Source organism: Lygodium microphyllum, chromosome 19 (genome assembly GCF_053477565.2).
Source record: "Lygodium microphyllum isolate KBCC chromosome 19, Lygodium_microphyllum_v1.1.10, whole genome shotgun sequence".
Taxonomy (NCBI): domain Eukaryota; kingdom Viridiplantae; phylum Streptophyta; class Polypodiopsida; order Schizaeales; family Lygodiaceae; genus Lygodium; species Lygodium microphyllum.
In genome coordinates this window covers 14,133,270-14,205,358 of record NC_141153.1, presented here as the reverse complement: position 1 = coordinate 14,205,358, position 72,089 = coordinate 14,133,270, and the positions used below count along the sequence as shown (strand labels likewise).

Below are 72,089 nucleotides of genomic sequence, written 5' to 3'. Positions count from 1 at the left end.
ACTACAGTTAGCAAATGACTACATCTGGAGATATCCAAGGTCAGATATGGCGGATAAGGGCTTAAATGGTTGGACGTCACCAAATTTTATGCAAAATTGAAGGTAACTAGGGTAAAGGATGGTTAACCGGGCCTAGTTTGGGAACAAACTGTGGTTACTTTGAAAAGAGGGGTTTCTCTTTCCCCTTTCATGGAGTTTCTTGCAGGTTTCATGGAAGTTCAGCCCTGAAGATCAGCTCATATCTCTCTTATCCCTGAGTTTCTTGGTCAAGTACCACATGGAAATGATTCCTCAGTTCAAGACCTTTAGAATGAGCATATGGTTGCTCAAGCTTTTCACTGCCATGGAGCCAGAAGCAGCCCCAAAAATTGCGGCGCAATTTTTGGGCTGATTCCAGCCCTGCCCTGCTTCAAACTTGCTTCTCCTCAGCTCTGGCACTCCTCTTGATCCATTTCAAACATAAATCCTCAGCAATAGTGAGATTCTCAGCCACATTCATGGATTCCTCAACTCTCTTGAACCCTAGGTGAACAATCCATGGGCAGCCATGAAAGCTTCAGCCCAAGCTTCCATTTCTTGACAATTTCTTGAAGATTCTTCATCCTCTTGGCCCGTGGAATCATTTCAGCAAGGATTCTTCAACAAATTGCAAGGATAAAGCACGGGATGGCTAAAGATTGAGGATCAAGAGCTTCTATGGAGCAAAAATTTGGGGGAAACGGGTTTAATGCTTCAATTTCAAGCATTTGAAGCTTCAAGATTGGTCTCAACCATCAGATAAGTAAGCCTTATGGATTATTTTGCTAACATTGGACAACCGAGAGCCCTATCAAGCATTTGGCAAGTTATTTTCAGCCATGTCAAGGTATTTCTCTTTAATTTTTAATCTCTCTCATTAATCCAATTGCTGAGCTTAAGCCATTTGACTGAGAGATTAAAGAATTGAACATTTTCATCAAATTTTCAGCCAACCTTTGCTTGAATTCACCTACTCATGAATGCAATGCTTGCCTAATGCATATTAGCTTCAATCAGTGAATTAAAGGCCTCAATCTGAGATTTCAGCATAACGTTTGAATCTTATTGACAGAATACATTGATTGATGCTTTTGTTTACTCTAATCCAATTGATTGGTTGATTCTCTTTTGCCTAAATTGGAAAATTGTAAAAGGGTAAGTACTAGCAATCAGTGAGTCACTGAATTGCATAGGTAAAACCCTTCTCCCATCTCAAGTTTTCTTATCTCAATCAATTGCATCTCATGAAAGGCTGAATGGATATTTTTCAATTGCATATCATGCTGATTGCTTAGCACACTAGCCTCTACCATGTTGATATTCCCACCGAGGAAAAAGGTGGATGCCGGGGGAGATAGTGGGACAAAAGAGAGGTGACCCTCCCTCACTATCGAAGATCCCGAAGGGTTGCAACCAACCGACCCGGGGGGAACTTTGCCCACCTCCCGGTGATTCGGAGCCCGTCTTGCCGTTTTATCCCTCACACAGGTACAGCGAGTGGAGAATTGAAGATTGAAGACTTTCCAACGACTCAAGTACCTACTGGATTAAAACAGGGTAAAACAGGGCATTTACAGGTTACCCACAGGGTATTTACACGTGGATACAGGTACACCCTTTGTTACTGAAGCATAGGTGCAGGTACTATAGGGTACCCACAGGTCCTATATACCCCTTTGCAGGGTTTGGTAGCCATTTGAGGTTACTCTCTTACATTACAGGGTCAAAATAGGGCACTTACAGGTCTAAACAGGGTGCAGGACTAGACAGTTCAGACTCTGAAATTCAATTACAGAATTTTCTGTCCTAAACCTGTTATAGCGTGCTATAGCTCATCTCAAAGAGGGCATTGTTAGCTTCGATTCGCACAAAAAAGTTTTGTAATCGGAGTTTTCTAGCCAAAGTTATAGCCGTTTTACTGACAGGGGGTACTGCAGGACTGCACTAGTATGGTAGGATATAAAGGCAAAAATAAGGTCCAGGAGGATTATGCACAGCAAATCAGGGATTTCATGATGGAAAGCACACTCCAAGAGAACCCTGAAGAGCTTCAACAACAAGGAGAGATCAGTATACTCAATGATACTTTGTGTGCCCATGAACTAAGACATAAGGAACGTCATGAGGCTATTTTGTCAGCAATGGAGCATATGATTTTATCATTTGGTCAAACGAAGTCTACAATGGAGCAAATGATTTTATCTCATGGACAAACAAAGTCTACCGTTGATAAGTTGATGGAATCAACTACCCAAACCAAGGCTTCCATTGATAAATTAGTAGAATCCAATGCTCAACTTATGGCAAAATTTTCTCAATTAATGCCGTCGCAAACGGGATCAAAAGAAGCCAATGAGAAGGCTTGTTCAAATAGTGATCCTTCAGTCCCACTTCAGCCATCCAACCAAAATGGTTATGGAGATGGAATCATTGGAAGAAGAGGCATACCAAATAGTCAGTATGAAGTAGGAGAAGATTCACAAAGGTATGATGACTATTTAGGCAGTTTGAATGGAGCCAATACTCAAACTTTTGGACTGCATACTCAAAATTCCAGGGGTGCCTTACCAACATGAAGATTACATGGTAATTCTTAGCCACCTATTGGAAGATTTCAGTCTCAATTTGGGGGTTCTGTACTTAGAAATCCTGATCAGCCAGTTTTGGGACAGCAACCCTTTCATGATAGAGAATTCAAGGACAAAATTGTTTTATCCAAATTCAATGGCCAGTCTTCTTCACCATCAGAATTAGAGGAATGGACCTCTAAGATGGAGTCCTATTTTGACATATTTCCTAAAACTGATTATATGAAGATACACTTTGCCTCCTTGCACTTAGAAGGATTTGCCCACACTTAGTGGAGGTATATCAAGAAAGAGAATGTACTTATTGAGAATTGGGAAGCTTTCAAGGCACTTATGGCTGAAGTCTTTGTTTCACCTCTTGAAAAAGAGAAGTTAGAACGAAGATGGTATGGTTTGGAACAAAGGGGCCTAAGTGTAAGAGAATATACAAACCAATTCCTCAACTTGACCATGTATGTGGAAAACATCAGTGATTAGGCCAAGTTACACAAGTTCATGTATGGTTTAGAACCATCCTTGTCAGCTGATGTTATGGCGCAGAATCCTACTTCACTTTTCAAGGCTATTGAGCTTGCATAGCGCTATAGAAGGAAGTATAAGAAAGAGTCTTCATTTCAGCCAAGTTATGGACAGCCAAGGACTGTTTTAAAGCAAGGGCAAGTTGGTAACAATTATGGCAGCAATCATATGCCTAGTGGGAGCTTACGGATACCAACTTATCCTCCATTTAATGCTTCTAGGCTTCAAAGCAATTTTAGGACAGCAAACAGTCCAAAGGTTGAATTTAAGCAAGGTGACAATAAGCCTAAGTCTACTTCAGCCAATACAAATTCCAAAAATATTCCCATGGATCTTTACAAGGAAAGAAAGGACAAAGGCTTATGCTTCAAGTGTGGAGAAAAGTATACTCCTGACCATGCTTCAAAGTGTGTATACAAAAATGCCAAGCCAAAAATTCAGAGTATGCTAGTTCTCTCTCTGACAAGTGGTATCGGTGGATCACCCCATTGATTTGGAACCCAACTCAAAGACAATCAATAAGCCACCTTACAGATTATCAAAATGTGAACGAGAGGAAGTAGCCAAGCAAATCAAAGAGCTTCTTGAAATGGGATTTATTGAACCCAGTTCTTCACCGTATGCATCCCCAGTCCTGTTAGTCAAAAAGAAATATGGATCTTTCAGAATGTGCATTGACTACATGGATCTCAATAAGATAACAGTGAAGAACAGGTATCCTATACCTAGGATAGATGATTTGCTTGATGAGCTTAAGGGGGCTCGATTCTTCACGAAGATTGATTTGAGATCAGGGTATCATCAGATTTGCATGAGAGAGGGTGATGAGGTCAAGACTGCTTTTGGGACTGATCGTGGGCTCTACCATTTCTTGGTGATGCCATTCGGCCTTACAAATGCTCCAGCTACCTTTCAAAGCCTGATGAATAAGATTCTACAACCTTTCCTCTTTCAGTTTGTCTTGGTGTTCTTTGACGACATTTTGATCTACAGCAAGACTTTTCAGGATCATTTGTCGCATATGAGGAAGGTTTTTGATGTGTTGAGACATCATAGGCTTTTTGCTAAGGAGGAGAAGTGTTCTTTCATGCAGACTGAAGTGGAATACTTGGGACATATAGTCAGTGAAAAAGGAATACAGGCTGATCCCAAGAAGGTGCAATGCATAAAAGATTGGCCAACGCCTACTACTACTACCTCTCTTAGAGGATTTCTTGGTCTATCTTCATTCTATCGCAGATTTATAAAGCATTATGCGGCAATTGCTGCCCCTTTAACTGACAGGTTGAAGAAAGAGGCTTTCTTTTGGGATGCTCTTGCAGATAGCAGCTTCAACCAGTTAAAGGAATTACTTACCTCTGCTCCTATTCTTGTATGCCCGGATTTCTCTAAAGAGTTTACTATACAGTGTGATGCTAGTGGCCGTGGCATTGGAGCTGTTTTGCTTCAGGAGCATGGAGTAATTGCATTTGAAAGCCGTAAGCTTACTGATAAGGAGATGGCCATGAATGTTTATGACCAGGAAATGTTGGCTATTCTGCATGCAATCAAGAAATGGCACCATTACTTATATGGCAACCGATTCAGAGTACATAATGATCATCGGGTACTCAAGTATTTCCTTACTCAGTCAAATCTTACTCCAAAGCAACGACGATGGGTAGCAACATTACAAAATTATGACTTTGACATTACTCATACAAGGGGCAAAGATAACATAGTGGTTGATTCTCTCTCTCGTATGTGGGCCTGCAAAGTATCAGCCATGAGACAGAATTACATAATGATTGGATCGAAGAGCTACAAGAGGCATATCTCTTAGATGAGGAATTCAGCCAAATCTTTCAGAAATTACAGCAAGGTCTTATGGAAGAAAACTCACATTACCAGCTTAAAAATGGTCTTATTTGGTGGAAGGGTAAGATTGTTATTCCCTCTACTTCTTCTTTCAAACGGAAAATTATGGAGGAGTTGCATTCTTCGCCTTTAGCTGGACACTTGGGAGTTTTCAAGACTTATGACAAGATCAGCAAGAGCTTTTATTGGAAAGGACTGTGGAAAGATGTCAAGGACTTCGTTATGAAGTGTATGCCTTGTCAGCAAAATAAGGATAGCACCCATAAGCCAGCAGGTTTATTGCAGCCATTGCCTATTCCTACGGGTAAATGGACTCATATTACTATGGACTTTATCACTGGCTTACCTACTACCAAGAAGGGGTGGAATAGTATTTATGTGGTGGTTGACAGACTCACCAAAGCAGCTCATTTTATCCCAACAAAAATTCAGTTTACTGCTTCTCAGGTGGCCAACCAGTTTATGGAGCATATTTTCAGATTACATGGACTACCGCAGGTGATTGTCCATGATAGGGACTCAAAGTTTATGAGTAACTTTTGGCAAGCGGTATTTACATCTATGGGTACTAAGTTGGCTCCATCTACGGCTTATCATCCCCAAACTGATGGACAGACAGAGAGAGTTAATAAATGGTTGGAGACTTATCTTCGCCATTTTTGCTATGATATCCAAACCTCATGGGATTCTTGGTTACACCTGGCTGAGTTTGCTTATAATAATTCCACTCATGCGAGCATAGGAGTTTCACCCTTTGAGGCTTTGTATGGTTACAAGGTGCCCCTACCCACAGTCATTTTTAACGAAAAGATCAACCCTCATGGGAAGGAAGAGTTGGAAAGAATGCAGACCCTTCTTCAGCAATGCAAGGTGAATCTAAGGAAGGCTCAAGATCAGATGAAGATGTATGCTGATGAGAAGAGGAGGCCTTTAGAGTTCCAAGAAGGAGAGCTGGTTTTGTTGAAGGTGCCCAAATCCAAGTACTCTACATTGAAAGATGGATCCAGCAATAAGCTTGCCCACAGATTCTATGGCCCTTACAGGATCCTTAAGCGGATTGGAGATTTGGCATACAGACTAGAGCTTCCCTCTTCTACAAAGATTCATAACGTCTTCCATGTTAGTCAGCTCAAGCCCTATTATGGTGATCCAGTGGATTTAGTTGATGAGCTGCCACCTATTGATGAAGATGGTATTGTTCAGTACATCCCAGAGGCTGTTATAGGTCAGCGTGAAAAGAAGCTTCGATCACGTTCTATTGTGGAATATTTGATTAAATGGAGAGGTTTACCCTCTGAAGAGGCTTCTTAGAGACCTGATTCAATATTGGATGAGTATCCATACTTGAAGGATACATTGGTGGCTGAAGCCTATTGCTTATGGAGCTAGTATTGGTGCAGACTGGTTCAGGACAGCACGTTGTTTTAGAACAGTTTTTGTCGTACCTCATTTTCAGAATTGAGCTATCTACATGAGCTTAAAGTACTCTTCAAGAGCTTCGTTTTGATATGTGGTACATCTCATTTGGACACTTCTATCAAAAGTTATGGTAGATTTGGTCCAGCAGGGACTGTTATTTTAGCAAGCTGTCTACTTTCTTCTGAAACTATTTGTTGAAGATTCTATGGCTCCAATGGCTTCTAAAGTTCTTCAAATCATGTATATAGCGGGGTCCTCTTTCCGTTCTTCAAATTCAGCCCTTGTAATGAATTACACTCATCTCCCATTTGTAAAGTTGTAAAACAGAGTAGTACTCTGTTCTATCCATCTCTTCTTTAGTTTTTTCTAGGTTTGTTTTTGAGGACAAAAACTTTTGGGAAGGGATGGATTGTAAGAAGCTGGGAATAGTTAGAATGCTAATAATATGCCATGTCACATTGACACTGGTATATAAGGAGAGAAGTTATAATTTTTCACATCTTTTGACAAATTAATACATTTACAATCTTTCTCTCCCTTCTTGCTCTAAGCTTTCATGGCTTCTTCATCTTTCCTGTCTTTCTCTCTCCAATTCTAGTCTTTCTCTCTCCTCGTCACTCTATTTCTCTCTCTTCCTGTAGTCTTTCTCTCTCCTCTGCAATCTTTCTCTCTCCTCTTTCTCTCTCCCTAGTTCTCTCTCTGACAAATCCTAATACCAACACATCCATGAAAGCATGTAGCATTCACCCATCTCTTCATTTGCAAAACCAGAGTTGGTGGCACACCTCTATGTATCTCCAAAAGAGGTGATAGATTGTTTCATTCTCTTTGCCACATAGTGGGCATGAGGGAGAAATCCTTCTCTTAGAGGCGAGCCTCTCCCAAGTTTGGAATTTATTCATGAGAATTGTACAAGTGACAAAGTTGAAACTTTTGGAGGGAGTACTTTTCCACACCTTCCTTACCCTTCTTTTCCACGTTCTTAGCTTTGTGCAAGGAAAGAGCCTCCTCTAATACTCAATCACTTTGAAGGTATGGCATCCCTCATAGCATCAGAAGTCTTTCGTTTTAAAGCAATCCCTCCATCTTTTCCCTTTCCCACTCTAATGAGCCTTGAGTGGACGAACATCTTTGCATAGGATTCAAGCTAAGTAGTCTTCTTCCTGGGCCATGAGCCACTCCCTTCTTTTTTCCATTGAGTCTCCACCTTTCCTCAATCACCCTTTGAGTCATCTACCTTAATTAGCTTGAATCCCATAAATCAATACATCTTCAAATTTCTCTCAAGTAGAACTTCTAAGAGAGCTTAGGGTTTAATTCCACCCATCCTCAAAGGCTCCCTCATATACCAAAACTACTTGATTTAGAGAGGGGTCATGCCTCTCCTCTTTGCTAGGGACCTAGATAGCATTCTGGATAGTTCTTTTCCAAGCCTCCACTAGCCTTTCTGTCATTTTGAGCTAGGGAAACCTTTGTTTAATAGAACAATTGATGTGAAGAGGTCTTCCCAACTCAAAATTGGCCATTTTTCTCCTAAGACTTTGGCAGTTCAAATCTAATACCTGAAGAAGTCTACCCATGACTGATTACACCCCAATCCTTTGGCAATGTTAATCAATATTCTATTAGCTTTATCTCAAATGCACAATGAACAAATAGTATTTCAACATTGATAGCAACATTGTATGCTCTTACCTCCCATCAGTCCTACACATTCAATCAAGGATGCCACTATAAAAGGATACTGAAGGTGCACACTGTCTTACCGTCTAGCTGTTGGTACTTTGCATCTTCACAAAGAATTCAATTTCATCGAGTCCATGTTGGAGATAGCAGGGTAGTCGTTACATCTTTCATGTAGGTCACTACTTATGTGACAATGAATTTTCGACCTTAGGATAGTTAGAGTTATTGTCATTGTTTATCAAGGCTCTTGTCAAAGCTTGTCACACTTACCTTCTTTACCTTCCAACATTGGGCATGTGTCAGACTCTATACATCATGTTACCACTAAGCCATATTCACTTCGATTAACTATGATTACATCGCATGCAATTGAGTGGTAAGAATGATGCTCTCCTGATTGCCAGAAAAAGGCTCAAAAAAGCCTCTCCACTTCTTTCCTCGCTAAAGAGCTGAAAGCGCTCATTCCAATAATGAAGACTACAACTGAGATAAGCATTGAGTTAAGAATAACCACTTTTCCACAAAGTGAGAAGACCTCATGACTCCATCTTTGAAGCTTTGGTTCAAGCTTATCAATAAACCATAGAAATCTTTGTTTCTTGGTAATACCCAATCCTAGTGGGTAGCCTTGATATCGCAAAATCTCTCCCTTCTTGATAAGACCCTAAACTCATAATTATATATCCACTCCTCAAGGTCTCCATGACCAATGACGCATAGCTCGGTCTTTGGTAAGCTAACCATAAATCTTGAAATAGCACAAAATGTATTAAAAATACGAATCAAGGTCTCTAGATCATTCACACCTGCCTTAATAATGTTGATGTTATGGCCATTAAAAAACTACAAACCAAACCATCCACCATCTAACAAGGGTAATGAATGCAAGGATCCCTATGAATTAGCCAATCAATATTTCTCAAGAGAGGGTCAAAGATGATGGCAAAGAGGAGTGGAGCCAAGGGGCAACCCCAATAGATTGATGTCATTAACAAAAATGAACTAGAGAGGGAACCATTAATGTAAATTGAGGCAAAAGCATTGCTAAAGAGAGTAGACACCATGCATGTGAAGTGAGGACCAAAGCCTAGTTGGAGAACTTGGATACTAAATTGACAACTCACCCTATTGTATGCTTTATTTGAGTCCATGTTGAGGAGGAGGTAATCTTGGCCACTGTTAATGGCATAGTCAATCACAGAGGAAAGGTTCAAGATAACATCGTGAATCTTCCTCTGATATACAAAACTATATTGCTAAGAATGAACGTACTTGGACAAGATTGCTTTGATATGAAGAGCTAAACATTTGGGCATGATCTTGTATGAAGCGGTAAGCATAGTTAGTGGCCTCCATTAACTAAATTTAGAACGGGCTGCAACCTTCATGATAAACTTAATCACCTCTTCATTAATTTTATGGGGGAGAGCTCCTTATTTGAAGTAGTGATTCACAAACCTAGTGTAATCCCTCCTATAGACTTCCCATAGGGATTTATAGAGCTTTGTAGGTAGCCCATCGACTCTAGGGGATTTTTGATCCTTCATGGAATGAAAAGCAAAGGATACTTTGTCCTCAAAAAAGGGTCTAGCAATGTGAGTCACAATATTTGCAAGTATAGTCTGTTGACCGAAGCCTTCAAAGAATTCATTGTACTTCAAGTTCATAATCAATGGTGGGTGCAATGAAGTTCGTTGAGCCCACAACAGTTGACAAATGCCTTTTGAAAATAGTCATAATATCTTCATTGTTGTATACTTTCTGGCCATGCTCATCTTCAACGCATGAGATGGTGTCCCTCTAGTTTTTTCTCTTTGGTGCCTTGAAATAAAATGTTGTAGGAGCATTCCCCTCCACTTCCATTTTGATTTCAGCATGACTTTAGTAGCTTGAACTTTGTGATTCTCTTAACTCTTAATGAACTCTTCACACTCTTATAGCAAGTGAATAATGATAGGGTTAGTAAGATAGTTAGAGACGATAGCCAACAAGTGGCTTCTGACCTGAGAGGCATCATTCATATGCATTCTTCTTTTATAAGCCAAGTCTATGCTATGCTTCTTGGACAAGGAAACCACAACTCGGTTTGCTAGGCCATAGTTGGGGACTATCATAGGGCCTTTTGGCCTCTATCCATATATGTTTGGCTTTGGTAACAAGTTGTGCATAATTAAAAAATGAGGCATTCAAGCAAAAAGGAGGCAGTCCTTGTCCCGATCCACCAGTCAATAGCAGCCGAAATGTCTATTGGATAGGGCATTGGTTTGAGGCAATCAATCCGCTCAATACCTCAATGCTACTATCTCTAGAGGCCCACCAAAAACTATGGTTGCTACACATATGATCAAGTTAGATTGCCCTCCAAGAGCTTTCTTGTTGCCTATTGTGTCGAGCGAAGATGTGAGGAAAAATCCACCAGTTGGTGAGAGGCAACCAACACATTCCACTTGTCAATTTCCTCTTTTGTCATGCAATTTGTCCCATGAGACCTATAAGGCTCTTAATCTCAATCCCCTAACAATAGGGTGGGAACATTTGCAATTTGTTGCATAAAAAAGGACAACTAAGTAGCTTATTTAGCTGAAACATTGGATGCATAAATTGAGTACACCGATATACTATCACCAACCTTGATACTAAGTGCTGTATTAGAACCATCATCATTCCCCTAACATAGGGTAGGCTACAAGATTTATGTGATTAGTAGTAAAGTACCATTAGAGACTCCTCTATATCCCTTTGGTTAGAGACATAGCCTAGTACCTTGAAGGAAAGGGCATCTAATTTAGCAAGCTTAATTTTTTGGAGGGTCAGGATATCCGGTTTCCTCCTCTTGACAATCCTAAAGATGACTTCCTTGCGCTTATGACAGCATAGCCCTATGACATTCCAGGAGACTACTATTATCTTCTCAAAAGCTTGGTCCATATCAATAATAAATGTTGTCCATGAACTCATGGTCTCCACCAATTGTTGCATAATAGTTTCTATCAGCAAGTGGGATATGTGCTTGTTTCTTGAGTGATAAGTTACTCTTATTCTTAATGGGCTTCTATCTTGGAGTGGCCACAATTAGGGGCAATATTCTCCTTCTCATGACTAGTCTTCCCTTTCTGTAAGTTTTTTTTTGCTTACCAATAATTGAAGCTCTCAAGACATTCTCATCCCTCTTCCTCTCAATTCTATCCATCTACATATCCTTCTTTCATGAGGAGGGTCTTGGGTCCTGCACCACTTGTTTGCCTTCCGTATTGTCAAGGGGCTGCTGCTTGTCATAGCTAGGGTTTCTCCAACTTAGATGGGCAATATTTAGCATTGTGACTCCACTGCTTGTTGCAGAGATAGCATGCATTTGGGAAGGAGTGAGGGAAGGAGCCAAACTTGACTTGTAAGACTTTCATATTCATTTTGATCCCTAACCTCCAAATGCTTGGTAGGCTTACACCTTTGATCCCATAGAATGCATGCTTTCTTTTGTGGTTTGAGGGCACCCACAACTAAGGTTCGAATTAGAACATACAATACCTTCCCAAGCGTGCTAGCCAGCAATGCAATCTCTTCATCAAGCCAAATAGGTAAATCTTGGAATGCGATCTAGATCAAGCATTTGTGGACTTGGACATCTTTAGGATCAAAGGAAGAGAGAACTCCAAATTGCCTTTGTAGCCAATTGCATGGTAGAGAACCTAGTTTTGCTCTGCTTGTAAGCCAAGAAGAGCCATTAAAAAACCCTTTGCCAACAAACTGATATTGCTACAATAGAGCCTTCCCTTGAAAGGTGGTTGAGAATCATCTTTCAAACTCGACCTCTCCTGGTGGTTTGCCCATGAAAAAGAAGAATATTCTTGTAGACTAAAAATTACCATACCACTGCTTAATGCGATTTAGGGATAGAGAGACAATTGCTCGAAAGCATTTTTTTCCCTATAGTCAAAGCTTCAACTTGCTGTCGCTCATTAAATGCACATTGTTTGTGCCAAACAACCTCCTCCACTTCAATTACACTTACATCCAACAGCCAACCTATACTACTGTAGGGTTGTTCAATCTGAATACATCCCAAACAAGCTCTCATCTTTTGTTGGAAGCTTGCGATAAAAAAGAAAAAAACCCTAGCCAAAGTGAAATCAATAAATCTCTGTTTGAGTTTTTGGATTGAGAATGCACATGCCACTTTTGAAAACTTTGGAAAATTTCATTGGATCTTGTATCTGGCTCTCTCTCTTTAGAGAGAAGGCTTAAAGCTCCCCTCGAACCTTTTTCTCCACTTCTTGCATGTTGACATGTTCCTTCTTTGTAGCTGTGAGGTAGTGGAACTCCGTCCCTTCTCCATTTCTCTCTACCTTTTGCATGTGATTCGCTTGTTCGCCACCTTCGACCAATCGTTTGGCATTGCCTCTAGCTTGGGTGAGAGGGGAGAGCTACATGGTAGTAGATTAGCCGCACATTCTAATAAATGCTTTAAATGGATTTAAATCCCTTTATTCTTAGTAATAGTACTCGTACACCTTCCTCGCACTCAAGCTTCACCTTCTTTCATATTTCATATTCTTTACAAGAAAAGAAAAATTAACCACTTTGTGACTTTATTTTCTTTTAAGTACAGGCATTATAAATTTTCAACTTTGTTGTTGCATCTTTAGGCCATGATAACTACGCGTCACTCTACTGGTGGAACGCAGGCGAGTTACTAGAATTCTTCGAGAACCTCGATACATGGCTATGTCTGTCTACAGCAGCATCAGCTGGGGCGCCGGGAAGCTCCATACTGCCGCCATGCCAATGGCCAGCATCAAGAACAGTATCAGAGGCAGCAGTGACAGCAGCAATGGCTTGCCTTTCCCTGTCTCCTTTCCAGTGCCAGCCAGCAACCCTCGCCTTTCCCTGCTCTTTGCGCTCTCCTCGCAAGCTGCTTTTCGGGCCCAGCGCAGTGAGTTACGCTCTATAATTATCTCTGTAAGAGGGGTTATCACATTCGTGTGCATGTATGTGTATATGTCCGGCAATGATTACAAGAAATGGCGGTCTAGCGTCAAATGAATCGTGAAATTGTGAAAAGATCTCTTTAGGTTTAAGACAGAATATTAAGAAAATTATAAAAGATAGAGAGAAGGTTGATAGGGGTGAAGTGAAGTTGATGAGGCACTTGCCATAGTACTCATTAGCAGTTGAAATCAACATGAAAGCTAACCAAAAGCAAATGAAATCATCAATTTCTCCACACCAATTGTCTTGAAAGACAATAGACAACTTGCTATGTTTGAGAACACAAGGGCTAATAGCCAGTCCGTTGTCTCAAAGAGAACTAGTGTGATCTTCTAGCATTGATCTATGTAAGAAATATAAATAAAATTGTATTCAAAGGGTGAATTGGATGATTATCTCCCTCTAATGCATGTAGCTTTCTCTGCCTACATTTGTTGAGCCTTTTTGATAGCCTCCTCACCTTATATTTTTGTTGCAGCAAGTTAAACAACCAAGTCATTTTCTGCCAACTCCTTGCTGTTCATAGAGCTGACTATGTAACCATATACCTATCTTTATACCTATCTTTTGTTGCTTGGAGTCATTGCACATCTTATTGCTCGGAGACTGCAATTTTGTTTCCTCCATTGTTGCCACAATATCATCCATATTTGCCAGACTGCTATTGTTGCATTTTGAGATCGGTCTTGAGTAAAACACATGCTTAGAGCTATTGCCTATAAAGAAGTACCCTAACTTAGAAACACAAAATGCAAGCATACGACAAAGAATAAACTGAACAGAATACAGCTAGGGTTAGAGTAACTTAGAGACAATGAATACAGTGAAGATCATAAATGTATGAATCTCTATAATACAGTACTCATGCAACAAACACACTATGTAGTGAAGGAATATTGTACCTTAAACTCTCTTGTCTCGAGGACCGAGGTAGAGGTAATGAGCTGGAGAGTGTGTTGTACTCTTGATGGTTCTCAAAATGCAACATGGCAGCCTTCGAGACGTACGTTTGGTAGCAGAAGCGTAGCAGTATATGCCAAAGTTGAGTTAGAGGGAGTAGTGAGGAGAGAGGAAATTGCAAAACGTAGCCTCTAGGAGAGGGGCGACATGCAGAAAACCACTAGGATGAGCAAAACACAAGGAAAAGTGTAGATGACAGTCGATCATATCAAACATAGCCCTTTAGATGCAAACATAGCGAGTGGAAGTAGTCACCACTAGTTGGAGATAATGTAGGAGTAACAAACGCAGATAATGTAGACCGCCAAGCTGAAACGTAGCCACTTGGAGGGTAGTTGATAACTCCTTGGGGGGGAAATTGCAAAGGGAAGGCTGAAAATAGGTGTTGGAAGGGTGAAGGCAATATGAAACAACTTTGATTGAGATGTCCTTAGCAAATTGGGTGTGGACAACGAAGCTAGATTTCTTGAAACTTGCAAAAATGAGATTGAGCTGAATGGGAGGTAGGCTGTCTATTTATAAAAAGTTTGGGGCCTCCCAAATCGAGGTTTACATGTGGGACACTAAAACTCTCTCAAACTACTCTCGGTTTAGAAGAATGATTAAATTTATTAATTAGCTTGAGTTTCGGGGTTGTTTAACAAAAGCTAATGATATTTTAGCTCAAAATCCCCTTTGAAACAAAAAATTGGAACTAGAAAGGGATTGCAAATGAGCACAAATTCTTTTTCTTTTCTTTTCCGCAAGGCATTCCACAGCTAGGGCATTGGGCAAAGGGCGCACATTGACTGCCCAATGATCTACCAAGACTATAGAGGCAATGGTTATCTTACCCAGAGAGCCCAAGTGTTTACCCTAGAGAGGATAGAGCATTGGATAAAGGGTACTCGTTGGTTGCCTAGTGGCCTACCAAGTCTTATAAAGGTGGATGGAAACACAATGGTTGGGTTTTTTTTTTTGGAGGGCTTGTTGTTTTGTTTTTTACAAGATTTATAATTAATTGAGTGTTTTCGAAAATATTTTAATTGATTGAGCTTCACAAGGTAATAGGGATGGTCAGCTCCAAGACCTTCACAAAATAAATCAATCTATTTCAATCGCTACACCGGGTGTTGATGATGAAGGAAATGGGGTAAGTGTGGGAAGTATATATAGTGATTGTGTGGAGAGGTAGAAAAGAACTGTGGATAGCAAGCTAGACAAGCTGAGCAAGCAAGGGAGATTGCCATATGCAATGCCATGAATATAGTGGATGCAGAGTCGACCACTCCAAAGACTAAAAAGGGATAAATGTGCATAGATACATGTTTATATAAACAAAATGCTAATGCACTAGAGTTATACAAGAGGGAGCATACTTATGCAAAATGCCATGTAACAATGCTCCTTGCATAGTGCCCTCGCAAGGGAATCATTCACTTGCCCAAGCGCCCTTTTACAATCATGGTCATCTTGATGATGCGGATAAGATACAAAGTACAATATACATAATGTCTTAATCAAACCATTGTAATCAACGCCTTGTCATCAATAAGAGAAGAAAGTTGCTCCCTCTCAAACTAGAAGGAAAAGTTGGAAAGAAGCATCCTCTCCCTATCAATTTGAAGAAGTAGGGGAAGGATGTAGTCTGTCATGAGGGCATATATTTTTGAAACCTCACTTAACATGTGGATTAATTTTTAATCACATGATTAAGTAAATGTTGCATATGTGAGGTGCAACTGGGGTTAAAGTAAATTTACGAGCCCGAGACCCGAAGAAATCACGGGATGTCAAAGGCAAAAGTTGCTATAAGTTATGCCGCACATGTACTTGGTAGTATCTAGTGCTAGTTGTTGGCCTAGGTCATTCATTTGGCCATAAGTATTAGTTGGTGATACTAGAGAAGTGGCGTTTAATAGTACCTAATGCCAATCTGATGGTCAAAGATGGCGCAAAGACACTCGGGAATAGAAGTTACCTAGCCGATTTAATTATTGACTAGTCAGATTATTTTTCAGGGCATCGAAATAATTAGTAGATTAATTCAGAGTATTTAAAGATTGAAAATTAATATTTATTTATGAAAAATGTTGAAAAAACCATTTGGGAAGGTTGCCACTTGTTAATAATGCCCATGCAAGATTGAGAAATGTCTTTAGAGGTTGGAGAGAAGTATTTTTATAAATTCAGCCTGCAAGAGAGAGGGAGGGGAGGCTGCCGGTCTGCTTTGTGGCCATTGGAGGACCTTGTGAGGTTACCAAGGGCAGGAGAAGATCAATCAACAACAAGAGATAGCATCTATAGGCTGTTGAGACAGGGCAGCGGTAGTAAATGATTGATTTTCTTCAGTTCTTTGTATCTACAAGCTATTGTGGCAGGGTAGCAGCTGCATTTGACTGATTTTCAGTCATTCTTTCCAACAAAACTCTAAATTTTCTCTATCTACAGCTTTTCCTCTCATCTCCTAGCCATTTCACAGCTTTCCTCCAAAGATCTCAGCATTTGGACCCTTGGAGGCTCATAAATTTTTGATTTCTCTACTGTAAACCCTAATCTGCCAAGCAGAAATTAGGGTTTAGCAGCAGCCTTGGGAAGTGTGCTAGAAATTGGAAGCTCCAAGACTTGGATTCAACAAGGCTGAAGCAGTTTTTAGCCTATTCAAGTGGAGGGACCAGCAAATAATTGAATTTGGGGCATTTTCCGTCTCCATGAAAGCGGGTGAAGGCCAATTGATTGCCCGAATCAAGGGGCAAATTGGATTAAAGACTTGGTGGTGATTCATCACAGCAAGAGGAGTTGGAATACTGAAAGGGATTCGGAGAATCCCATTGTAAATCAACTTTTTCTTCAATAAAGCTAAAGAAACACCCAAAGGGGTGTCAATTTTGGGGCCAATCGGGTGTGCATTGTCCAAGATTAGTAGGTAGATTTGTATTTTCAGATTTGCACTAATTGTTTGCTGCTGCAATTAAGTTGTAATCAGGGATTTACCACCCTCCCATGGAAGGAAGGCTGGTTACATGGTTCCATTGCCGAGATACCACTCAATCCCTTGATTTGGTGGGCCCGAGGCACCTAATCGCAAGCCAAAGCTTTGCGCTAGTGCTGATTTCTACTCTCAATTGAGAAATTACAGCAATATGTCTTCATACAGTGAGATGGACTCAAGAAGTGATGATGCCTCTCAATATAAACGTTCACATGGGAATGAAAGAAATGCAATGCCTGACTTTGGACAAGGCTCAGACCATGAACAACAAGCTGAAAATGTTGCTGTTGGGCAAGATGCACGGTCTTCAGGGCATAAGGAGGCTGATGACTAGCAAAGTGAAGAGGAATTTGATGACTAGTTCAAGAATCAGATGAGGACAACAACAAATCTCTTTGTTGAATTGGAAAAGGATCCTCAATTTACTCGATTTTTGAATGCTCCAAAGAAGGACAGCAAAGGCAAGAAGAAGAAGACGTCTTCTACACCTTCGGGATAGTAAGATGCACCGAAGATAATGCCAAATCCTTCATTTGAAGCTCCCAAAGATTCTAATGAAATAAAACAGTTGGTACCTACGGGTCAAGGAATGCAAATGCAAGGGCATCACAGAAGTGTTAATCCAATGGATTTTGGATAGCTAGGCGTGTATGCTATGATGGGGCAGCTAGGATATTTTGGTGGAAGCACGATTTTTCATGCTATGGTTGGACAAGGACCGCATACAGGAATGTGTGGCACAAATCCCTATGGTATGCAGTAACCAATGCATGGAGTGCAAGGCCCAATGTATTTGGGTATGGTTGGATATATGCAAAACCCTATGTATGGCAGCATTGGCTTGATGCTTGCGGCACAAAGTAGCATGTTGGGTATTGCATCTGCACCCTTGAATGCTTATGGGGCTGAAGGAATGAATATTGGTCATGCAAATGCTCTATTTGGCGTTGGTTTTGATGTAAATTTAGCAAATGCACCCTTTTTGCAGCAGCCAATGTATGACAACTTGACACCCAAGGGGGCAGAAAAAGACTATGATGAGGGTGGAAAAGGAGTGAATTTTGAGTCCTTTAGCGGTGTACAAGATAGGCTGAAAGCTTTGACTTTCATTCAGCAGTTTGATGCAGCCTATTCAAGGGGGAACTTCACGGAGTCCTCAAAGATTCGAAAGACAGCCACTTTCTTGAAAGGGAATGCATTACAGTGGTGGTCCACTCTTTTGATGCAAGGTAGAGCACCGTCAACATGGGTACAATCAAAGCAAATGTTTGCATCGAATTGGTTCACAAGTACCTTTGAGGTGGACATCATGATAGCTTGGAATAAGTTGGATGCTAAGGAATGTAAGAATTTGGAGCAATATAATAAGAAGTTTTGGGATGCATCGCTGCCTATTACTTCTTATCGCCTCGTATCCCTTCATGAGCAAGTGAAAAAATATGTTTGTGCGCTGCCCAAAGGAATCAGGGATTTTTGCATTAAATCCACCGTGTCTAGCATGTCTTAGCTTATAGAGACTGCTGCTACAACCGATGCTTTGCTGCGTGGGAAGGATTCGGGCATCCTAGAGAGTGGAGAGAAGCTGAATAAAAATGTGTTTAAGGCTGAGAAAAAGGGTAGATCTGAAAATCAGCCTGAAAAGAGGCCAAAATAACAAAGAAAGGGCTCGAAAACATTGGCACAACGTAGGGAATTGATGGCTGCAAATAAATGTTTTATTTGTGAACAGGAGGGTCACATTGCAAGGGACTGTCCCAATAGGCAGCAAGTTTGAAAATCAGAAAATTAGGGAGATTCTAAAGGAAAGAAGCCCAACACATGAGTGGGATTGGTACCCGATGTTAGTGATCAGCCCAATGATGATACTACTGAGTTGTGCAGAGTATGGGGCAAAATTAGGGATTAGCATGCATTGTTTTTCTTTGATAATGGTGCACGAGCCAACTGCATCTCTCTTGACATGGCCTCCCATCTAGGCATCAGAGAGGATGAGATTGGACCCATGGGGAAGTTGTAATGGCATGTAAAGGCCATGGAGAGCTCGTCACACCGCTCATTGGAAAGCTTCGATTGCATATACAAGGATATGTGGACAGTGAAGAGTTCTTTATTGCTCCACTTGAGGGTTGTAATGTATTGCTTGGTATGCCATGGTGTCACCATGTGCATGCAGTGATTGATTCTCGTGCAAAAAAGATTAGTATTTAGCATAAGGGAAAGGTACTCACGCTTGATGTAAAGTTGAAAGGTGAATCTGTCCCTATTGTATCTGTAGTTGCCATTTCCAAAGTAATGAAAAATCATCTTTCAGCGTACTTGGTTTTTACTAAGGATAAAGATGATAGTGAGAATGTTGGGAACATTTCTAAGTTAGAGAAGGATCGTATGTCATTTCTGAAAATGTATGTTGATTGCTTCTCTCAGTTACTTCCAAGGTAGCTACCGTGTCTGAAAGGCGAGAAGATCATGGCACAGATCTTATCCCTGGAAGTAGCCCACCTAGTAAGCCACCATACAGAGTCAGTGCAGCCCAAAAGGAGGAGATATGAGTCAGGTAAATGAGCCGTTAGAAAAAGGGTTGATTCAGCCCAGCTCATCTTCTTTTTTGTTCTCTAGTGCATTTGCTGCAGAAAAAGGATGGTTCATGGCATATATGCATTGATTATCATGCTCTGAACAAGATCACAATAAAGAATCACTTTTCGATTCCTCGGATCGATGATGTTATGGATAGATTGTAAGGTGCAGTTTGTCAAAGTGCAGCGGTGCGGAAGCGTAGGACTGAGAGAGAGAGAACGCAGAGAGAGAAGAGAGAGAAAGAGACAGTGGAAGATGAAGACATGCTGTATAAAGTGTGCTGAATACAAAGATATGCAGATATATACACGGGTGCAGTGAGCTGGACTGCATGTCTCCACCTCGACGATGCAACCTGCTGTTCACCTCGAAGTCCGCTGCAGTCTGCACTGTCTCCTGTCTGAAATCTGCGAACAGAGACGGAATCTGCGCGTGCCACCAGTCTGTAATCTGCGAGCAGAGAAGTGTAGGAGACTGCTGAAGTCCTCGGCTATTTATAGCCAGGAAATTGGGCGAAAACCAGGGCAGGTCGGCTGCATTAAATGCAGCCGACGGGACTGAAGGCAGTTGGACTGCCATGTGGGGGACTGCCATGTGGCAGTCCGGTTGGATTGTGCAGTCCCGTACATGCGCTGATCTCTAACACCCCCTCTCAGAGCCTAGGCGGAGCAGAAGCTTGAGGGATCTGGAATGCCTCCGAAGGAGAGCCTAGGGAAGTGCCTTCATAAACAAATCTGCAAGATTGTCCTTGGTCTTGCAGTACTCCACAGTGATGGTCTCATCCAGAAGCTTCTCTTTGATGAAGTGGTATTGGATCTCTATGTGCTTCGTCCGGTGCCAAGGCAATGCAACTCTCATTGTCACATTGCAGCAAAGTAGGACGAGTTTGGGGGCAGCCAAGCTCCTCCAACAATCTCCGAAGCCACACAGCCTCACATGTGGTGGAAGACGCGGCCTGATACTCCGCCTCAGTAGACGAAAGGGCTACTGTGGGCTGCTTCTTGCTACTCCATGAGATAACACCTGCACCCAAGGTAAAACAGTAACCTGTAGTAGACCGCCTGTGGTTCACATCACCGGCCCAATCCAAGTCTCTCCAACCTGCAAGAACAAGATCTGAACCATCTGTCCCTGCGGGATAATGAATCCCTAAATCAGACGTCCCCCTCAAATATAGAAGTATCCTCTGAGCAGCCTGCCAATGCACCGTCTTAGGTTCACTCATAAACCTTGCCAAGAGCCCAACAGCAAAACAAAGATCAACACGAGTGTTGAGAAGCCAAATCAAGGATCCAATCAACTGACGATAGCGGGAAGTATCTGCCATAGGAGAAGCTGAATGGGAAGTGGCCTTCCAGTGCGGATCCATAGGAGTAGAAAGGGTCCGACAATCCTCCATCGCAAAAAAAACATATCTCCACTGAGAGATGAAGATTCCCCTTTGAGACTGATAAATCTCATGGCCCAAAAAGAAATGGAGTAGACCCAAATCCGTCATCTCGAACGTCCGATGTAAAGCTGATTTCGTCTCTTGGACCTACTGTGCATGATCACCTGTGACAATCAAATCATCAACATACAACACAAAAAGCACACAACCATTCTCGGAATTGTGAACATAAAGCTGCGGATCGGCCTTAGAACGCCGATAGCCCAACTGAGACTGAAGGAACGAATCAATCTTCTCGTTCTATGCACGCGGAGCCTGCTTGAGGCCATACAAGGCCTTTTTCAACCTGTAGACTTTCCCATCTAAAGATCCAAAGCCAGGAGGTTGCTCAACATAGATCTTCTCCTTCAAATCACCATTGAGGAAGGCCGACTTCACATCCAACTAGTAAACAGGCCATCTCCTATGGCCAGCCAAGGCAAGAACAGCTCTAATGGTCGCCATACGAGTAGTGGGGGCAAAAGTATCATGACAATCAATCCCTGGGCGCTGTGCAAAACCTTTAGCAACAAGGCGAGCCTTGTGCTTATCCAATGAACCATCGCTAAGGTATTTGGTCTTGAAGACCCATTTGATGCCAATCACCTTCTTATTCGGGGGGCGGGGCACGAGTGACCAAGTGCCATTCTTCTCAATAGCCTCCAACTCAGCTTCCATAGCTTTCTTCCATGGTGCGGACTGTAAAGCCTCCTTCACGGAGGTGGGCTCTCGATCCTGCATAACACGGGTCATCAAACAATAGTTAGAGCAAACAAGCTCCGTAGAATGTGCTTGGTGCCTCCGTGACCGCCGCGGACCATCCTGCGGTCCCCACTCCTCAGGAACTCCTTCGATCCCTGAATCACAGAGTGTGTCACGGGCCCAGTGAGGAGGAGGCCGAACCTCCCCTCGTCTCTCTCCATCAGCGGAAGACTCTGGAATATTCACCGGTGGCAACTCCTCAGGGGTGACCGGTGGAACAGTAGACTCTGTGTCAGAAACAGAATCATAATCAAAAGGCACGGGCTCTTATGGAATTGTAGCAGGAGCCCAACTCTCCCCTGGATCTTCAAGAACGGGATGCTCCTCACCCGTTGATATGGCCGGAACCTCCACAAACTGCACATCGCGACTAGTGTACACATCCCGCTTGACGGGATCATAAAATCGATAACCTTGGGACTGGGAGCTGTAGCCAACAAATACTTGTCTTTGGGAAGCTGCTTCAAATTTATCACGGTGAGCCTTGGGAATGTGAACATAGGCATCACACCCAAAGACCCTAAAGTAAGAAACATCAGGCTTAGTCCCAAAGTAAGCCTCAAAAGGTGTCATCCCATCAACGGCCGAAGTGGGGGATCGATTAAGGATGTGGACTGCAGTAGCCATAGCCTCGGCCCATAGAACCTGAGGGATCTGTCGGTGCTCCATCATGGTGCGCGCCATCTCGATCACACTGCGGTTTTTCTGGTCAAGAATGCCATTTTCTTGAGGAGTGTTGGTATTAGCAAACTCCTGGTGAATACCTTTATCTGCACAAAATCAAGCAAACTCATTAGAAACAAATTCACCACCCTTGTCGGATCGCAATGTCTTCAACTTCCGGCCCGATCGGTTCTCCTCAAAGAGAAGCCAACCCTTGAAGTGGGAGAAAGCTTCTGACTTCAATGCTAAGAAATAGGCCCATGTCATCCTGCTGTAATTATCTACGATCAGCATGAAGTACGAGCTCCCATGCAAGGACTCGTTCCTCATAGGGCCACATAGATCCGTAGATATACAAGACTTCAATTTATAGATGCCGTTCTCCTCATATCCGGATGATAGAACCTTCCTTGACCCACGATCAAGGACTCGCACCGAGTTACTATCAAACTCCACCAAAAGGCCAAGGGAACAAATCTTATGAACTGACAGGAGATGATATCCTAATCTTGGTATATGCAAGACCTCTGAGGTATGGGTACCACCACGTCCATCTGGAATAAGCTGCATCTTACCCCGTCCTGCAATAGACACTGAAGAGCTATCTCCAATGAGAATCTGCCCACGCGAGGGTCGCAACTGGGCAACACCATCTGATGAAGGAGTCATGTGTCGGGAGGCACCACTATCAACGATCCACTCTCGAGCCTGGGGAGCCGTCATCGCAGCATCAGAAGCATTCGGTGAAGAGTCCTCAATGATAGCTAGATGAAGAAATGCAGCTGATGAGGGTGCAGCCACCGCTCCAGAATCCTTTGTGTCCTTCTTGTCTTTGTTAGGGCATTCCTTCTTCCAATGGCCAGTCTTTCCACAAATATGACATGTGGATTCTTTGTCCTTGTCCTTGTCCTTGTCCTTTTTTGACTTGTTATCCCCCTTCTTCTTCTTTTGGTCCTTCCCCTTCTTCTGAGAGGCTTGACCTGTCAGCGCCTCTGACTTGGAAGCATTCTGTCCCTTTAATTGTTCCTCTTGGTCCAAGACCATAGGAACCAACTTTTCCCAACGAAGAGTAGACTCTCGCCCCGAAGCAATAAGAGCGGAGTAGAATGTATTGAATCGTGGCGGCAACTGGGACAATAGTGTGATCGCTATGTCTTCGGAGGAAATCGGCTTCCCCACATTCTGAACCTGCATTTGAAGCTGTCTTAGCTTGTTGATGTGCTCCCGCAGCGAAGAAGACTTGTTGACAGACAAGGTTCGCATCTGAACCTCCAAAGAAACCCGCTTCATAAGGGTCATCCGGCTGTACATTTGATCAAGCTCCAGCCATATCTCCCGAGCCACCGTCAAGTGCTCGATGTGAGCTATCACGGCTGTAGTGCAAGATAGAAAAAGAAAGGAACGAATCCTGGCATTCAGTTTGTCCCAGTGAGATTGAGCCTTGGCCAACTCCGCACGAGCATCGGAAGAGAGTTTGGATTCATCTCTTATTGAGGGCCGGTCGATCTCCTCCTGTACAAGCTCTGCCAAATCATAGGACTCAAGGATGGCCAACATCATGACGCGCCAGATGCGGTAGTTGTCGCCGTCGAGCTTCTGATCTGCGGGAAGAGCCGGTAAGACACGCACCTTCCGGTCCATAATCGTCTGGAACTCCAAGTCAATCTCTGTAGACATCTTCACCTGTAATGCCTTCACAAACGCAAAAGCAGCCCCCTCTGACTGTGAAAACTCAGCCTACTAGGGCTCTTCCGCGTCCTGAAAACTTCTTCACCCGCCGGAGGCGATGAAAACGCAAAACCTGCACTTGAAAGCTGAACACTCAAACTTCCACCTCGTCAAACAGCAGTAAACAGCAGCAAATCCACCACTTGGACTCCTTTCCTGTGCGCCCACGCTCGCTTCAGCCTTGTTCCGAAGTGCAGCCCTCCTGCCTGCCCTCAAACGCTGAAAACGCAAATTTGTGTCGCGATAGAAACTCCTCTTTAGGTTGGTTCTGCGCTCAGTCGGCCCTCTAACACTGCTCTGATACCATGTCAGAGTGCAGTGGTGTGGAAGCGTAGGACTGAGAGAGAGAGAATGCAGAGAGAGAAGAGAGAGAAAGAGACAGTGGAAGATGAAGATCTGCTGTATAAAGTGTGCTGAATACAAAGATATGCAGATATATACACGGGTGCAGTGCGCTGGACTGCGTGTCTCCACCTCGACGATGCAACCTGTTGTTCACCTCGAAGTCCGCTGCAGTCTGCACTGTCTCCTGTCTGAAATCTGCGAACAGAGACGGAATCTGCGCGTGCCACCAGTCTGTAATCTGCGAGCAGAGAAGTGTAGGAGACTGCTGAAGTCCTCGGCTATTTATAGCCAGGAAACTGGGCGAAAACCAGTGCAGGTCGGCTGCATCCGACTGGACTGAAGGCAGTCGGACTGCCACGTGGCAGTCCGACTGCACAGTCCAAATGTGCAGCCGACTACACAGTCCGACTGGACTGTGCAGTCCCGTACAGGCGCTGATCTCTAACACAGTCATATTTAGCTATATAGATTTGAAAAGTGAGTATCATTGGATACGCAAAAGATGAGCAAGTGAAAAAATATGTTTGTGCGCTGCCCAAAGGAATCAGGGATTTTTGCATTAAATCCACCGTGTCTAGCATGTCTTAGCTTATAGAGACTGCTGTTACAACCGATGCTTTGCTGCGTGGGAAGGATTCGGGCATCCTAGAGAGTGGAGAGAAGCTGAATAAAAATGTGTTTAAGGCTGAGAAAAAGGGTAGATCTGAAAAGCAGCTTGAAAAGAGGCCAAAACAACATAGAAAGGGCTCGAAAACATTGGCACAACGTAGGGAATTGATGGCTGCAAATAAATGTTTTATTTGTGAACAGGAGGGTCACATTGCAAGGGACTGTCCCAATAGGCAGCAAGTTTGAAAATCAGAAAATTAGGGAGATTCTAAAGGAAAGAAGCCCAACACATGAGTGGGATTGGTACCCGATGTTAGTGATCAGCCCAATAATGATGCTACTGAGTTGTGCAGAGTATGGGGCAAAATTAGGGATTAGCATGCATTGTTTTTCTTTGATAATGGTGCACGAGCCAACTGCATGTCTCTTGACATGGCCTCCTATCTAGGCATCAGAGAGGATGAGATTGGACCCATGGGGAAGTTGTAATGGCATGTAAAGGCCATGGAGAGCTCGTCACACCGCTCATTGGAAAGCTTCGATTGCATATACAAGGATATGTGGATAGTGAAGAGTTCTTTATTGCTCCACTTGAGGGTTGTAATGTATTGCTTGGTGTGCCATGGTGCCACCGTGTGCATGCAGTGATTGATTCTCGTGCAAAAAAGATTAGTATTTAGCATAAGGGAAAGGTACTCACGCTTGATGTAAAGTTGAAAGGTGAATCTGTCCCTATTGTATCTGTAGTTGCCATTTCCAAAGTAATGAAAAATCATCTTTCAGCGTACTTGGTTTTTACTAAGGATAAAGATGATAGTGAGAATGTTGGGAACATTTCTAAGTTAGAGAAGGATCGCATGTCATTTCTGAAAATGTATGCTGATTGCTTCTCTCAGTTACTTCCAAGGTAGCTACCGTGTCTGAAAGGCGAGAAGATCATGGCACAGATCTTATCCCTGGAAGTAGCCCACCTAGTAAGCCACCCTACAGAGTCAGTGCAGCCCAATAGGAGGAGATATGAGTCAGGTAAATGAGCCGTTAGAAAAAGGGTTGATTCAGCCCAGCTCATCTTCTTTTTTGTTCTCTAGTGCATTTGGTGCAGAAAAAGGATGGTTCATGGCGTATATGCATTGATTATCATGCTCTGAACAAGATCACAATAAAGAATCACTTTTCGATTCGTTGGATCGATGATGTTATGGATAGATTGCAAGATGCAGTCATATTTAGCTATATAGATGTGAAAAGTGAGTATCATTGGATACATATTAGACCAAAAGATGTGCCTAAGATAGCTTTTAGGACATCTTTTGGATTGAATGAGTTTCTTGTTATGCCTTTTGGACTTACAAATGCTCCTAGCACTTTTAATTGGATGATGGATCCTATCTTCAGGTCACATAGAGGATTTGTGGGCACTTTCTTTGATGACATGATTGTCTATTCAAAGAATGAGGCAGAGCATAGAAAACACTTGGACATTGTGTTCAATGAATTGCATGACCATAAGTTGGTTATCAATGACAAGAAAAGTGAATTCTTCTGTCATGAGAACATGCATTTTTGAAACCTCTCTTAACATGTGGATTCATTTTGAATCACATGATTAAATGTTGCATATGTGAGGTGCAGCTGGGGTTAAAGTAAATTTACGAGTACGAGACCTGAAGAAATCACAGGATGTCAAAGGCAAAAGTTGCTGTAAGTTATACCTCATAGGTACTTGATAGTATCTGGTGCCAATTGTTGGCCTAGGTCATTCATTTGTCCATAAGTGTCAGTTAGTGACACTAGAGAAGTGGCGTTTAATGGTACCTAACACCAATCTGGGTCAAAGATGGTGCAAAGACACTCGGGAATGGAAGTTGCCTAGCCAATTTAATTATTGGCCAGTCAGATTATTTTTTAGTGCACCGAAATAATTATTAGATTAATTTTTAGTATTTAAAGGCTGAAAATTAATATTTAATTATGAAAAATGCTGAAAAAACCATTTGGGAAGGTTGCCACTTGTAAAAAATGCCCATGCAAGACTGCAAAATATCTTTAGAGACCAGAGAAGCATTTTTATAAATTCAGCCTGTAAGAGAGAGAGAGAGGGGAGACTGTTGGTTTGATTTGTAGCCATTGGAGGTGTAAACGCCCCAAATAACGTAGGATGCTTAACAATTATGATTTTCGCTTGTTTTCGAGATTTAATATAAAAGAGAATGAACACTTAAACCTGAAAATAAAAATTACTCACAAAATTACAGCCATGAAAATGTAAAAGTAATGGATACAAGATTGAGAGTTGAAGATGGGCAATCCCCCCCGCGCCCCCCCCCCTTCCCCTCCCCAAAGGAATTTATTTTTGTTCAACCCAAGTCCCTTAGGGAAGAGCTCAGTTACAATCAACCTGAGAGTGAGGAGAAGTAATTCTCACTCTCACAAGATCATGCAAAGATGTACAAACACATGCATTATCTATTATGCAATGATAAGAACTGATTTCTTTACAGTATGAGAGAAGAAAGAGGAGAAATCAGCCTTTCTCCATCGTTGATCAGCAGTACATGGATAGGGCTTGCTTCTTGTTGCTAAAATGGAAGAAAGAGCTCGAGAAGGAGGTGCTGTAATGAATTTACAGGCTTGCTGTCCTGTAAAACAGCAGTGATAGAAGAGGGAATATGGAGGAATTTGATAATGGAGAAGTGGGGGATGATGATGGGGATGGATGGGCTAGTTTCTTGCTATTTGTGGGTGCTGTACATGAGTTTACAGCAAAGAAAAATGATGTTGAATGAAGAAAAACAAGCTCTTATTTATAGGAGAGGGAAGAGCTAGTACAAAAGGGGAAAGTGGAGTAGCATAAGACAAGTGTCCAGCCACATGTCATGAGATGTGACGAGTGGTGGGACACTTGGAAACTTGTGGGACGAGTGTCTTGACACTTGTCTCTTCTCTATGGCCTTCCTTTTTGGGCTGAATACTGTCAAGAATAGAAACAATCAAATTTAGTAAGCACAGTCAGTGTACAGAATTTACTATTTTTAGAATGTCATCCCTATTTTTTAGGACTAGCATTTTTAGGCTAATTCGAGGCTTCTAAAATTTAGGGGCCTCCTAAAATTTAGGGATCCCCCAATATGGGTGTCATATGAAAGCTTTTTCCGTGTACATCGCAAAAATGGTATCAGAATCTTCATGTGACTTTCCTATGCAAAGAAATGTGTATTCCAAGCTTTCAGCCCACACATGCACATTGTACAAGCATTTCATGATCATGCCATCTTGTTGATTGTAACTGTCTGTTTTGGCCGATCTAGCCCACACTTTAAGGCATCAATCCTTTCTGTGTGCGAGTCTAACCCTGATATACGTGAGTTCTGGTCACAGGCGCCCAATCGGGCGATATAGGTGGAAGTGTGAACCATCTTTTCTCTAACCCACCGCGTGTGTCCACCATAACCTGTGACCACTCATTAGTGGCCAGCTCCAATGCACTTTTCTTTATATCTAATTAGTGCAAAGGAAACAAATTTAATAAATCATTATATAGACAAATTAATGAAAAAGGATACAAATTTTGTTTCTATAGAGTTGTGATAGTCTCACTGGTACGTTATCTTTTGATAGGAGACACCTTCCAGAGGCTGGTTACAACATTGTTGATCGGGTGATGGCATTTTGAGATGCTTGGTAGTAGGTGATTGCATTCAATGCAGGTTGGAGCAAGCAATAGGTAGATTTTAGGGTTTTCTCATGAAGAAAATCAGATTTCTCTCTCATCTTAGCTTTCTCTCACCTTCTTGAGTCCATTCTTAGGAGATCTTAGCTTCTCTCAGCCATTTGGAGTAGATCTCAATCAAATTTGGTAGACAATGGGAGGTTTCCATTGTAAACGCTAATTTACAATAGTATTAGGGTTTAGTAGTCACCTCAGGACCCGTGCCAATAGGAAAAGTCATCGTAGACTGAAGTTAACACCTACAATTTGTTGTATTGTCAGGGATTTCAAATGCCCAGCCATCCATTGTAAATTTGGAGCAGCATTTGGCCAGTTGGGGTTCAATTAGAGCAAGTTATGGGTGAAAATCAAGGGGACAAATTGCCCGATTTGTTTGCTGATTGTTGAAACAACAAAGAGCTTTTGGATTAGCCAAGGAGATTGTGGAAACTTGGCTTGTAATTAATCCATTGGCAATTGACGTTAAAGAAATAGTGAAAGGGGCGTTAGTTTTGGAGCCAACAGGGTGTCCAATGTCCAAGATTATTAAGGTAAATTGTGCATTTTAATTTATGTTTATTTGTTGATTATTGTAATTAAGTGCTTGATCAAGGAATTACAACCCTATCCGAGAAAGAAGGCTAGTTTCATGGTTCCATTGTGGAGATACCACTAAATGCTTTGATTTGGTGGGCCTGAGGCACCTGATTACAAGCCAAAGCTTTGTGCTAGTGTTGCTTTTGTGCTTAGCTAAGTAATTACAGCAAGATATCTTCATACAGTAAGATGGAATCAAGCAGTGATGATGCCTCTCAGTATGGACAGTCACATGGTGAAGAAGAAAATGCAATGCTTGATCTTGGACCAAGGCCCAGACCATGGATAGCGTCAAAAGATGTAGATCTAGAGCATGGCATGAGCTATGGCAGATGGAAGATGTAGACAAGACTCATGTAGACATAGACACAAACAAGACCAATTGTTACACAAGTGAATTAGGTTCCAAGATTGAGACTTGGACTCATAAACACAATCTTGTGTGTAAGACAATGACACAGACACTTGATTGAAGGATAAAAGTACTATGACATTGCATTGAAAAGTGAACCAAGTACATCATTACATAGTCTCTGACCTTTCTTCACTCTTCTCACTATGCATGTGGGATACAAGAGCCTCTGTTGGGCATCATCATTTGCTCTCTTTTTCAACACCCCCTCTCAAATGATGTGTTCTTACACCTGCTGGCATTTGCTCCTCCCCCCTACATGTAGGCATGGCCCAGGAGACTTGCTCTTAGGCAGCCTAGCTAGGTCAAGCTTGAAACTTTACATTCTTGGTAGGTTTTTACAAGATAATATCCACTATGGAAAAATACAAAGAACTTTTTATCAAAACAATCTGTCAGAGTTGTTGTTGCAGATAGCAAAAGCATCTTCTTCTTTTTCTCTTTCATTCATGAATTGATTCAGGTGGTGATCATCTTGCACTTGTTGGGCTCTTTTCTTGTGAAAACATTCACTGGCTACATGGCCAGTCTTACCACAATAGTGACATATAATCCGATCCTTGTTGTTGTTGTTGATGAATCTTGGATCTCTTCCTTTAGGTCTAGCAACTCCTTTGGTGTATAAGAGGTTTTTCCTAGATGATGGGACACTATCTTTTACATTCTTGTTCTTGTGTTTATTCTCTTCATCAAGAAGAGAGTGCTCAATATCTTTCTGTGACAAATTAGGTACATTGTTGAGAGTAGAGACAAGATTTTCATAAGGATCCTGGTTTACACTAGCAAGGAGCACAACAATAGCTTCATCTTCATCTATTGTTTTCTTCAGAGTGGCAAGTTGAGTTTTTAGACTTTTGAATTTGTTAATATGCATAGTCATTGAAGTGCTATCTTTTATGTCAAGCTTATAGAAGTGCATTAACAACTTGACCTTAGAGTTTTTGGCTTGACTTCCAAAGATCCTGTTAAGCTCATCCTAAGCCTTTTTAGCATCTTTGATACGAGAGATATGGTGCAATACATCGTCAAACAATCCCTAGGCAATAATTCCTAGAGCTTTATTATTAATCTTTTTCTACTCTTTGGACTTTGGTTCTTGAGGCTTTGGTTGGCCTTCCAAGGATTTTTACATCTTCACTGTCTTCTTCTTCCTCCTCTTCCTCAAACAGGTCCCACAAGTCCTTCCACATAAGGTGGTACATGGTTTTCTCCTTCTAGGCATGAAAGCCTTCTCTATTGAACTTGGCTCTTTACTCAAGCTCTGCCATGTTTGTAGTTTAATGTGTCAAGAGACACAAGAAGATCGGTGTCAAACTGACACTAGTTGAGTATCAATGGATACTATTCTTTGAGCTTAGTGTTGGATATCGGTGCTTGATCTGCTTCTTGTTTGTTGATTTGAAGTATTGCTCTTGTTGGGAACCGAGGTCATGCTCAAATCAGAGTGGCAGTGGGTCGGTGAGCTAAGAGGAGTGGGAAAATAAAGTGGGGATGAACTTGAGTGAGATTGGCTATGGCTTCCACAGTTAGGGTTGCAGACAAGCGACCGATTTCTGAGCTCGTGTAGCTCATACACTGAACCATTTTGCATGGGACTCGAGGTAAAGATAGTCCATATGGTAGCCTTCCTTTGCCCCATACTTACAGGAAGAATTGCGCTGTATATCGGGAGCCTAGATGATACAACGAGAAGAGGGTACAAATCTGTCAGTAAGCTTGAATTTGTGTAATGTTGGGGCAGCTGGAGTTCAATGTTGGCATTTGAAGTGATAGGGAGTTAGCTCTTGAGCCAAGAAAGATGTGCCCATAAGAAAGTTTGAAAAGATATGGCCTGGTTTAGAAGATCTAGCTGATCAAAGTAGGGTAGGTACTATTCTGGTTATGGCAGCCATGAAAGCTGGAATGAAGGTAGAGGTGAAAATGAGGACATAAGCTAGCATTGAGCGGGACTGAAGTTAAGAAAGCTTGAGAGAGCAAAGAGGAGAGCTAGATTAAGCTGGGCCATGCTCAGCTGAGCTCTCATATCATGTCAAAAGATGTGGATCTAGAGCATGGCATGAGCTATGGAGGATGGAAGATGTAGACAAGACTCATGTAGACATAGACGCAGACAAGACCAACTGTCACACAATTGAATTAGATTCCAAGATTGAGACTTGGACTCATAAACACAATCTTGTGCGTAAGACAATGACACAAACACTTGATTGAAGGACAAAAGTACTATGACATTGCATTGAAAAATGAACCAAGTATATCATTATATAGTTTCTGACCTTTCTCCACTCTTCTCACTATGCATGTGGGATACAATAGCCTGTGTTGGGCATCATTATTTGCTCTCTTTTTCAACAGATAGTAAGTTGAAAATGTGGTTGTTAGGCAAGATGTAGGGCCTACAAGGCACATAATGAGATTGATGACTAGGCCCCAGCAAAGTGAAGAGGAATTTGACGACCAATTTAAGAATTGGATGAGGATAGTAGCAAATCTCTTTGTTGAATTGGCAAAGGATGCTCAGTTCACCCGATTTTTGAATACTCCAAAGAGGGACAACAAAGATAAGAAAAAGTCATCTTCCACACCTTCGAGACAACAAAGTGCACCATGTTGAAAAATATGACAAATGATGTATGCTCTAGGAAGAGACGCTTTGTATCCCATAAGCATAGTGAGGAGAGAGGAACAGCCCAAAGGCTACATAAGCATGTACTTGGTTCTTATTTCAATGCAATGCTATTATACTTTGTACTTCCAATCTTTGTCCTTGTCATGTCCTACTCAAGATTGTGTTTATGAGTCCAAGCACTTAAATCTTGGAACCTAATTCACTTGAGTAACGATCATTGTCTCTTGTCTATGTCATCATGGTTCATATGTATGTATTCTATTCTCCATAGCTAAACCATGCTTAAGATCTGTGTTTCTCAACATGGTATTAGAGCCATGGTGAGCATGGCTTAACTTTGAAATCTCTTCTTTGAGTTCCTCTTTATCTCTGTTGAGCTCAGTCCAGGTGGTTGACTTCATTTCCAACTTCATCTACACTCCCTACCTTCATGGCAGCCATAGTCTGCAGGACCCTGTCCACTTAGAGTTCTCATATCTCTCTCTATAGGCCAAATCTCAATGAACTTCCTTTTGGAGAAGTGTTTTCTTCTACTAAAGCTTCTCTGTATCACTTCAAACATCAATGTTGCCCTGCCCTGAGCTCAACATTGCAAAAATTGGAGATTGCTGTCCAGATCTGCGCTTGCGCTGGTCATATGCTTCCAGCTCTTAACAAGAAGCGCGATTCAACCTACGACCATGGGACTTTGTTAAGACTCTATATGAGCTTTTTCCTCACCAAATATCTCTGGCAATGATTGCTTCTACGTGCTGTTGTAAAGGAAAAACTAGTCGGGTTCAGAAAAAACCCTAACTGTGAACTCCATAGCCTTTAAGCTTCAAACTCATCTTTTACTTTCTTCAACTGAAGCTTGTCGATGCCACTCTAATCTACTATAACACTCAGTATCCAGCAAGGAAATCACAACAAATTAGCAAGTGTAACCCTCATTAAGAAGATTTGGAAGACCCAAGCTTAGCAAGAAGATCAAGCACAAACACTAGGCTCATCAAGATAGTATCTCTTGATACTTATCTAGTGCTTCTTGGCAGTTGTGTTTCTTGATACATCCAAGAACAACTCATTTGTTGGTTTTACTTCCGTTTTTGCAATGAGAAACATGAAGATTTTTTATGTGGAATGCTCAATTGATTAAATCCCTTGTAAGCCTCAATCTCATTGGAAAATGATAGACATTGCCCGAGTATACTCGCGGTAAGACCTCCTTCAAAATGTTTGAACTTGAGCAAATAGCCAAATTCAATGGTGAAGGCTTTCACACCTGGAAAGAAAAGACAATGTACCATCTCATGAGGAAAGACCTCTGGATCTATTTGAGGATGATACAAGAGATGCAAATGGCAAGAAGGAAGATGATGAAGATGGGTTTGTTGAAGAAGTCCAGCTCAAGACAAAAGAGTGGAAAAAGATGAACAATAAGGCTCTAGGCATCATTGTGTGGGGACTATTTGATGATGTATTGCACCATATCTTTGGCATCAAGGATGCAAAAAAGGCATGGGATGAGCTTGACAGGATCTTTGGAACTCAAGCTAAAAATTCAAAAGTAAAATTACTCATGCAGTTCTATAAGCTAGATATAAAGGATGGCTCTTCTATGACCATGCACATTAACAAGTCTAAGAGCCTAAAAACTCAACTTGCAACTTTAAGAAAAAACATAGATGAGGATGAAGCCATAGCAGTGCTACTAGCAAGTGTAAATTAAGAACCATATGAGAATCTTGTGTCTACCCTAAGTAATGTTTCTAATCTCTCACTCAAAGACATTGAGCATTCTCTACTTAATAAATAAAGTAAACTTAAAAACAAGGATGTAAAAGAAATCATCTCAAAGGACAATCTCTTGAACACCAAGGGAACTTATGGAGCAAAAGGACGTGGATGAGGATTCAATACCAACAACAAGGATCACGTTACATGTCATTATTGTGGTAAGATTGGGCACATGGCCAGTGAATGTTTCCACAGGAAAAGAGCATAACAAGTGTAGAACGGTAGCCATGCAAATCAATTCATGAATAAAGAAGATGCTTTTTCTATCAACAATAACTTTGACAGATTGTTTTGAAGAAATTATCATTGTATCTTTCCCATAGTGGATCTTATGTTTTCCCATAGTGGATTTTGTTTTCCTCAGTAGATGTTGTTTTGTAAAAATCCTTGCTAAAGATGTACAATTTTAAGCTTTAACTTGACTAGGTTGCCTATGGGCTAGTCTCTTGGGCCATGTCATCATGTAGGGTGGGGCAAAAGCTGGCAAGTGTAGGAACTCATCATTTGAGGAGGGGTGTTGAAAGATATGACAAATGATGTATACTCTAGGAAGAGATGCTCTATATTTCATAAGCACAGTGAGGAGAGTGGAACAACCCAAAGGCTACATAAGCATGTACTTGGTTCTTATTTCAATGTAATGCAATTGTATTTTGTACTTAGTCTGTGTCCTTGTCATGTCCTACTCAAGATTGTCTTTATGAGTCCAAGTACTTAATCTTGGAACCTAATTCACTTGAGTAACAGTGATTGTCTCTTGTTTATGTCATCCTGGTTCATGTCTATGTATTCTATCCTCCATAGCTAAACCATGTCCAAGATCTGTGTTTCTCAACACATCGAAGGTAATGCCAAAGCCTTTACTTGAAGCTTCCAAAGTGGCTAATGAAGCAAACTAGTTGGTATCTAGGAGGCAAGGAATGCAAATGCAAGGCTCTCATGGAAGTGCCAATCCAATGGATTTTGGAGAGCTAGGCATGCATGCTATGATAGGGCAGCCAAGATACTTTGGTGATAGCATGATTTTTCATGCTATGGTTGGACAAGGATCGCATATGGGAATGTGTTGCACAAATCCCTATGGTATGCCTTAGCCAATGCATGGTGTGCAAGGTCCAATGTACTTGGGTACGGCTGGAGATGTGTAAAACCCAATGTATGGCAGCATTGGCTTGATGCTTGGGACACAAAGTAGCATGTTTGGTAATGCATTTGCACCCCCCCAATGCTTATGGGGCTCAAGGAACGAGTGTTGGTTATGATAATGCTTTGTTTGATATTAGTTTTGATGTAAATTTAGCAAATGCACCCTTTTTGCAGTAGCTAGTGTATGACAACTTGACACCCAAAAGGGCAGCGAGAGACTATGATGAAGGTGTTGAAGTAGTGAAGTTTGAGTCCTTCAGTGGTGTATAAGATAGGCTGAAAGCTTTGACTTTCATTTAGTAGTTTTATGCAATCTATTCTAGGGGAAACTTCACCGAATTTTCAAAGATTCAAAAGGCAGCCACTTTCTTGAAGGGAAATGCATTGTACTGGTGGTATACGATTTTTCATGCTATAGTTAGACAAGGACCACATACATGAATGTATTGCACAATTCCCTATGGTATGCAATAGCCAATGCATGGTATGCAAGGCCCAATGTATTCGAGTTTGGTTGGAAATGTGCAAAACCCAATATATGGCAGCATTGGCTTGATGCTTGGGGTATAAAGTAGCATGTTTGTTAATGCATTTGCACCCCCCAATGCTTATGGGTCTCGAGGAATGAGTATTGGTCATGGTAATGCTCCGTTTGGTGTTGATTTTGGTGTAAATTTAGCAAATGCACCCTTTTTGTAGCAGCGAGTGAAAAACTATGATGAAGGTGGAAAAGTAGTGAAGTTTGAGTCTTTTGGTGGTGCACAAGAGATGCCGAAAGCTTTGACTTTTATTTAGCAGTTTGATATAACCTATTTTTGGGAAAACTGCACTGAATCCTCAAAGATTTGAAAGACAGCCACTTTCTTGAAGGGAAATGCATTGTAGTGGTGGTCCACGCTTTTGATGCAAGGTAGAGCACCATCAACATGGGTGTAATTCGAGTAGATGTTTGCATTGAATTGGTTGACAAGTATCTTTGAGGTGGACATCATGATAGCTTGGAATAAGCTGGATGCTAAGGAATGCAAAAATTTGAAGCAGTACAACAAGAAGTTTTGGGATACATTGCTACCCATTACTTCTTATTACCCTGTACCCCTTCATGAGCAAGTGGAAAAATATGTTTGTGGGCTCCCCAAAGCAATTAGGAATTTTTGCATAAAATCCATTCTCTAGCATGTTCCAGTCCATAGAGACTATTGCTACAACTGATGCTTTGCTATGTGGGAAGGATTCGGGCTTCCTTGAGAGTGGAAGAGACCGAATAAAAAGTTGTTTAAGGTTGAGAAAAGGGGCAGACCTGAAAATCAGCTTGAAAAGAGGCTAAGGGGAGAGGTCGAATAAAAAGTTGTTAGGTTGAGAAAGGGGCAGATCTGAAAATCAGCTTGAAAAGAGGCCGAAACAGCAAAGAAAGGGCTCAAAAACATTGGCATAACATAAGAAATTGATGGCTGCTAATAAATGCTTTATTGTGAGTAGGAGGGCCACATCGTAAGGGACTATCCCCATGGGCAGCGAGCTAGAAAGTTAGAAAATTAGGGAGATCCCAAGGAAAAGAAGCCCAAAACGTTAGTGGGATTGGTGGTTGATGTTGTTAGTGATCAGCCCAATGATAATGCTATTGAGTTGTGCCGAGCATGGAGCAAAATTAGGGATCGGCATGCATTGATATTCTTTGATAATGGTGCACGAGCCAACATCACTTCTGTAGACATGGCAGCCAGTCTAGGCATCAGAGTGCTTTTGGTGTAGAAAAAAGATGGTTCATGGCGTATGTGCATTGACTATTGTGCTTTGAATAAGATCACGATAAAGAATCGGTTTTTGATCCTGCAGAGCAATGATGGTATGGATAGATTGCAAGGGGCAGCCATATTCAGTTGTATAGATTTAAAAAGTGGGTGTCATCAGATACACATTCGACCAGAGGATATGCCTAAGATGGCTTTCATGACATCTTTTGGGTTATATGAGTTTCTTGTCATGTCTTTTGGACTTTTGAATACTCCTGCTACTTTTAATTGGATGATGGAGTGTATCTTCAGGCCATATAGGGCATTTGTGGACACTTTCTTTGGTGATATGATTATCTATTCAAAGAATGAGGCAAAGCATAGAAAGCACTTGGACATTGTGTTCAATAAATTGCGTAAGCATAGACTGGTTATCAATAACAAGAAAAACGAATTCTTTTTGCATGAGATCCACTTTTTTGGGCATATTGTATCAACGGATGATATATGCATGGACCCTCTAAAGGTTGAGGCAATACGATCATGGCTACCTTTGAGAAATGTACATGAGATCCTGGGTTTATGTTCTTACTATAGAAAGTATGTATGTGGGTTTGCTGAAATTGCATCTCCGTGGTATGCTTTGCAAAAGAAAAATGTGCCATTTAGATGGACAACAATGGAAATTTCAGCATTTGAAAAGTTGAAGTTAAGAATGACTTTAGATTCTATGCTTGTGTCGCCCAATCTAAGGAATGTTGAGCTAGGTGTGGAGTAATTGTGTGATTAATTTAATGAAAAATGAATGAAAATGAAAAAATTTATCGATGCACATTGATACTCGATTACAAATGAGAAGTAATGAATTAATGAGAGGGAGAGAGTTCAATGGTCTAGGCAATCACACAAAATAATGCCCACTTGTGTAAAATGAGGCACAATATGACTTTAAATAATAAAAAATAAAACCCTAATGACTTAACTGCCATGGAAAACCCTAAAATAAACCCTAATCCTAGTGTCACTTAGTGTAGGACACTAGGGGCAATAATTGCATTTAATGACAGTTTAAATGCCTAGGGAGCTTGGATCATGGATCAATTGGCATCAACGTGTAGCCCACGAGAGGGGCTACAAACCCCCCTCCATGAAATGGACAGACTATTCTAGGAAAAAATAGCAAAATCCTAGAGAATGAATGAAAATATAAGGTCATGGTTGCACAAGTTTATCCAAGTGGATGTAGCAACCTATGATAATACAAAGTAAGACAGATCATGGAACAAATGGAATCAAGTTCAAGGCTTGTCGAAAAGCTTGGAACTTGAGCCTTCGTGAAAAGATATGCCGAGTTGTGTTTAGTGGGTATGTAAGACAACTCTATTTCTCCAGCTGACATTCACTCACGAACATAATGATAATGAACTTCTGTATGCTTTGTGCGGGCATGGAACATTGGGTTCCGCGCAATCGCCAAAGCATTGTGGTTGCCAGTGTAGATAAGTGTCAGAGCTGTCTGGTGCATGTGAAGATTTGCAAGTACCTTGTGGAGCCAAACGCACTCCACTGTGGTTGTGAACATTGCTCTGTACCTAGCTTCACAATTGGAAGTAGTACTTGTAGTTTGTTTCTTGCTGAACCAAGAAACAAGAGATGTCCCAAAAAGAAGTTGTTGCAACTATGAGAGACACAAGAATTTGAACATCCAGTCCAATCACTGTCAGAATATCCATGCAAAGAGAGTGAGGAATCGGCCTTGTAGAAAAGGCTAAGATCCTGAGTGCCTTTAAGATACCGAAAGACACGCTTCACTATTCTTGCCAATGGAGTATTGAAGGGCTGTGCATGTATCTACTCAATTGGGACACAACAAATTGAAGGTTGGGCCTTGTGTGACATAGATAAATCAAGCATCCAACAACCTGCTGATATAAAGTAGTATCAAAGGATCCACTATCATCATCAAAAGTGAATCTAAAATGAGGCTCCAAGGGAGTAGACACGGGCTTACAATCCTCAAATTGAAAATGCTGAAGAAGCTATCCAATATACTTGGATTGTGTCATAATGATGCCCCCCTCAATGGTGGCAAATTGGATACCCAAATAATAGTGAAGTAGACCAAGATTTGTCATGGCAAATATTTGCTATAAATCAGCCTTAAATGTTGTGATTTGAGGAGCATTGGTCCCAGTGACAAGCACGTCATCAATATAAAGCACAAGAATAATAAAATTAGATTTCTAATATCGAATGTAAAGAGTAGCCTCGGAAGGGCTATTTTGAAATCCAAGATGTAATAGATGAGAATGTATGCAGATGTACCAAGCATGTGGAGCTTGCTTTAAACATACAGAGCCTTCTTGAGACGGCAAACTTTGTGCTCAGAGCCTTTAACTACAAATTTTGGAGGACCTCTTCAGTGAAACATCCATGGAGAAATGCTGTCTTGATGTCCAGTTGATGCACCTCCCAATGAAAGTGGGCAGCAAGGGCAATAATACTCTTGATGGTAGTAATGGGATAAGTTGGGGCAAAAGTCTCTAAGTCGATTCCGTTGTTGTTGGGCATAGCCCTTGGCAATAAGGCAGGCTTTGTACTTGTCAATAAAACCATTTGACCTTCTTTTAATTTTATAAACCCATTTAGTACCTATGGTGTGCTTGCCGTGAGGCAAGTCACATAGCTCCCAAGTGTTATTCTGATGGATGGAATCAATCTCTGCTTTCATTGCTTTCACCCAATGATCATCTGAAAAAGCATCTTTGTAACATAGAGGTTCTTCATTGCATGCTGTAGCCACCAATGCACATGCAAGAAGATTATCGTGATCTTTGCAAGCAGATGCTCATGTGTGGGCAGCCAAAGGAAGAGGCTGTTTGCTGTCGCGAAGAGTGTCTAACAGCCAGTGAGGGACTTTTTTAGGCTACTGAATTTCAACCCTTGTATGCTCCAATTGATCCGGAATAGGGGGCTGCTCTTTAGACAAGGTATCATGATGCTGTTGTGGCTGTAAATCAGGCTGAATAGACCGCTGTAATGTATCTGTAGATGGTGGAAAAGAAGGCTGAGAAGAAGGATCAGCCATGGAACTATCATGGAAAAGCAGTAGTAAGCTGTTAAAGATGTTTGAAGCATCAATAGTGGGTTGTTTTTGATAGTCCAACAAGGGGTGAGAGGCATTTTCAGCAAAGATAACATCTTTGTTGACAATAACCTTGCTTGTCGAGGGTTGATAAAGACCGTACCCTTTACTTTCAGGACTATATCCAATAAATATGCAGCGAATAGCCTTATTGTAACCAGCCTTCCTTCTGTGGATGGGTGGTAAATCCTTGATTACAACTTAGTTACAGCAGCAAACAATTAGTGAAAATCTGAAAATACAAATTTACCTACTGATCTTGGACAATGCATACCCGATTGGCCCCAAAATTGGCGCCCCTTTCGGTATTTCTTTAGCTTTCTTGAAGAAGAAGTCAATTTACAATGGAATTCTCCCAATCCCTTTCGGTATTCCTTGCTGTTCAAAATCACCAGGAAGTCTTTAACCTGATTTGCCCCTTGATTCGGGCAATCAATTGGCCTTCACCCCCTTTTATGGAAATGGGAAATGCCCCAAATTCAATTATTTGCTGGTCCCTCCACTTGAATAGGCTTAAAAACAGCTTCAACCGTGTTGAATCCAAGTCTTGGAGCTTCTAATTTTTGGCATGCTTCTCGAGGCTGTTGCTAAACCCTAATTTCTATTGCAGATTAGGGTTTATAGTAGAGAAATCTGAAATTTCTCAGCATCTAAGGGTTCAAATGTTGAGATCTTCGGAGACAGGCTGTGAGATGGCTGGGAGATAAGAGGGAAAGCTGTACAGAGAGAAAATTCAGAGTTTTGTCGTGAAGAATGATTGAAAATCAGTCAAATGCAGCAGCTGCCCTGCCACAACAGCATGTAGATGCAAAGAATTGAAGAAAATCAGTCATTTACTGTTGCGGCCCTGTCTCAATAGCCTGTAGATGCTGTCTCCTGTTGTTGATTGGTCTTCTCTTGCCTTTGGTAACCTCAAAAGGTCCTCCAATGGCCACAAATCAGACCAATAGACTCCCCTCCCTCTCTCTTGCAGGTTGAATTTATAAAAATGCTTCTCTCTAGCCTCTAAAGACGTTTTCAAGTCTTACATGGGCATTTTTGACAAGTGACAAGTTTTCCAGATGGTTTTTTCAGCATTTTTCATAATTAAATATTAATTTTCAGCCTTTAAATATTAAAAATTAATCTAATAATTATTTTTGTGCCCTGAAAAATAATACGACTAGCTAATAATTAAATTGGCTAGGTAACTTCCATTCTCGAGTGTCTTTGTGCCATCTTTGACTATTAGATTGACGTTAGATAGTATTAAATGCCACTTCTCTAGTGTCACCAATTGACACTTATGACCAAATGAATGACCTAGGCCAACAATTGGCACTAGATACCACCAAGTACCTTTGCGGCATAACTTACAGCAACTTTTGCTTTTGAAATTCCGTGATTTCCTCGGGTCCCGGGCTTGGAAATTTACTCTAACCCCAGTTACACCTCACATGTGCAACATTTACTTAACCATGTGAAGCGAAGTTTCAAAAATACATGTTCTCATGATAGCCCTCTTCCTTGAAATCCTTGCAATCGTTCTCGATTGCACTACCAAATGGATCAAAAGCAAAGTACTATACTAGAATTTCCATAGGGCATCATAGTCAACACAACATTGTGCACTGCTGTTCAACCATTCCATATGCCCAACATATGTTGAAAATTACCAGCCAACATAGCACAACATAAGACTCACAAAGAATGTCGAAAACATTGCTAGATTATCATGTGACATGTCCATTTCTCATGAGCTCAACTCATTTGGCAAAACCAACCCATAGCATAGCATAACCAAGCATAAACCATGGCTAAAACATCAATGGGATCATAACCTATGTTCTTGTCCATGGAACTAGATGTAAACCATTGAAAATTGAGGATAATCTGAGCATAAACTGATCACTTATTGATCTGAGAACTGATCACAAACTGTTGCAAATGTGACCCCAAACTGATCACAAACTCATTGCAAAAACTAACTAGCAATCAATGCAAAAAAATGATGCTCAACCGATCTAAAAAGTGACCATAAACGGTTCTCAAGCTGATAAAAAACTGAGCTGAAATTGATCAGAATTTTTGTCTCAAAATTGAGACAAAATTCATGCTAAATTGATCATAAGCTGATGTAAAAGTATAGTTTCAGTGCCCGTGTGAAACTCATACTCATATGCATGTATCTCACAGTGACTAGTACACTAAGTAGTAGCCATGGCAAACATACTGTCAGCGCAATACCTTGGATGCATGCTGAATATATCCGAGATCCACTACATACAAGAGTTGTCTCTAACTGGAGAAGTGGAAATTCTACCTTCCCTTTGAGCATTAGGCAATACTTCGGACCCTTGCTCTGTTGAACCTGACGGAGCCCAAACTAAAGTCGGCTCTAATTGAAAGGCATCTAGGTAAAACTGCAACAAATGAGGATGGTCTGCCAAGTCATCCTCTTACATCCATTTGGCATCCATTGGTGAATAATTTTGAAATTTCACGAAGTATCTCCTAGAAACTTACCTTTGATCTTTCTTTCCTTATGTGCCAAAATCAGCTCAGGTACCAAAATCTCATCTAGCTCCTCAATCTTAGGTTGAATTTCAACAGACATATCCTCTGGTACATCACCATGAAAAGGCCTCAGCAAACTGACATGAAAGGCATTCTGTATTCGACAATGTGGCTTTTTATTCCTTTCATATTTTTCAGCCTTGCCTTTTCAAAACACAGCAATACATAATCACCCTCTGCAAACTTCAAAGCACGTCTGTGGCGATCAGCTGCTCTCTTTTGCTTTCGTTGTGATCTCTGAAGTGCATATTTTATCTTTGCATAGACTACATCCAAGCTTTCCACATAACGATCAGCCTCAAAGATTTTATCCTTTGTTTACAGAATAGGTGGTACCTTCTTGCCACCGTCAACCACCTCAAATGGAGCTTTGTCTGTAGAACTATGCACTGTGTTGTTATAAGCAAACTCAACCAAGGGCAAATACTGCTCCCACTGTGTCTTGTGGTTTGAAACATAGCACCTCAAAAGATCTAACACTGTGGAATTTGCTTTCTCAGACTGATCATTTCTTTGTGGATGGAAGGATGATGAGAATTTCAGCGTGGTACCCATATTCTCAAACAAGCCCTTCCAAAATAAACTGGTCATCCGGGGGTCTCGATCACTTATGATCGACTCCGGCATATCATGATACTTAAAGATGTGTTGCAAAAACAATCGTGCCATATGATCAACCTTTATTTTCTTCCTCACCGGAATGAAATGGGCTTGTTTGCTAAACCTGCAAATGATAGTCCATATCCCATCATTCCTTATAGGTGTCTTAAGAAGCTAAAAAATAAAGTCCATTGCAATGCTTTGCTAAGGCCTATCTAGAATAGGCAAGGGTTGCAATAGACATGGCATCTTTTGCCTATCATGCTTTACCTTTTGGCATATGATGCATGTCTTAACAAATTGTTCTACATCATACCTCAAAGCTGGCCAATAAAAGAAATGCTTCACTGCCTTGACCGTGGCATCAATACCTCTATGTCCTACATACGGAGGAACATGACTTTTAGTGATAACTCTAGGCCTTAATTGCTTTGTGACACATAGTCGTCCATGCATCATCGGAAATCCATCTCTTAGTACAAAGTGTTCATGCCTTTGACCATTGCAAAGCTGAACATAAACATTAGCAAAGTCCGAATCAGCAACATATTGCTCTTTCATGGCATCCAACTTAGTGTGATAAACCATGCGTATGGCTGAAATTTGTGGCTTACGTGACAGTGCATCAATCACAACATTTTTTTTTGACATCAATATGTATAATCTGAAAATGAAACATAGAGAGAAAGTTTGCCCATCTCATATGCTTCTCTGATAACTTTGTTTGTGTCAGAAAGTACCTCAAAGTTTGATGGTCTGTTTGCATTGTAAAATCAGTCCCCAACAAATAATGTTTCCACGTAGAAAGTGCATGAATTACAGCCAAGAGCTCTTTCTCATAGACTTGCAAATTCTTTTCTGCACCGTGGAGAATTCAGCTCTCATAAGCCACAACTCGGCCGTCCTGCATCAGAACAACCCCAATGCTGTTACCACATGCATCACATTGAACTATGAATGACTTCCTTAGATCGGACAATACAAACACATGATCTAAAGTCATCTTTTCCTTCAACTTTTCAAATTCTGAAATTTCCATTGCTGTCCATCTAAATGGCAGATCCTTCTTTTGCAAGGCATGCAATGGAGATGCAATTTCAGCAAACCCGCACACATACTTCTTGTAGTAAGAACATAAACCCAAGAAACTGCGGATCTCATGCACATTTCTCAAAGGTGGCCATGTCCCAAAAAGTGGACTTCATGCAAGAAGAATTCACTTTTCTTATCATTGATAACCAGCCTATGGTCATGCAGTTCATTGAACACAATATCCAAGTGTCTTCTATGCTTTGCCTCGTTCTTTGAATAGACAATCATGTCATCAAAGAAAGTGCCCACAAATCCTCTATGTGGCTTGAAGATATGATCCATCATCCGATTAAAAGTGAAGAGAGCATTCGTAAGTCCAAAAGGCATAACAATAAACTCATACAATCCAAAAGATGACCTAAAAGCTGTCTTAGGCACATCTTCTGGTCTAATGTGTATCTGATGATATCCATTTTTCAAATCTATACGGCTAAATATGGCTGCCCCTTGCAATCTATCCATAACATCATCAATCCGAGGAATCGAAAAGCGATTGATTATCGTGCAATCTGTGAATGGGTGGTAAATCCTTGATTACAACTTAATTACAGCAGCAAACAATTAGTGTAAATCTAAAAATACAAATTTGATCTTGGACAAGACACACGTGATTGGTCTCTAAATTGGCGCCCCTTTCGGTATTTCTTTAGTTGTATTGAAGAAAAAGTTGATTTACAATGGGATTCTCCCAATCCCTTTCGGTATTTCAACTCCCTTTGCTATTCAAAATCACTAGCAAGTCTTTAATCTGATTTGCCCCTTGATTTAGGCAATCAATTGGTTTTCACCCGCTTTGATGGAGATGGAAAATGCCCCAAATTCAATTATTTTCTGGTCCCTACACTTGAATAGGCTAAAAAACAGCGTCAGCCCTGTCGAATCCAAGTCTTGGAGCTTCTAATTTTTGGCACGCTTCTCCAGGGTGTTGCTAAACCCTAATTTCTGTTTGCAGATTAGGGTTTACAGTAGAGAGATCTGAAATTTCTCAACCTCTAAGGGTCCAAATGCTGAGATCTTTGAAGCAAGACTGTGAAATGCTTGGGAGATGAGAGGGAAAGCCGTAGAGAGAGAAAATTCAGAGCTTTGTTGTGAAGAATGACTGAAAATCAGTCAAATGCAGCTGCTGCCCTGCCACAACAGCATGTAGATGCAAAGAATTGAAGAAAATCAGTCATTTACTGCTCTTGCCCTGTCTCAACAGCCTGTAGATATTATCACCTGCTGTTGATCGGTCTTCTGCCCTTGGCTGCCTTAGAAGGTCCTCCAATGGTTGCAAATCGGACCAGCAGCCTCCCCTTTCTCTCTCTTGTAGGCTGAATTTATAAAAATGCTTCTCTCCAGCCTCTAAAGACGTTTTTCAGTCTTGCATGGGCATTATTGATAAGTGGCAACCTTCCCAAATGGTTTTTTCAACATTTTTGATAATTAAATATTAATTTTCAGTCTTTAAATACTAAAAATTAATCTAATAATTATTTCGATGCCCTGAAAAATAATCTGACTAGTCAATAATTAAATCGGCTAGGCAACTTCCATTCCCGAGTATCTCTGCGCCATCAGATTGGCATTAGGTACCATTAAACACCACTTTTCTAGTATCACCAACTAACACTTATGGCTAAATGAATGACTTGGGCCAACAAATGGCACTAGATACTACCAAGTACGTGTGCAACATAACTTATAGCAACTTTTGCCTTTGATATCCCGTGATTTCCTCGGGTCCCGGGCTCGTAAACTTACTCTAACCCTAGTTACACCTCACATGTGCAACATTTACTTAACCATGTGAAGTGAGGTTTCAAAACTACATGTCCTCATGACACTTATCATCTAGCTTATGCCTTGGTGCGAAGGGTCCAAACATGAAAGTGGCTTTGGTTTTCCACCATAGCAATAAAAGTCTTGAAGCAAGAGAAGACTTCAGACTTAGATTTCAGCCCATATACCCAAGTAAATCGGGATTTGTCATCTATGAAGGTGACAAAATATAAAAATCCACCAATGGATTTGGTCTGCATAGGACCACATACATCATTGTGAAGGAGATGCAAAATAAATTGGGAATGAACATGAGAATCCTTAGGAAAGGAGAATTGATGATTCTTACCAAGTAAATAACCTTCACTAATGCGATTTGACTGGAGCTTTATCAATGCTTGATAGTTTATGTGACCAAGCCTCTGATGCCATTAATGTGTATTATGAAAAGATTCCTTTGTTAGTAAGGCACTGTCAATCGGATTTTCAGCAAGTTGCTGATCATAAGTATCAAGATGATAGAGACCTTTAGTAAAGGTGTCTGTCAAGACAATGGAGGAAGAAATTTGATCAGGATATATTGCACATCAGGGCACCATAAAAAATGACACAAAACCTAGAAGTAGCAATGGCTGAAATGGAGATAAGATTCTTCTTGATACCGAGCACATAGAGAACATCATGCAATGTCAAAGGAGTGCCTAATATGGAGACAACTTGCACATGTCCAATGCCTTTAAGTGCATAAGAGGGTTTGTTAGCACACATAACTATACCCCCCTTAGCTACATCAGAGAGATGAAAATAATGTTCGGCAAGAGGTGACATGCTTAGATGCGCCATTGTCAAAATACCAAGTAGAAGCCGCATTAGTAACTGAAAAACAAGTGTTCTGAATAGAAGGATTATACTAACTCTGAATGAAAAAGGTATAATCCTTGAACTGAGAATAGTTCACGGTCTCGTGTGTAAGAGCAAGACCGGCGGACTCCTCCTTCTCTGATGCAATGCGCTTATGACATTCAATGATGTCATGCCCTGTTTTTTGACAATAATTACACCTCTTAGCTTTGTTGATTAGAACCTTGGAAGGATTGAAAGAGAATGGATCAGCATGGAAGGGTGCCTTTGATGTAGAAGGTTGGAGGAAGAAGGATGACCAGCATGAAAGTTGCTATTTTTTGACCAACAACCTTGTTTTTTTAGCTTGGTTTTGGGTTTTCCACGATGATGGGTGAAAAAGGGCTTATTCGGTTGCCATGGTAGCATTGCAGTTGGGACGACTTTGTTTCTCTGGTAACAAAAGAGACACAAGCTAGTCGAAGCTGTAGGTAACTTGGTTGCCCGTAGCTACCAACCGCAAGGTGGTAGCAAAACTTTGATATGACTCTTGTAGACCATTAAGAGTGATGGAAACAAGCTGGTTATCAGAAACTTCTTCATCAATATTTAATAATTGCTCAATAAGATCTTTGATGCCGATGAGATAGGCATCCATATTACCTTCTCCTTCCATGTGAATGTCATTTAGTTGCTTACAGAGGTAAGCAACACGCGCTTCATTACACGCTTGATATAATGATGCAAGCTTTTGCCATGCATCCTTGGATGTCTTGCACGATCGGATGTGTGGAATGATGGCTCGTTTCATAGATAAAGCGATTAGGGCATGCGCTTGGGCATCACGGCTATCCCATCAAATCTGATTTTGAGTGGGAGGCATTGTCAAAGAAGAGATGATTCAGCATCATGAGAGCCACCTCGCGATGTCACATGTGGAAGTGGGAGGTGATGCTAGTGTTGGAGAAGCCGGCCTTTGCTTGATGCCATTGGCTATATGCCATAGATTCTTTGCAACAAGAACATGTTGCATCATGTACGCCCACATTGGGTAATTGGTGCTGTTGAGCTTGTTGTCGACGCCCAGCATGCCCAACAAATCATTATTATTGCTGGCCATGAGTGATGATCAGCAATAAAATAAATTTTCTAAGTGAAGAGAGAGAAAATAGATGCCCAAATAATAATAAATCATTAATAGAAGATATGCTGCCGCCTCAATGAAGTCGAATAATATAAAGAAAAATAATTTTTCTTACTGTTTTTCCTGCTGAGGAGAGAGAAACATATACTGAAAATAATTTTTTTCAAAAGTTAATATTATCTGATCAAGGTGGTGATCAGCAAAATGCTGAAATCAGAGATCAATGGCTGGAAATGCTCCAATAATGAAGACTGCAGCTGAATATACTGAAAATTTGCTCAATAATACACCAAAATGATCAAATTTGTCTTCACTTTCATGAAAGAACAGGTCCAGCAGTGGAATGATATAATTTTGGAGCATGTCAAGGGCCAAGACAATGAATTGAGGCAAAAGCCCCAAATTTTAGGCGCCTCGGTGGTGGGATTGGGCAAAAGCCCCAAATTTATCCAAAAAATGAAGAGAAATTGAAGAAATTGGGTGAAATTTTTACTCAATTAATGTCAAATTCCATGCTAGAAGGTGATTTGAGCTTCAATATTGATGAATTTAAGAAAAGCCCCAAATATTTTGAAGAAATTGGGGTAAAATCAGGTTCAAATGACGAAAAGCCCCAAATTTTATCAGGAAATTGAAGAGAATTTTGATAATTTTTGCAAAAAATTTACCCAAAAGATGTTGAATGTCATGCATGATGATGAATTTTGCCTCAAGGTTGATGAAGAACACCGAATTCTTGAAGAGCCCCAAATTTGGCGGCAAAATTGGAGTGAAATTTGATCAATTTGTTGAAAAGATCCAAATTTTGTTGATGACACCACCAAATTTCTTTGATTTGATGAATAATTTGGTGAAATTGATGGAGAATCTCCGAAGTTTGTTGAAAATTGGACCAAACTGGGTGTGTGTTGTGAAAACCCCTAAATTTGGCCCTATTTGTGCTTGGAAGGGGCTTTGCGTAGAAACATAGACTTGTGGAGGGGTGAAAATTTTAAAGAAAGGGTTAATATATTTTATTTTGATGTTGGACCCAGGGCAAAAGGTCCATGATTGACGTGGCAACTTGCCTACTGATTGGCGGTCAACTGGTAGTGGACGTGGGTGGCTTGGCGAGCATTTGGATGTTGGCAATGATGTGGTAATACGTCCTCATCGGCTGGAAAAGCGACAGCAGCTGTTGACGACAATTACGGTAGTGACCACGGGTTAATTGGACCAGTGTGGCAGGGTGATGATGAGACGGGATAAGCGATGAACCAAAGCGGCAAGGTGGCAAGTAGTTGGCGCAACAAGTCACGGCAGCATGAGCAACGAATTGGCGACCAGCATGGGGAGACAAGCACTATTGTGGCAGCTGGTTTTGTCGATAGTATGCATGCCCGTAAGAGCTAGAGTCTTAACTTGGACAGGACCATCAATTAGAGCTTGGAGGAGGACGAGTATAGTGAGACTGTGTACGGTTGCCAATGAAGAAAATAGAGTCAGTGCAATGGCAATGTCTCGGGGAAGCAGCTAGTCGAGGTGTAGTGCTCAACGGCAATGGTTGCAAGAAAATGATTGCGAGCAATGGCGAGCAATGGCGAGGTCGGTGAACGAAAGCCCACTCTGATACCACTGTTGGCCTAGGCGTGGAGTAATTGTGCGATTAATTTAATGGAAAATAAATACGAATGAAAGAATTAATTGATGCACAACAATACTTGATCACGAATGAGAAGTGGTGAATTAATGTGAGAGAGAGAGAGAGAGAGAGAGAGAGAGAGAGAGAGAGAGAGAGAGAGAGAGAGTACAATGCTCTAAGCAATCAAACTGAATAATACCACAGTTGTGCACAATGAGGCACAATATATCTTTAAGTAATAAAAAATAAAACCCTAATGGCTTAACCATCATAGGAAACCCTAATCCTAGTGTTGCTTAGTACTAGGACACTAGGGGCAACAATTGCATTTAATGACAACTTAAATGCCTAGGGAGCCCGAATTATGGATCAAAGGGCATTAACATGTAGCCCACGAGATGGCCTACAAGGAAGTCATTTGTGGTTTTGTGTGATGCATGTGGTAACAACATTGGGGCTATCTTATGCAGGATGGCCGAGTTGTGGCTTATGAGAGCCGAATTTTCCATGGTGCAGAGAAGAATTTACAGGTCTATAGGAAAGAGCTCTTGGTTATAATTCATGCATTGTCTATGTGGAAACATAATTTGTTAGGGGCTGATTTTACAGTACGGAGAAACCATTAGATTTTGAGGTACTTTTTGATGCAAACAAAGTTGTCAGAGAAGCATATGAGATGGGCAAATTTTCTCTCCGCTTCATTTTTAGATTGTACACATTGATGGTAAAAAGAATGCTGTGGTTGATGCACTGTCATCTAAGCCACAAATTTCAGCCGTTCGAATGGTTTATCACAGTGAGTTGGATGCCATGAAAGAGCAATATGTCGCCGATTTGGGCTTTGCTAATGTTTATGATCAGCTTTGCAATGGCCAGAGACATGGGCACTTTGAGTTGAGAAATGGATTTCTAATGATGCATGGACGAGTGTGTGTTACAAGGTAGTTGAGGACTAGATTTATCATTGAAAGTCATGCTCCTTCATATGTAGGACACAGAGGTATTAATACCATAGTCAAGGCAATGGAGCATTTCTTTTATTGGCCAGCTTTGAGGCATGATATAGAGCAATATGTTAGGATATATGCTGCAAAAACAAGTGTGGCATATGATTAGCCTTTATTTTCTTACTCACCAAAATGAAAGGGGCATGTTTGCATATCCCATCATTCCCTGTAGGTGTCCTAGGAAGCTAAAAAATAAAGTCTATTGCAATGCTCTGCCAAGGCCTATCTAGAATAGGCAAGGGTTGCAACAAGCCCAACATCTTTTGCCTATCATGTTTTACCTCCTGACATATGATGCATGTCTTGAAAAACTGCTCTACATTATGCCTCAAAGTTGACAAATAAAAGAAATGTTTCATTGCCTTGATTGTGGCATCAATACCTCCATGTCCTGCATACGAAGGAGCATGACTTTTTGTGATAACTCTAGGGCTCAACTACTTTGTGACACACAGTCGTCCATGTATCATAAAAAATCTATCTCTAAGCACAAAGTGCTCATGTTTCTGGCCATTCCAAAGTTGATCATAAATATTAGCAAAGTCCGAATCAGCAACATATTGCTATTTCATGGCATCGAACTCAGTGTGATAAACCATGTTAATGGTTGAAATTTGTAGGTTACGTGATAGTGCATCAACCACAATATTCTTTTTACCATCAATATGTACAATCTGAAAATGAAACATAGAGAGAAAATTCATCCATCTTATATGCTTTTCTAACAACAATGTATGCACTGTAAAATTAGCCCCCAATAAATAATGTTTCCACATAGACAGTGCATGAATTAAGCCATGAGCTCTTTCTTATAGACCTGCAAATTCTCCTCTGCACCGTGGAGAATTCGGCTCTCATAACGCACAACACGACCAGCCTGCATAAGAACAGTTGCAATGCTATTACCACAAGCATCACTTTGAACCATGATTGACTTCCTTAGATTGGGCAATAGAAGCACAAGATTTGAAGTCATCTTATTTTTCAACTTTTCAAATGTTGAAATTTTCATTGATGTCCATCTAAATGGCACATCCTTCTTTTGCAAGACATGCAATGGAGATGCAATTTCGGCCAATCCACGGATGTACTTTCTATAGTAAGCACATAAATCCAAGAAGTTGCGGATCTTATGCATGTTTCTCAAAGGTGGCCATGATTATATTGCCTCAACCTTTGCAAGGTCCATGTAAATACCATCAACGAATACAATGTGCCTCAAAAAGTGGATTTTATGCAAAAGGAAGCTTGTCATTGATAACCGACCTATTATAAGTTTCTTGTCATGCCTTTTGGGCTTATGAATACTCCTATCACTTTTAATTGGATGATGGATCGCATTTTCAAGCCACAGAGGATGTGTTGGCACTTTCTTTAATGACATGATTCTCTATTCAAAGAAAGAGATAGAGCATAGTCACATCCCCTTGTCTAATGTGTATCTGATGATACCTACTTTTCAAATCTATATAGCTGAATATGGTTGCCCCTTGCAATCTATCCATAACATCAAGATCCGAGGAATCAGAAACCGATTCTTTATAGTGATCTTGTTCAGAGCATGATAATCAATTAATATACACCATGAACCCTCATTTTTCTGCATCAAAAGCATTGGAGAACAAAAAGGAGATGAGTTGGGCTGAATCAACCCTTTTCCTAACAGCTCATTCACCTAACTCATAACCTTTTCTTGTTGGGATGCACTAACTCTGTAGGATAGCTTATTAGGTGGGCTACTTCCAGGGTTAAGATCTATGTAATGATGTTTTGGCATTTTAGGCGATAGCTGCCCTGGAAGTGATTGAGATAAGCAATCAACATACATTTAGGAAATGGCATGCGATCCTGCTCTAATTTGGGATGGGGGTGGAACAGGGGAGGGGATGACCTACATATGTAGCATTTAAAAATATATGCATGCGATATGGTGGGTAAATGTATACTACCAAAGAACATATGCATGTGCATGTGTGGATACATGTATTTGCATTGTAGGAAAACTGCATGTGTAATATGGGCTGATCTAATATGACTTCATACAAGAGCATGCTGATTTTGTATGTGTATGTGTGACAAAAGGAGAAGTCCTTGGAATAAGTCTAAAAAACTCACCCACAAAAAACCCACCAAAAAACCATTCCCCAAAAGGCCCCGCAACCCAACCATTAAAAAAAAAAGTCCCATAAGTGAGGCTTGGCTTGAGTGATCTCCTAAGGTCTTTGGACTCCATGGTAGTCTAATGTTTCTCGATATGGTCGGTTTGGGAGATTGAAGTGGTGTTGTTAAGTATGGATGCTCCATCCTCTCTTATGGATGGAGTGACCGAAAGAAGAGAGGTATTATCAATATGCTTATCTCTTGCCCTCTTGGCACCTACTTCTTGCGTGCTTTGGATGTGGGTATGAAGGGGAATAAGACGACCAATCAATTCATCTACAAGCACATGGGGCAAGCCATTATAGAGTTGAGTCTACATTCTTGAATATTTTATATTTCATAAATTATCTTTAATGCTTTATGCTTCTTGAATATTATTTTTTATGCTTTATTTTTTATCATTTGTGTTTTAAAGTTTAAACTTTTATGTTTTTTGAATCTTGAATATTTTCTCCTCTCTCTCTATATTTATCTCCACCTCCATTATCAGATTAAGCAGCTCTAAGCCATACTATATTCTATGTGTATGTAGGTGGGACCAAGCAATGTTGCCAAAGTCATCACCAACAATGCTTCAAATTGTTAGCAAATGGGGCAATTGGTTGTTTGTGAAGGAATTTTCCTCTGTAGTGTGGACACCTTGTGTCACGCATTGCCTTTGATCTTCTTATAGAGGACATAGACAACTTGGAGTGGGTGAAAAAAATCATGATGGATGCAAATGCAATCGTCAATTTGATCACAAACAAGGTAAAAGTGCTTACTATTTTTTGCATGTACAGTGATGTGGAATTAAAAAAGCCATTAAAAACTCATTTTGTCATTACATAGTTGCTCCTTGAGTGATTCTATGGAGTGCAAAGTAAATTGCAAAAGTGTATGGTGTTTGAGGAATTTAATGCATGGATAAATAAGGAGTCCTATAGTGCGGAGGTCTATAGTGGCCTATCTTGAAAATGCATGTGGCACAAAAAATGTATGTAACACTCTGATGGACATGGCTTTGGCTAAAGGAATCATTTTGGACGAAGATGCAACTTGTGGTCATTATGATCACATCCTTGTATAGGATTCTTCACATGATGGATATGGAGGGCGGCACTATAGGTCTCCTCACTCATTTCATGAGAGGTTGTGGAGGAGATTAGGGCTTCCATCATTCTTGATGCCAGGATTCCATGGTAATATTTTGAAATTAGATTTTTTAAATAAATGCAAATTCAATCTTTTGTAAATGCAAAATCAATCTCACTAATTTTATGCGTATTGATTTTTTCCATAAATGGTGGTATTGTTGTAGTTTTGGATGATACCCCACGATGGGATGGCATCCTCTATCTCGTTGAAAAAAAGTGAAAATGGATGAAGAGGTCTATCCACAGTCTCGTAGCTCTTCTCTATCCCACTTACAAGAGCCCCTTTCTTTTCATGGACTAGAATAGGGATGCTTCTCTCTTGAAGGCTTTGTACGAGGATGTACATTGTCTATTCCTCTAAGAGGTAATCAACTATGGAGACCAAAGGGGAATGGCCTTAGCGAGCACCGTGTGCTCAAAAAGGGCCTCTTTAGTCAAGCCACTATTTTGGTGGGAGTTGTTTGAGTATTAGTTACCCAATGTGTAGAAGATAGCTTTAAGAGTGTTGGCTCTGGTAATTAAACTTTAGATCTTTTCATTGTGTTTCTAGTAGAGATTTCTACTTATTAATGTTCACTTTTAATAAGTTAAAGTCATTTTGTTAGCTTGAATAGGATTGTTCATTTGGTACGCGAGAGAGAAATTGGTCAACCTATTCTCTTATACACACCAAGATCTGAAACAAACTTAGCACCAGAGAGTTAGAATGACTTATTTGTTGTTGTTCTAAATTTACATATGCTAAGGAACATGCATGAGATGCCGATGGCATGATATTTAATTTTGAACTTGAGTCCATACTTATTTTAAATGGAAGGATATCAAAATTTAAGTCATATTATTATTAATATATTTCAACTTCAATTGTTAGGTAAATGTAGATGAGTTGAAGTTAATAGGGGCCACACTTAAAAGTGTGAATAGTGAAAGGGATGAATAGCAAGATGCCATCTTCAGAGAGTGAAGTTGAAGGAGATTGATGGTTGAGTATCATGTACTCCTAGGGAAAGGCGAGCCACTCCGTGAGGCATTGCAATTGGTAGCGGCATAGAGGTAGCAATTAGAACCTATGTTAGGCGTAGTTCTGGAAGTTATTCTGCTTTGATTGCTCATATATTAGAGAATGCTTCTGTTTAAGAGCGAGAGTATTTTTTAATGACTGTATAAAACAATGGATTTTACACGACATTTTTTGTGTACATTCGGTACCATACTAAGTCCATAGATTGGATGGATCATACTTGACTATCTTGGATATGCATGATGATTTGGATAGAGATATCTCGAGAGGAGAGGTCATGGATGTTCTGTTGCATTTGCCCAAGGAGAAAAGTCCAGGATGGGATGGCTTGACGAATGAGTTTTTTGAAGCCTATGTTGCCAATCTAGCGAAATCCTTGACAGCCATGTGCTAACAGGTTTGGGAGATTGGAATTATACTTGCCTCATGAAAATAGGAGTCATTAAGCTAATTTTGAAAGTGTCGTCGCCCTCGGTGCTTTAACATTGTCATCCAATTTCTTTGATGGGATCTATGTATCAAATCTTCTCTAGAGGCATGGCTAATTGTCTCCACAAGCACCTCTTTGGCCTTGTGCAGCCTAATCAATATGGATTTATGAAGGGCTAGAATATCTTGCAGAATGTATTGAATGTTCACCAAGCCATTGTCCATGAAAAGCACTTTATGCAGGAAGTCGTGGTGGTTGAGTTGGAACTTGAAAAGACTTTTGATTATTTGGATTGGTCTTTTGTATCAGAGCTCATGCATGTTATTGATTTTGGTCTATATATGTCCCATTTGATACACAGAGCCAATACAAATGTCTCTTTGTGGTTAATGCTGAATGGTGGGGTCACTTAGCCATTCACTCGTGTGCCCTGGTGACCCATCCAGTTCTCTTCACGCTCTCTCATTCGGTAGACATGGGTAGCTGGCTGGTCTCTCTCTTCCCTTTGGCGAACATATTGTTGGTAGGTGACCCATAGATGGCCCATTCATGATTCTCAAAGGAGAAGAGGAGGTAGAATCTCTTGGAGCCATGCTTGCACTCTTAGAAGTATGGGTGGTGGGGCTATTGTGGATGTGCACACTCACATGGTTGCTCTTCAATGGTCTCTCTTTCGTGCCATGTGTAGTGATTTTACACCCTTAGGTTTTTATTGCCCTGTTCTTTGTGGAATAGCGAGCATAGTTCATGGTAATATGACCATTTGCGGTTCTTGGTGACAAGCTCTTAAGGTTGATACTCCCTTTTCCTTATCTTGTTCCTTCCTGGCCGGTTAGCTCATCTACTCATGGAAGTTGGTTTTTCAAAAGGCATAGTTGCACCTTGTAGAGGATATTTTTAGCCGCTAACTCTTTTCACACGGAATTGCTACTAGTGTTTGAGTTGATTTTGTGGGATGGGAAGCAAGGGGCTTGCCCTAAATTCAATTGAATGTCATGATAAGGCTTACCTTTAGTTTTTGATGACTCTCTGGTGAGTCATTGGGCATTGATGTCTTTTCACACCTGTAGGAGGCTTTTTTACATCCCTTGAGGTTATAAGGAGTTGTGGGACCACCTTTCAACAACATCGTAGCATAGAAAGACCTTCGTTACTGTTGGGTATTTCACTTACGACTCACTTATGCCTATGCTCACATAGGAGTGTTGGTGATTAGTAGGACACTGGGACACTTTTTACTCTTGATAGGAGAGGTTTTTCCCCCAGACTTTTGGTATTATTTTGTATGTGCTTATGTCACACACTTACGGGCACTTATCGTGTTCGGGTGTGAACATCCCCTACAACTCTAAGATTTGGGTTGTACCTTGTACTTTCAGTTTACACTCCCTCAGTCTATTGCTTTGGGTGTCGTGCTTCACTCACATTGTCTATTGATTTCTGTGTTGAGCTTCAATCTTGACTTTTTGTCACATTTGGTATCAGAGCATTGGCTCTGTTCAACTGAGGCCTTGTTCAGCTCAGCTTCACTCAGCATTCAGGAGTCTCTGCTCAGGTCCAACCTCAACCTTCGGAAGGAGACGCCCTGCTTCTGTGCCTTGCACAGTAGTGCCTTGTCTTGCAACAACTCGATTTGCTTTTCCCCACGTCAGCAGCACACCACACCAGATGCCCCGCCAGAGCAGAAAGTCCCGCGAGCTCCTGTCAATCATGCTACCTTAGCCACGCTCGGCCCTTGGCTTCATATTGCTCCACTAGTCTTCAGTCGCCTGCATTAGGGAACGCCGCCAGCTGAGCGCGTTGCCCACCCGTCCGCCTCTAGAGTGCTAGCTGTAATCGTTTGAAGTGCCGCCTTCTGTCATCTAAAACCCTGTTTGCCAAGCACTGCCCGCCCGTCTATCTCTAGTGGCACACAACTGCGACTGGCGAATTTGCGACGCTCGCCATAGTTCTAACGCCTGCCACAAGTCTGGTTGCGATGCCTAGCTTCGTCCTGTTCATCGCTTGTCATCTGCAACCCCTGCTCTGCGCCTTCCCGCTAGAACTTTGACACCCGCCAGCTCGCCTATACCTGTGCCCGTGTCAACCCGTCATTTTTGAGGTTTAAATTTTTTTTTTCTTTTTTATTCTAGAATCAATTTCTGGAAGAGGGGGGTTCTACCCAAGCAGACACAAAATTGTGGATATGTACGGTGGATTCAAATTTCTGGCCAAATTTATAATACATTTTGGGGCTTTTGTGTTTTTTTAGGACAGTGGCACATGTATTGCATATTCAGTCACTGAAAGACTATTTTGAACAAATGTGTGGGGCAAGAAATTTTGGGGATTTTACTGATACAGTGTTACTGAACACTGAATGCATCTTGGATTGCATGCATTAAAGATAGTTTTGACAGAGTGCACCTCAATATACTAATTGCAAAAAGTTATTTTCTGCAATTTTTGGAAATTTTCAGATTTTGAGTTTGGTCCCGCTTGGACATTGCTCTTTTACTTCTTTTGGTAATTGATTATCATGGCAAATTAGGGAGGAGATGTCTTCACCTATGTATCCAAGGAGGATAGATTGGATGGAAACAACTATTCACTTTGGTCCTTCATGATGAAGAATGTGCTTGTGGCGAAAAATCTTTGGGATTATGTCAGTGGAGAATAATCTAGACGTGGAGTTGTGGCTCCAACTACTACTCCTCTAGGAGGACGTGCACAACGGGCACCTCAGCCTGCTCCACTTCAGCCACTTCCCCAAAGATCAGCAGCTCAAAAAGCATGAGATAAACAACTATTCACTTTGGTCCTTCATGATGAAGAATGTGCTTGTGGCGAAAAATCTTTGGGATTATGTCAGTGGAGAATAATCTAGACGTGGAGTTGTGGCTCCAACTACTCCTCCTCTAGGAGGACGTGCACAACGGGCACCTGAGCCTGCTCCACTTCAGCCACTTCCCCAAAGATCAGCAGCTCAAAAAGCATGGGATACATGGGATGCACAAGCTTTGTCGCTGATTGCATTGGTAGTTCAGCAGTCCATCATCCCCCATATTCGTTCAGCAGCTTTTTTACGAGAAGCTTGGCTAACTTTGGAGTAGATGTTTGCACGAAAGAATGAGACTCGCATCTCTTTCTTAAAGAAAGAGCTAGGGACATTGAAAATGGATGAGGGTGATTCTATTCAGGATCACTTGAACAAAATTCAAGACTTGCATGAGCAACTCATGAATGTCGATGAGTACTATTCGGATACACAGATGATATCTACCACTTTGAACTCATTATCTCCTTCGTACTTGGCTTTTCATATGGTCTTAAACCTCACCATGAGGATTGCTGCACAACCAATCACTTTTCTTTAGTTAGTCAGTTTGCTTCTAGAGGAGCAAACAAGAAGAAATAGTGGTGTGGATGCAATAGCCTCTGAGCAGGCTTTTGTGGCTAGACAGAAAGGCAAAGGTAGCCAAGTAAAGTATGCTCCGTAGAGCTCTGGGACTTTTGGCACATCACAGGCAAGTAAAAAACAAGGGGGCACGCAAGCCAAAAAGGGCAAATGCCATTATTGCAAGAAGCTAGGCCACTACATCACTGAGTGCAAAAAGTGCATCGCCAAGGAAAAGGAGTCATGAATGTCTGTTTCCAGTGCTCCTTCCACTACTACTGAGTCCGCATCCTTTGTTGCAGACAAGGACTATTGCTTTTGCACATGCAATTATGACACTTCTTGGGCTGATCGAGCATTTAGCTCTACTAAGGATGCAGATACTTGGTTTTTTGACAGTGGTGCTTCTAGGCATTTTACATCTCGCAATGATTTTTTTACTTCTATTGATGCAGCTCTAGTTGGCAAGTCCGTGCAGTGTGCCAACAATGCATCATACCCTCTTAGAGGTATTGGAGAGATTGTGCTCACAGCCATTGATGGCTCTATTCTCCACTTACAGGATGCTTTGTTTGTGCCAGGCATAAAGAAGAATTTACTCTCTATTTCTTCTTTGGCACGTTGTGGATTGCAAGTCACATTTGATGATGACAGATGCATGGTGAGAGACAAATAACACATGACTTTGGTCTTGACATGCACTTTATGTCATGGGTTATATGAGTTGGATGCTATTTCAGATTATCAGTCAACGTACTTGGCATCCACTCTTACTCCTGTTATGTTATAAGTACAGTTATGGCATGCTAGGATAGGGCATGTGAACTTTGGCAGCTTGATGCTCTTACAGTGTATATAAATGCTAGATGGATTACCTCTATTGGAGAGATCTCCTGAGCACTTGTGCAAAGGATGTATTTCGGGAAAAATGCATCGTTTTTCATTTCCCCGTGCAAAGGATGTATTTTGGGAAAAATGCATCGTTTCTCGTTTCCCCATGATGTTGCTTTTAGAGCAACAACCAGGTTGCAATTAGTGCATTCAGATATATGTGGGGCCTATGCGGATAAAGTCATTGGGAGGATATTACTATTTTGTGACATTTATTGATGACTTTACTCGATTTTGCTGGGTCTACTCTTTGGTCAAAAAGTCAGAAGTGTATGATGCATTCTTGGCTTTTATTGCACTTGTTGAAAACCAATTTGGTTGTAAAATTAAGACTCTCCATTCGGACCGAGGGGGGAATACATGTCCTCTATGCTGAATTCTTTTTTGAAGCAGAAGGGCATTGTCCATCAGTACACTACTTCTTATACTCCACAACAGAATGGGGTTGGAGAAAGGAAGAATCAGTCACTCGTGGAGATGGCCAGATGTATGCTGAAAGCAAAGAGCTTGCCACACAGTTTTTTGATGGAAGCCGTTATGTGTGCTTGCCATGTTTTGAACAGATGCCCCACCAAAGCATTGAAGAAAATTACACCTTTTGAGGCTTGGAACAGTCGGGAACCTTTTGTTGGACACTTTCGTACCTTTGGGTGCCTTGCATATGCACACATTCCACAGGTACTCAGAAAAAAGCTGGATAACAAGGCTGCCAAATGCATTTTTGTGGGATATAGCAATGAGAGCAAAGGCTATAGACTCTATGATCCTATCTCTAAAAAGGTGTTTGTCAGTAGGGATGTATTATTTGATGAAAAATCAGAATTGTCCCTTGTTGGTTTAGATACATATCAGGCTGCCTGGATGTTTTTGAAGGGCTGCTACCCATTACATTTGGTGATTCAGATGGAGTTTCAGCAAGTAAACTCAATGTTCAACCAGGTGCTCCATTGGAAAGTGCAAAAAATCAGCCATTGGCTGATCTGAATATTTAGCAAAGAGCTGAAACTGAAATTCAGCAAGAGCTTATGCACAGTCAGGAGGCAAGACAAATGCCTAGATGGTATTTACAGGCTCTGAAAGATAGTCATTTGGATGCATCCATGACTGGTCGTACTAGAAGGCAAGCTCGTATGCATGATACTACTACACATACCATAGAGTTTGTTATGGTAGCAAGCACCCTCGATGATGAGGAGCTTGAATGTTTTGAGGATGCACAAGAGAGTGTGCATTGGATGGCAGCAATGCAAGCTGAATTGGATTCTATCACTAAGAATCAAACATGGGATTTAGTGTCTTTGCCCTTTGGGAAGAAAGCCATTGGAACAAAATGGGTCTACAAGCTGAAACAGAATGTAGATGGATCCATTGACAAATACAAGGCAAGGCTTGTAGCTAAAAGCTATGCACAGAAGAAAGGCATTGACTATGAGGAGACATTTGCTCCTACTTCCCGCATGACGACCATCAGGTCTATGGTTGCTTTGGTTGCTCATTATGGATGGACTGTGCATCAGTTGTGATGATCTCTTGCTTACAAGGACATGTCAAACTTGGGGTCTTTGCATTATTACTTGGGCATTCAGTTCATATATGATGGTAGAGGTATTGGTTTATCATAGTCAAGATACATTGGTAAACTTGTTGAGAAGTTTGGTTTACAGGATTGCAAGCCAGTCTGTACACCAATGGAACTTGGACTAAAGCTGTCATTACATGAGGATAGTGATTTGTTTGATATACATACATATGCTCTAGCAGTTGGATGTCTTATTTACCTATGCAACATTAGGCCGGACATACAGTTTGTAGTTTCAGCCCTGAGCAGATATATGCTTTAGCCACGCATGTCACATTGGCAAGCTGTTAAGCGTGTCTTCCGTTACCTGCAAGGTACTAGATCTCTTGGATTTCTTTATACCAAGGGGAGACAAGTGCAGTACCATGCTTACAGTGATTCTGATTGGGCTGGTGATTATGATTCACATCACTTCACTAGTGGCAATTGTTTCTTTCTTGGCTTATCTTGCATATCTTGGCTTAGCAAGAAATAGTCCACTATTGCCACATCTTCATGTGAAGCGGAATACAAGGTAGCTTCCACTACCACAGTTGAATGCGTATGGATTAGACGCTTGCTAGCTGATCTGGATGTATTTGTTACGGAGCCTGCTCCTTTGTTCACTAACAGTCAGAGTACAATTGCAGTGGCACGGAACCCAGTGTCTCGTGCACGCACAAAACACATTGAGATACATTATCACTTTGTTAGAAAGAGGCTACATGCAAGTGATATCAGCCTTGTCTATTGCCCTACCACCAGTAATGTGGCAGACATCTTCACTAAAGCTCTTCCTCGTGATAAATTTGAAGCATTTCGCAATGTTTTAAATTTGATCTCCTTTGGTGGCGAATGATCCTTGTACTCTTGATCACTCTTCACTCCAGGGGGGTTTGTTGGGTATTTCACTTACGACTCACTTACGCCTACGCTCACATAGGAGTGTTGGTGATCAGTAGGACACTGGGGCACTTTTTACTCTCGATAGGAGAGGTCTTTTCCCCCAGACTTTTGGTATTATTTCGTATGTGCTTATGTCACAGACTTACGGGCACTTATCGTGTTCGGGTGTGAACACCCCCTACAACCCTAAGGTTTAAGGGTTATACCTTGTACTTTCAGTTTACACTCTTTCAATCTATTGCTTTGGGTGTCGTGCTTCACTCTCACACTGTCTACTGATTTCTGTGCTGAGCTTCGATTCTAACTTTCTCTCATAGTTGCCCTTGACTCTAACTGTCCCTAGCAAGATCAAGACTTTGCAGACCAACTCCATTTGGTAAAGGCTTGGGCTAATCAAGTGTATCAAGTTGTGATTAAGAAGCAACATGGATTGGTTGCTAAGGCCAATATTGTTTGAGGCTTGCATAAATCTTGGGATTGGTGAAAAATGATTGTCATGGAGGGTTGGTTCAATAAGACACTGTGCAAAAGTAAGTACAAAAGTAAAGTCTTCCTTTGGTGTGTCATGGTTGGTGGGCTGTCTCTTGCCACGGCACTTGAAAAACATTGCATTTCCAATGGCTTTTGTTTTTTTTGCCTCAGTCGTGTGGATTCTTCTCTCCACTGTTTTCTTTCATGCTCTTTGGCACAGAAAATAATGTCTTATTGTCTACTATTTGGAGGTTTGTGGTTGGCACGTCATTGTGCCCCTTTGATTGGGTCTTTGCTTGGTCCAGATATCCTACTCTCGCACAACCACATATGAAGATTCTGTTTCCATTCCTCAGTTTTTGGGGCTGTTGACACAATTGGACAACTTGGAATGCTTTTGTTTTTGATTCCATGTGTGGGTGCAGACACACCTTGCCAAGTTGAAAAGTTTCTTACATTCCTGAAGATTAAGGTATTAAGCATGAGAACACCAACATTCCTACTTCTTGTGGCATGTGGTTAATGGTGAATAGGTTGTTTGTCTTACATTTTCCATGCTTTTGAATCATTTGGTCCATTCTTGGAAATTGGTACTTGCTAAATCTTCTTAATATTCATGTTTGGATTGTGAGCTGGCACTCCCCTTAAGAGCTGAATGGTTGGCTGTTTCGAAACTTCTCTCTTAGGAAGGCAAACAGGAACAAGGCCGATGTTGAATAGAATGGCATGCTTGGGATTGATCAGTGTTGCTGATGCCCTTTTGACTGCAAGCACTGTTGTTATGTCTTTCAGATTAGTTCGGCACTTCATGTTCCTTGAGGCTATTGTCATTTATGGGGATTATATTTCAACCTTCTTGTATGCCATGCAGCCTTTTCCTCCTTTGGACTAAAATACCCCTTGGCAAGATTGGATGATTAATGGTCGGTTGTGTTTTGGCCATGTTTCAGTTAATTACATATACTACTTACTTATATGAGATAAGGATTGGCTTGCCTAGAAGGGCAACAACACTCGGGGTCTTCCTAACGGTAAAACTTGGTGGAAATTTGTGGTGATGGTACAAGGTCTTCATCTAGTGAATGTTAATTGGTGCTCTTCCTCTTGCCTTTGTGCCCTCCAAACATCACATTTTGAATGGTTGCTGTTTGTTTCATATGAAGTCTGTGGAACATTCTCGTCATCAGGTTCCTTGCTAGTCCAATGGTGAGGAGACTTTGGTCGCTACTATGTGCCATCTGGTCTCGAGTGGTAGGTCTCGAGTGGTCATGTACACTTGGTCATGCTGTCCTTTTGAGATTATATTTTGGTAATTAATACGATTACCCATTACAAGAGAGAGAGAGAGAGAGAGAGAGAGAGAGAGTGGTGTGTTTGTTTCGTCAGGTTTTCAAAGCTTTGCTTCGGAAGTTGTCAAATATGTAAATCCAAAGCGAGTAGAGGCAAGGAATCTAGAAGAGGCTTTAATGTCTGGTGAGTATGTAATAATGATTTGCATCTTTAGAAAACAAGATTTGAAGTTTAAACACTGGTATTGAATGATTGTTCAGTGCCTGACCTTGAAACAATCCCATACTGTACATTAAGAAGAGAGAGTGAATATGATATCCGAGAAGTTGAGGTATGATTCAAACTTGCAGTTGAGGTTATTTAGAGTTCCTGCCGTCTCTGTCTGATCATGTCCACTGACAGGTTTGTGAGGAGTATCTAATCTACTTTTTCATCTGCCTTTTTTGGTACACTAGTCATATGTTGTGGCAGAGACCACCATGCCTGGGAAAACAGGATTTGATTTCTATGGATCTTCTCAGGCTTTCAATACACTAGCTGCATACCTCTTCGGCAAGGTGTGCATTATAAATTTCTGTGGGGCTCAAAATTCTGCACAAATAGTAGATTGGAAACACCTAGAACGATTAGTATAGGAAGTTATTTTTCATTTTTTTCTCTACTCAGAATGCAAGCAGAGATGAGATGGAAATGACAACACCGGTACTTGTTTCACACCATCAATCTAATGGAGAAAAAATGGATATGACAACCCCTGTCATCTCTCAAAAGGTTTTCAAAACTTGTGTTTGTCAATTGCAGATGTGTTCGTTTTGCTAGGATATTCTGGAGCCTGAATCTTTTTATGCCACAGATAACAAACAAGGCATGATTTTTTCAGGCTACAAATGGAGAAAAATGGACAATGGCATTTGTCATGCCCTCGAAATATGGTGATGATTTGCCTCTACCAGTAGATGAGTCTGTTAGAATAAGAAGGATTCCCTCAAAGATGATTGCTGTGACAGCTTTCTCAGGTTTTTCCACTTGTTCAAGTTTTTAGTCTATTCTTTGATGTTGCTGCAATCAAATTTAGATTGCAGATGCATGTTCTGATTCTTCTGTGATTAGGAGAGTATTTTTGAAGTTTTTGAATAATACAGCACTTTTTTGGACTATGATTGATACGATCAAAATACAATTGAAAAAGGAAGAAAGCAGGCTATATCAGGCATGTCCTCTGACCTGCTTTAACAGGGTATGTGATGGATGAGGAAGTACATCGACGAGAAAGAAAGCTACGTTCTGCTTTGGAGAAGGACACAAAAGTTAGGATAAAGGAGGGAGCCGATGTGGAGGTGTCACAGGTCTGTTTCTAACCCTGCTTTGTGCCAAGTCCAGCCACTTAGGCATCACAGTGCAGTTTATAAGTTGACATTCTGATTGCACCTTCTCTATTTTGTTTTAAGTTTGGCAGTTTTTGCATGTTGCTCATCAGACTTGACTGCAATCAGGTGGAAAAGCACTTGATCTAAGTCTCTGTAATGTTTTTCATGTTGGTTTATACTGGTCGAGTACATGCATACTTAATGATCTAGGGTGATAGACTTCTCCCTTAGGCATCATGTAGTCTCCGAATTTTATGTGTGGGAATAACCAGAGTTTGACCATGTGTTGATCAAATGTACCCTTGAACCTAAATAGCTACAGAAGTCACAGAACCTAGAAAACCTAGCAGGAAGTGTGACCCAAGGAGGCATTATATTCAAGCTTGATAAAGTTACAGAATGTAAAATGTAGTTGTGAAGACTGAGTGCAACAATGTGACCCAAAGCTTAGCGGATTTGAATGATTAAATGTGACAGCATTAGCAGTTTTTGGTGTTTGAAGTGTGGACTTGTGGTAAGGGATGGTATGACAAAGAATGCATAGAAGCTCACGCTATTTTCTCTGTTAGATTGGATAAATATGCAGAAAGGGAACTCTTCAAATTGTTTGAAAAAAGAAGGCTGAGTGGGAGTCTGAGTTGGAAACAATCCCATGGATGATATCTAAGTATGCCCCAAGTCCTTTTGGGTTCACATGACAAAAAGTATATGCAACTATTGGGGATTCCTCTTGCCCAAAGTTATCAAGTTTTGCAAAATGAGCTGTAATGTGCCTAGCAGTGAGGGTGTGCTAGCTGTTATATCTTTATAGCTGACAATGTTTTTCCCCCCTAAGAAGAGAAAATTTTATTAAATAGCACCTCTATTATAATCACCACTAAGATAATATGCAAAGCACACTATCCCTCTGTATCACAGAGAAAAAAAAAACCAAAGTGACCCTCCCCATTCTTTATATAATGACATGATAAAGAGAGTGGCGGGAAAGACTAATCATAGGCTGTCTACTTGGTGGAGATATCAAATACGATTCTAATGGAATAACAAGTCTTGTAGTCTATAGTGCCAAACCATGTGGGGAATCCACAAATAACAGAAGGTACCAAATTCCACAGTATGTAAGAAGACCTCTTATCACCTGATCATGAAATATATTATGAATCACCCTAGAACGTGCTCTTATCTACCTTTGAGAATGTGAATAAGCTCCATCCATATACATGGTGAGGATTTCTGTAGTAGTATGTTGTCGGTCTATAGACTAGCTGTATATGCTGTTCAGATCTACCAAGCTATGATGAGCTCTGCCCTATGACAGTATCATGTTGTTGTTTCTGTCTAAAAATGCTCCTTTGGAAGTCCTCATTTCCACAAGCGGCCCTTTGTGATCCATGCTACTGTTTAGCAGGTCATTGCTGTCTCTTCATGCATACCATGAGAAACCAGTCTTAGAGATTTTTGCATCACATCTTGAGCGTGCCAGTGGGCCTTTGCCAACTTTAACGTAGCTGCCAATTGCTAGCTTCTGGAATAATGTGATCTTCTTTGGCTAAAGCTGTCCTCCAGTCTCCTTGAGAGATCTGTGAAGAAGGGCTGAGTAATGCCATGCCTAAAGCAATGGTGAGTGGTTTTGGGGACTGTCTTGATTTACTCATATGTATTGCCTTCCCTAGCCTGGTTGTGTACTCAGAAACGGGTATGTCTGGACCTGAGTTTTGGAAGCTGTGTTAGAAGAGCAAATTACACCGTGCAATAATGAAAGACACAAGATCGATGAAAGAGACAATGCACAAGATGTAACTGGGAATAGGAATCCACTATGACAAGAGTACAATGGTTGAGCGCCAGCTCACACACTCCACAAGCTCCCTCTCTCCACACCAAGAATCTGCAAGTACAAGTGTGATAATGGACTGTGGCCACTCTCTCTCCTTTTATAGACAAAAATAAAGGAGTTGTCCTACCACAAAACAGGCTGGCCAATTACCAAATAAAGAATAAAGAGTGTGCCCTTAAATTAGGCTGGGGGCGCTCCTGAACTTGTGATATGACCACTTTTAACACTTTTCAGACCCACTCTTGCAGATCCCACTCAAGTTGGTGTGAAGTCAGGTGAGCCACATAAGTTGCTGATCACACAAATGAAAATCTGTTTCAGAATCCTTGTGGAACATGATAGATGGAGTTTTATGTTATAGTAAACAACTCATTAACCAGAATGTGGTGGTCCCATTGCGACATCATTATCTGTAGTTGTTATATCTATGTCACGACTTGGATGTGTTGTGTTTGGATTAAGGTCACCATGCTTGTGTTGACTAAAAACTTGTCACCATCTGTGGATGCTATACTTGTTCCCTATATGGATATGCCTCCTCTCACTGACATGTTGGCAGCAAAATGAAGACTGGAAAAGAAATGAAACTGGAGAGATTATGCATTTTACAAAATTAAATGAGGAGCAAAAGAAAAGTTCTGCTTTTAGTGGTAAAACTGTGAAACTTTCAGTATGACAGTGCTCTGAAAAACGGTCCATGGAAAGGAGAGAGGGTACACATCTCCCTCTCAAAGGGGTGGTAGGTGTGTGTTGATGCCAACTTGGAGATGATGAATTTTTGTAAAGGTCTTGGTACATGCAAGCTTGAATTCTATTTTGGTCTTGATGTGAATCTAGAGCTGGAAATCTTCTTGATACTCTACTTCTTGGTAATATGCGAAATGCCAGTGTCACTGACTTGGAAACACAGTTAGGAAAAACTCTCCAACCAATGGTAGCCCCAAGTGGGACTAGGATAGCCCCCTTGAGAGGCTAGGTTGGCCCTCTCAAGGACTCAAATGGCTCCTTCTGAACCCAGGATGGTCCACAAGGATGGCTCCTACAAGATGTGAATGTTCTTGTTTGGGATTGAAGTGATCCCCTTGGGAGTGTCTGAAAGGAAGCAGGTTTCTTTGCTTCTAACACCAAGGGATCATCCATCAGATCGGCCTCATTTGATACCTACTTAATGGCTCCTGCACCCACAAGCTAGTTGCCACCCTATCTTGGCTGCTGCAAACACTAAGTCTCAAATTGTCCCAACAGGAAATATGCAACTTCTTTGGCTGCTGTTGCTGGCCTCTTGGCTGGTGCAACTTGTGGATAGTGACATAGTCTCAAATTGTCACCTCTCTGTAAATGCAACGCCATCTGTCTGCTGTTGCTCGCGGCTGTTGCAACCCTGTGGGATGGACTTAAAGTGTCTGATGTCTGAGAATGCAGCTCCATCTGGCTGCTATTGCCACCCTTTCTTGGCTGCTGCGACTTGTAAATGGACTTAAACCGTCAGATTTCTGAAAATGTAACTCCTCTGGCTACTGAGTTCGTCCTCTTCTGGTTTCTGCAATATTTTGACAGGTTTAACCCAGTGGAAATGCAGCCCCTCCTGCTGCAGCACTCCCTGGTGAAAGAGCTTTATCAGTCAATGCTTAAGATTGGTTGCTTCCAACATCTGGTGGGAACAAGATTTTATAAAATCTGGAGTTTCAATATAACATCCCAAGTTTTACGTGCCCTGATGATAAATCATGTCAGTTTGACCAATGTGCAAGACTAAGTCTTCTGATACTGAAAAGTACGTTATGTGACCACTAAAAATTAGCGGACTGAAAATTACGTCATGTGACCACTGAAAATAAGCGGGCAAATCACACCCGTGCCCTTGTGCAGCTTACAAGAACCATTCAAAGTAGTGGCCAGATCCTCTGACAGTCCACGCATACTTTGCATGCCAATGAATTCACCAGGCCAGATCCTCTGACAGTCCACGCATACTTTGCATGCCAATGAATTCACCACCCACCATTGAAGCACTTGCAATGGAGGATTAAACCACCCACCATTGAACCACCCACCATTGAAGCACTTGCAATGGAGGATTAAAAGCAACACATAGCATATGTATCAATATATGAAATTTGATTTGTGTTTGATTATTGTATGCAGTACAATCCTCCATTTACCCCTCCTTTCTTACGACGAAATGAGATAGCCCTGGAAGTTGTCAGCGTGGATTTCTAGCTTAAAAGTATTCATGGATGCTATGCCCATGCTACTGGAGTTTCAAGGTATTGAAAGTTCAGGAGGCCTAGTACCGAAAAATCAGGGTTATAAAAGTTGGTGTAAAAATTCAGAGATTACTGTATATAATGGTAGTATAGGAAATGTTGTACATTTGATTGTATTGTATGAAAAGATTGTTCCGAGAGGCTTGTGCCAAATGATTCCTCTCTCAAATGTCGGCAAGGCAAACTATTGGAAACCAAATTAGTGCGATTGCCATACCCAGGTGGCGTACTTAATTTAATCTCGTGTGCTTCTTGTGTTTCCATACATTGGGCTCGTTTAATAAATATCATGAAACCTTGTAAGCTGTTGTAAAGGTTAATGTGTAAAGCTTGGATGTTAGAAGCTCTTTAGCACAGAGCTCTAGAGTCTGTCTATAAGGAATAGAACTTAAAGGTACTAAACAATATGTCCAAAGCTCCTTTAAACTAATTACCAAGGTATCCTTGTGAGGAATGAAACTTAAAAGTTGTTAAATGCTCGGTTGAACTCATAATCATGAGTATGATAGGATAAAGGCTCCACTAGCATGACAAGGTCCCAAATAGGTGGGGACCATCTAAGACACCTTAAATATTGATGTGTTCTCTAATTGAATGAAGCTTAATGGTTCCAATCTTGTCCCCAAAGCCATAAATTATGTTATGCATTACTAGGCCTTTTATGCTAATGGGGTTTTTATTTTTGTGTGTGCAACATTGTCATTTCGATTCACATGGCTTTCTATGTGTACAATAGAGGTGGTGTTCCACAATTTGTATTTTCATAATGGAGTAAGATCTTGTGCAGTTTGAGAGAAGGGGAGAGAGAGATTGAAATGTTTTATTAACATTTGCAAAAGTTCAAAATGACCTTTAAGACCATGAGTTACAACCATTTGTAGAGTGGTACAGATATATGGGAGAAACAATTAGTAAAAGCCAAAAATTGAAAGAAAGTTCTAATTGATACAATCATTGGTGATGAGGGTATTGAGATGTGAAGAGGTTAGGGTACAAGGCTAGAACTGCACGATTGTGCTTAGGAAAACAATAATATACTTATTGTCTTGAGAAAGCCCTCATCAATCATTGTCACATAGCTTTAGTCTTATTCTCTAGGACCTAATGCTAGCCCAAGTAATCATCTTCTCTATGCTCTTGTGCTTGTGCCACTAATGCATGGTTCAAGATCTAGGACGTTTGGATAAGCCAAGTTATATTGCACAATCAATCAATACCCCTTGTGTAGATGCAAGTTGGACTATGCTAGAGTCTCTTCAATCCTCCTAGATGTAAATTGAGGCTACTTTGAAGCTACCTAGATATTTAGGAAGAAATTAATAAGTTGTTTTTAGATATGCCTTTCGTGTATTTGTGTTCTACTCTTGAGGAGTCTCCCAAAACTAGACACATCTCAAGGACAAAGGTTAAGACATTTTTTATTTTATCAATGTAAATGATAATCTCTACAGTTACAAGGGTCTTTGAAGAGTTTCCCTTAGCTTAAAAACAATTGGTACAAGTCTCTTTCCAATTGGGCTAAGAAAGCTCTCTTCTTTTACCGTATGTGGTGTCTGAAGTGTAGTTGTGCTTGTTTAGAGTAGTTGATCCTAATGCCACCTTTGTTTGTAATATAGCTCTAGTTTGGAGACCCTCCTCATCATACCAACCGTTTTGAGTCATCTCAACACAGAGAAAGCTTTCTGTGTGGGATATGAATGTGGAAAAGTTGCACCTTAAAAAAAAAAAAGTCCAATTGAATTGTTGGGTGAGCTTAAATGACAGAATATGTGTGTATGTCTCTATATATGCATGTGTTTGTTGCAGATACACACATAGGGAGAGAGGGAAGGAGGGAGGGAAGTTGTATTGACAACTACAAAAGGTTGAACTAGCTTATGAGACAAAAATAGATACAATTGAAGTTCAAGGCGCTATCATGTTTCCCAAGTAGGATAATGAAACTTTAAAAAAAATGAAAACATCTAGCTAGGAAACAACAAAGACCTAAATTACTAAAATTGCACATGGGATTTAGTTCAATGTGAAAGTGAGATGGGGATGAGTACCATATAAAGATATGTCTCATGCTTTTATCCAGCATGGATAAGTTGAAACATTGATGTAGAGTTGCTTGATGATGTGCTAGTATCATTTGTATCCTTTGGTGGTGTCTTGAGCAAGGACAAGGGGTCACAAGCCGAGGGTGACGTGCTTTGCATCTCTGGGTGGCTTTGCCTTAGGTGACTTTGTGTAGTGGAACCATGACTCAATCTAAAGTATACTTTGATGTAGGATGTGTAATTGCAACCCTAAAAAAGTCAATAAAGGTGCACTATCATGAGTCTGAAGGTACCTACCTCAAGACTACAAGAGATTATGTCTAAGTTATTGCAAATCCAAAAGAAATAGTCCAAGCCAACACTTCTCTAGGAAGTCCATCACCCTAGTTAGTGTTTTGAATCTCTCATGGAACAAATACTGGAAGGGCCCCCCAATTTCACAGAACACA

The 72,089-nt window shown here is 41.0% G+C and overlaps 1 protein-coding gene across 4 annotated transcripts; it reads left to right on the top strand.

The window, feature by feature from the left end:
* The first annotated feature begins 12,689 nt into the window (after positions 1 to 12,689).
* LOC148019584 (SOUL heme-binding family protein) lies at positions 12,690 to 69,863 on the top strand. Of its 4 annotated transcripts, none has more exons than XR_015694836.1 (9): positions 12,690 to 13,017; positions 64,224 to 64,310; positions 64,388 to 64,458; positions 64,583 to 64,684; positions 64,794 to 64,898; positions 65,008 to 65,143; positions 65,364 to 65,473; positions 68,889 to 69,225; positions 69,278 to 69,437. XR_015694836.1 is itself a non-coding variant. In XM_087699597.1 (9 exons), exons 3-9 carry the CDS (start codon positions 64,304 to 64,306, stop codon positions 69,549 to 69,551), a joined length of 606 nt encoding a protein of 201 aa, XP_087555723.1. In that variant the 5' UTR covers positions 12,887 to 13,017; positions 53,581 to 53,798; positions 64,224 to 64,303; the 3' UTR covers positions 69,552 to 69,863. The 4 variants fall into 4 exon arrangements, 3 of the variants coding, with proteins under 3 accessions (XP_087555722.1, XP_087555721.1, XP_087555723.1); XM_087699597.1 differs by lacking the exons at positions 68,889 to 69,225; positions 69,278 to 69,437 and adding exons at positions 53,581 to 53,798; positions 69,477 to 69,863 and having other exon boundaries at positions 12,887 to 13,017; XM_087699596.1 differs by lacking the exon at positions 69,278 to 69,437 and having other exon boundaries at positions 68,889 to 69,271.
* The last annotated feature ends 2,226 nt before the right edge of the window (positions 69,864 to 72,089 follow it).

Bases quoted from the DNA above. Each gene is read 5' to 3' on its own strand.
- LOC148019584 (XM_087699595.1), top strand. From the start codon at position 12,804: ATGGCTATGTCTGTCTACAGCAGCATCAGCTGGGGCGCCGGGAAGCTC. The intron at 64,311-64,387 runs GTGAGTATGTAA...ATGATTGTTCAG, and splicing joins AGAAGAGGCTTTAATGTCTG to TGCCTGACCTTGAAACAATC. The intron at 65,474-69,476 runs GTCTGTTTCTAA...TATTGTATGCAG, and splicing joins CCGATGTGGAGGTGTCACAG to TACAATCCTCCATTTACCCC.